This window comes from Anguilla anguilla, chromosome 8 (assembly GCF_013347855.1).
Source record: "Anguilla anguilla isolate fAngAng1 chromosome 8, fAngAng1.pri, whole genome shotgun sequence".
Classification (NCBI taxonomy): domain Eukaryota; kingdom Metazoa; phylum Chordata; class Actinopteri; order Anguilliformes; family Anguillidae; genus Anguilla; species Anguilla anguilla.
The window spans coordinates 30,191,380-30,263,468 of record NC_049208.1 but is presented as its reverse complement, the minus strand read 5'-3'; the positions used below and the strand labels follow the sequence as shown (position 1 = coordinate 30,263,468).

The window sequence follows — 72,089 nt, the reverse complement described above, 5'->3', positions numbered from 1 at the left end:
TCATCAGTTCAGCTGAGTTTGCCTGGCTTAATGTATCACCCACTCTCCATTTCTGCTGTTATGTGCTGAGCATGCCTCTGCAAAATGTTTACTGTGCATCACCCAGGCAGATGCTACTGTGCTCATTTCTGGAGGTTAAAGTGACTGCATAAACACTTTAGGATCCTGCCGTGAGAGAAGAGTCACTATTTAGATGAAATGTATGAAGGTATTTATTAAGGGATTTTCTCAGTGTCTGTCAGCCATTTGTTGTGTTTTATGTGCATTTTCAGAGGAATGTTCCAGCAAACCATGGCAAGTTACAGCAGGGTGAACAGCTTTGGGACACAACTGTCGTGAATGAAAAGAGTATTAAAGTCCTGAAGCATATTTCGTTTCCAGCTGGGAGACGTTGAATTCTGAATGTCACAGAAGATAAACACTCATGACATATGAGATGCCTGCCATCTGAATGTGAAGAGCGTGCTGTCCCTTCGTCAGCTCAATGTATCCAAAGTGTGTCCGTCTCCACGGTGCTGAAACTGGCCACACCACACGGCATACTGACTCATTACATATTTGAAAAACACCATCCATTGCATGGAAACTATTTGGAAACTATTATACCAGCCATTCAAATGTTTGCAACACAAGCAACACATACGTCTGCGAGTAGAAGGCAGTAACCCTGAATGGTGGGAGAATTGGAGCCCCTAGCTAAGCTAAACTTGTAGTCTTTCTCACTTGTGGGAGAAAGAAATTGATCTTAAAATGAGAAAAACACTAAAGGTCATGGCTGGCAGTGAGAGTAAGGGCCGGGGAACTTTCAAACGCGAAAGCGTGGCCACATTCCTGCCAGAATGCTCTGCACAGGGAAGCAGCCAGGCGCATCCCCGGGTCTAATGGGAGGCTGTGCCAAGCCAAAGGCCTACTGATCTGAGACATGGCATCGCATGGCAGCTTGGTACTGTCTAGGACCCAGGCCTTATTTGTTTGGGGGTTGGTTTTTGGACTGTGCAGGTCTTGTGCTTTCAGTTTTCAAATGCAGATAAAAATATGAGCATAATGCTGTTTATTGTTAAAGATGAAAAAGATCCGTAATAATCAGAAGTTTAGTGACCAGAGCACTTTTCACAAGCTTGCACAGAGGTAGAGCAGGTTTCCTGCAATGTTGTGTTACCTGCACTTCTAGACTGCATCATTAAAGCTGCACATTATATAGAGCTATACGATTAAAGCTGCATACTGCACATTATATAGAGCTGCACCATTAAGGCTGTGTATTACATATTATATAGAGCTGTACCATTAAGGCTGTGTACTACACATTATGTAGAGTTGTACCATTAAAGCTGTATACTGCATATTGTATAGAGCTGTTTCAGGCAGATCAGCCCACTGGCCGGCTGGAAGGAGCCCAAGCACTGCTTGTTGTAGAACAGAACCGTGGTTAAACGCGTGAACAGTGTGGTCTTGCTTTAATCATTCATGTTGTCTGTAGTGGTTCTATAGGGGATGGATCATGTGTCACATGTTTAACTCCTGTGCATCCCCCTGGCATTCTGTGATAGAGAGGGTTGATGGAGGAGGTAGGGGAACAGTTTCAGGCACTGTGTTAATAGCAATGATACTGTATTGTCTCTACTTGGCCACACATCTGATGGTAATTATCAGCCTTTTGGTATTGCAAATACATAAATAAAGAATTAAATAAATCACTTGATCTATTCTCAAAAGTATATTTTAGAGTTGCACGCTCAGGTGAATTTAAAACAAAGTAAGTGCATATACTCATAACAACTATTCAGTATATTCAACATTTATAGAATTTGTTATGTAGCAGCATTGAAAGAATCAGTACATTTTCATTTTTAAATGCTCATCTGTTCAAGGTTCTGTTGTTTCCAAAAGCATTAATCCTTGTCTTAGTGATCATTTCGATACAACAATGAATGAATGCTCCTGTTGGATGTCATGGTCTCATTGGAAAAATAGACCACTGCTACCATCCAATGGCCACTTAAAGAACTGCTCCTGAGTGCAGGAGAGGGGGATAACAAGGAATTATTCCCCATTTTGTTTTTCACTGAGGAAAGACGTTTAATTGACAAGTTCTTAATGAACCAGTCTGCATGTCATGTCAGTGGTTTTGAGGTTAAAGGTAGAGTTGTATCTACACACCTCTATTATGGAGCACCTCATTCGTCTTAGTCTAGAACCCCCCGCTTCATTAGCAAGTGATAGTCATGTACATTTATTTCTGTTGGATTGACTGGTTTATTTATTCAATACTAATAACCGCACTATTTGTGCTAAGTGCTACTGTAGATTTACCACCTGAAGTTGAAATTATGTCATATTCCCAATACTTTGGCAAGTTAAAAATGCATCATGAAGGAAGTGGATTTGGCTCAGACGATGTTCTCAGAATAAAACGATGTTTGTATGGGGCCAAAGGTCATCATCACACATCTCTTAAAGGAGTAACATGGTGGTTGAACGTGACACTTCCCAGTTGTCTTTAGGCAACAACAAAACAAATGTGCATATTTTTTTTATTATTCAGTCATTTCAATGTACTTTAAAACGTATTTTTCTAAGCCTAAATTTCCCAATATAAAAGTTCACCCGAACCGTCTGGGCGTGGTAATGAGAACTGTCAGTTAGCTATGATTGACAGACCATGCCCCGTTACCAGAGCTACCCCCATGATACGCGCTCTTTTTGGGAGACTTTTCACAAGCTAGCTAGGTTAGTAGTATATCAAGTATCGATAGTAGCTAAGGTAAGGACCAAGCGGCCAAAACCAGACTTCGTTTTTGAAGCTCATTTCCTGGTGTTGTAGTTCCTGGTTGCTCACTAGCGCCACTACGGATGGCTCCAGTATAGGTGTTTTCATATCCGGTTTCCATGTAAGTCTACGGTACAAATGCGATCAAAATACAAAGTCAATAATTTTTTCTCACAAGAACAAATAGTCATAATAGGTGTATTTTATTCGTCTTATGACTGTCCATGGGTCGATTTCATGATTTATTGCGTCATTTGGGCACAGTGCCAATATTTGTTCTGGACCAATGAGGTACAGCTTGCGTCACTTCCGGATTACTGCGGATCGCTGAGCTACAGTAGGGGCTACAATCTGTGGTCACTGGGGTGGGAGGTGGCGTCTCTTGGCCTTGACATTGCGGCTCCGACCACGGTCCACCTGTGCGAAGTCAGAAAATGCAGGCATCCCATTTTGTAGTGGTTTCATTATAGCGTGTGCTATTTACAGCTGCACTAGACGACCATAAAATAATCCTCCTCTGAAGTTTTGCGGTAGCCGAGTCATTTTTACTATTTCCTTTAGCCCACTTAACCAAATAATTAGTTGGCAGAAAGCTTAATCAGCTAACGCTTATTTGCTATATGTGGTAGTCCAGTAGCCTATGCTAAAACAGTTCGCAACTTCGGCTACCAAGCCATTTGACTAGCTAGCTAACCCTAACCGGCAAATATTCCATCTGTCAAACGTGTTTGACGGCTTGTCAGTCGTGTACATTCCGTAAATGTCTACCTGGGCTATGCTGCACGAATGTGACAAAGCTAGAAGCTAGCAAGAAAATAATAATAATTAGAAATTCAATGTACATTATTTTTGTCCTTATGCAACAGGTGGAAAACTTGCTCTTCAAAGTGCGTTGTCATATTTACACGCCTGTAAATCAGTTATTAAAATACTTGGTAGATTTGTTAATCACCGCTGACAGTGTTAATTTTTATTCGGTAAAAAGTGACTTGCGAACGATCTGTCAGCTAGCGTCACCCAGCAAGTAAACACCACAAACGGCGATGGAGTAGTAGCAGTTAATGGCTCATTAACTGACTGTGGCGAAAACCTACGACGATAACTTGCTTGGTTAACAGCAGGTCTACCAGACAGTTATATGAAAATTAGCCTAGTCAAATCACCAGTAGTCTACACATCTCTGATTGATTGACCATCAGTGCAGTCGATGTTCTTCCCCTGTAGTTCATATTGCTAGTGCGTGAGCTAACCACGGATCGCTTACCTAGCTCACTGGCAAGCTGATATGCTAGCTAAGCATATTCGTTTTGCCGAGAAACATAAATTGAAGATAACTGAACATAATTGTATTATTAATGTTATGCATATAACGTGATTACATGACACAGTACAGTCACGGATGGAAATTAAACTCCGTAAACATTTGATCATATATTTTAAAACATAACGGCAGACAGTCAGCTAGCCTCAAGTTCGTTCTGCAATCGTTCGTTCAGGTTGATGGGCTTTTCCGCATCGGACTGTCAATCACATCGTAAAAATCACAAGACCGCTTAACTCTATGGTTTTGGCTCCAAATCGAGAACATGGCCGCGCCCGCCATTGAGCTTCAAAACGTGTTTTACAGACCCACGGAGAGGCAATGGGTGACGTCACAGTAGCTTTGTCCATATTTTTTACTAAAGGCTAAAGGAAATAGTAAAAATGACTCGCCTACCGAAAAACTTCAGAGGATGGTTATTTTATGGTCGTCTACTGCAGCTGTAAATAGCACACGCCATAATGAAATCACTACAAAATGGGATGCCTGCATTTTCTGACTTCGCACAGGTGGACCATGGTCGGAGCCACAATGTCAAGGCCAAGAGGCGCCACCTCCCACCCCAGTGACCATAGACTGTAGCCCCTACTGTAGCTTAGTCATCCGCAGTAATCAGGAAGTGACGCAAACTGTACCTCATTGGCCCACAACAAATATTATAACAGTGCTCAAATGACACAATAAATCATGAAATCGACCCATGGACAGTCATAAGACGAATAAAATACACATATTGTGACTATTTGTACTCATGAGAAAAAAAATTATTGACTTTGTATTTTGACCGCATTTGTACCGTAGACTTACATGGAAACCGGATATGAAAACACCTATACTGGAGCCAACCGTAGTGGCGCTAGTGAGCAACCAGGAACAACAAGACCAAGAAATGAGCTTCAAAAACGAAGCCTGGTTTTGGCCGCTTGGTCCAGTCCAGTTTTTTTTTAATCCAGTCCAGGTTTTTTTCTCCCCGAGTCCAGTCCAGTTTTTTTCAAAAGTCCAGTCCAGGTTTTTTTTTTTGGAGTCCAGTCCAGTTTTTTTAAGTAATCCAGTCCAGGTTTTTTTTTGGAGTCCAGTCCAGTTTTTTTCAAAAATCCAGTCCAGTTTTTTTAAGTAATCCAGTCCAGGGTTTTTTTTGGAGTCCAGTCCAGTTTTTTTCAAAAATCCAGTCCAGGTTTTTTTTTTCGAGTCCAGTCCAGTTTTTTTCAAAAATCCAGTCCAGGTTTTTTTTTTTGAGTCCAGTCCAGTTTTTTTCAGAAATCCAGTCCAGGTTTTTTTTTTTTAGTCCAGTCCAGTTTTTAAAATAAAATCCAGTCCAGGTTTTTTTTTTTTTTTTTTTTTTTTTGAGTCCAGTCCAGAGAGTGTAAAAAATATGGACAAAGCTACTGTGACGTCACACATTGCCTCTTCGTGGGTCTGTAAAACACGTTTTGAAGCTCAATGGCGGGCGCGGCCATGTTCTCGATTTGGAGCCAAAACCATAGAGTTAAGCGGTCTTGTGATTTTTTTACAATGTGATTGACAGTCCGGTGCGGAAAAGCCCATCAACCTGAACGAACGATTGCAGAACGAACTTGAGGCTAGCTGACTGTCTGCCGATATGTTTTAAAATATATGATCAAATGTTTACGGAGTTTAATTTCCATCCGTGACTGTACTGTGTCATGTAATCACGTTATATGTATGACATTAATAATACAATTATGTTTAGTTATCTTCAATTTATGTTTCTCGGCAAAACGAATATGCTTAGCTAGCATATCAGCTTGCCAGTGAGCTAGGTAAGCTATTAGTGGTTAGCTCACGCATTAGCAATATGAACCACAGGGGAAGAACATCGACTACAATGATGGTCAATCAATCAGAGATGTGTAGGCTACTGGTGATTTGACTAGGCTAATTTTCATATAACTGTCTGGTAGACCTGCTGTTAACCGAGCAAGTTATCGTCGTAGGTTTTCGCCACAGTCAGTTAATGAGCCAGTAACTGCTACTAGCTACTCCGTCGCCGTTTGTGGTGTTCACTTGCTGGGTGACGCTAGCTGACAGATCGTTCGCAAGTCACTTTCTACGGAATAAAAATTAACAAAAAGAGATGTTCCCATTTGTATCTTTTCACACGATGAGTTATGAAGAATGTTTGAATTAAATCTTCAAACTTTTAATGTATTCGGTTGTCTTTAAAGTATATTTGAGTTTAGTACATAGAAAGAGCTGCATTTATGGTAATGAAATGAGAGCAGTGAAACCGAGAGAGGGAGAGGGGGAGGGGGGCGGCGGGGGGGTTGTGGTGGGCCATTGTAGCTAAAGGCCAGTCCTTTGGGTTCAGCTGCAGCACTTGGTGAACTCATAAAGGACTGAGGTAGAATGTGTGGGGACTTGAGTATGTGAGGGGGGGTGTGTGAATGACATGAAAAGGGCTTGAGGAAAAAGTGAAAGGAGTCTGACACACAAAGGGGACTCTGTGAAACACTGAGGGAGGCCAAACTCAGCCTGCAGATATCGCCTCTCCAGTTCCTGTCTGTTTGCACAATGTAAATGAGTCATTTCAGCCTTCTTCTGTGGCCTTTTTCGTAGAGCTTTATAACTCATATACTGTAGGTAGGTGGCTGTTAGCAGTTAAATAGGTGGATGTTGAATAGTCATTCATTTGAATATTAAAATTCTGTACATATTGACCAAATTCAAGAAAAACGGCCTCTTATATTAACATCAAGCTGGTGTACAACAGTCGCATCTTGTGTTTGCTGTGTTTGTGCTTAATGTTGCCAGTGTTGCCTTTATAAGAGTATTGGGTTGTGTGAGTTTGTGTGGTGAAGGAGTCCTCAGTCTTATCCAGAAAGGGCCAGTGTGGGCGCAGGCTTTTATTCCAGCTAAGCAGTAACACACCTGATTCTACAAATCAACCGCTAGATTCCTTGCTAAGGACCTTGATTTGTAGAATCAGGTGTGTTACTGCTTGGTTGAGGCATCCAAGCAATATCACAACATTCCGGGCCTTTCTGGATAAGGTTGTGGACTCTTGATGTGGTGGGTTAATTGCTTGAATGCAGTGAGCCTTTAGAATTATTTAGTTTGCATCCTGTCCCTAACTCATACCTAATATTAATCTAAAATAAAGCCAAAATGCATATCAAAGAGACTACTTCACACAGTTGGCGCTATGTAACCACTAGAGGGCACATCGGACCTGCTCTGTTTTCTCATCCTGAAACTGAGGCATATTGCTTTTATGACCTCAATAGAAGATAAATCGCTCTAACTAGCATTTCTTTTTATTGGTCCTGAAAATATTGAGTCGGGTTTGTTTGCTGAGCACTTGAACTTGTTCCAGCTGAAGTGCATTATCAGTGAGTGTGGTTTCTCTCAGGTTTAGTGTTAGTGATAATCAGTAGTGTAATGTTTCCCCTTCAGTGTCCGCAAGTCATTTGGCTCTGCCTCCACGTTGTATTTTGAGTGTGCAGGCAGAGCAGGTTTCTTTTTCGGGAAAATTGGGGGTTATGAGGGTGTGAGCCCCCCGTGGGTCCCCTGGTGATGCAGAGAGGGCGTCTTTGCCTCGCCCGGCTCCCCTGGGTCTTTGTGTCTAGCGCTGGCTAATGGAGCATGCTAATTTAATCCCAGAGTCACAAAGGGCTGCGTAGCCCAGGAGCCAGAGCGGACCTTTCACTGCGCTGAGGCCTGCTGGCCTGGTACCATCCGTCACTCTCAGAGGGGGGCACGGAGGCAGGGGGCACAGGGCAGAGGGCAAGGGGTGAAGGGTCAGCAGTGATACGTCTGTGGGGCCGAGGGGAGGAGATTTGGAGATTTTTACACAATAAGTGCCACATTTATTTGTTTGGAGAAGGAAGCAGAGCGGATAATCTGATGCATTTGCTGCCACATGGGAATTGGCCTTCTGTGGTCCTGACTCAGGTGCACATGATTTGGTCAGAGCACATTACATTACATTACATGACATCACATGATTCACACTGATTCGTGAGGCTCAGACTGATGCATGGGTCACAGGTGTCTTATCATTTAACACTGTCGTACATGTACCATGTGTAGGAAGGAAACACACATTTATGGATGAATAGTAGATCATCACATTTTGTATAACAAGAATTTGTCTGATTTTTTTTCAAGCCTTTCTCTCTTGGTGTTTGGTGAATTGTTTTCTGCATAGCACATAATTAAAAGGTGAATATTTGCATAGTGCGCAGGGAACCCTGCTTGCTATTTTGTAAAGCCGTAAAACGTGATCTTGCTCTTGAAATTCATTGCAAATGCAGACACATCCTGTGACCTATTTTCTCTCCAGTGCGCTGCCATCACAGCTGATTCTCCCCAGATCCCGCTACGTCACCTTGCTCAGCAGTGCAATCGCCCAGGATGGTGTGATGTGCCAGCCCTCCTCCTCCTCCTCCTCCTCCTCCTCCCTCCCTCCTCCCTTGCACGTGCGCTGAACAGGATTTTCAATGGTCCAGCACTCCCCTCCCCTTCTCTCCTCTCCTCTCCCCCACATCTCTGCGTATTTGGGTCACACGGCCACTGGTGACCTCCATCCTCTCCTCCAATCATCCTGTGTTTCTCGTTTCCATGACCGCCGTGCGCCGGCCGCCATGGCCCCGGGTCTCACTCTGCCTAACTCGCATAGACTCATGGGAAATAAATATCCACCCCAATCTCCTCTATTCCAGATTAGTCCACCATGGAATTCCCATTTATATCCCTTTCCTTAATTTCATAAGGTAGATATGCTGGTTCCGTGCCCTGGTTCCACAGCATGATGCGTTTGTGAATGACAGAAAGCAGATGTTATTCATGGCGTACCTGTTCCTATAAGAGGATTTCCTTGCCCATCATTATGATAACTGCAGATCTCATGTCTTTCCTGCCCCCCACCCTCCTTTTTTCCGCTTTTGCAGCATCCATCAATTTGTCTCTGTCTACCAACCAAAATTTCACCCACTCTCTCACAGCTTTCTGTCAATACCCTCCCCCTCCCTGCCTTCCTTTATTAAATCCCCCATCCCCCCCCCTTCCCTCCCCCTCTCACAAAGAGGCTAAACTGTTTCATTTCCCAGAACTCACCTCACCAGTTCTCTCTTGTTCCATTTCATCTCCCAGGCTAAAGAACAGAGACAGCAGCACACCCAAAGTGCCAATGAATTGTATGTTTTTGGATTTATTTTGAATTAAAAGGGGTTATAAAGATCAGAACACGCCCCGTGCCATAGTCAAAATGGACATTCGTGGTCAAAGCAGCTCTTTGTCAATGTCAGGGCTATTGTGAAGCAGTTGTGTTTTTTTCTGTGTAAATGTTATGTCTGTTATACACTCTCAGACATAAAAGTATACAAGGGTACAAATTCTGTTCAAGTACAAAACTGTACCTCTAAAGGTACTAGTGACAAGCGATTGTACCTTTCTAGGTACTGAATGGTACCTTTTTTTCTGAGAGTGTAGGAGGCTGTTGTGTTTTGTCCATGTGAATGTTGTGTCTGTTATAGGAGGCTGTTGTTTGTGCAGGCTCACTGTGTGTATGTAAGTATGTCACAGCTTGTACCGCAATGTCATGGGATGGTGGAGTGCTACATTTGTCTGTCGATATACATCGCAGAGAACAAATGTTCCTATTGGTTTTCCCGGGCAAAACTCGGTCAGTCAGAGAAAATGTTTTACTCTTACAGCATCAGGCATAGTGTACCATTTACAGTCAGGTGACCGTTCCTACATGTTACATGGCACATCAAAGTGGTTGAGGTAACAGTATAATTATTTGTGTAGCCTAGATTTAGAAGTTCTATATACAGTGGGCATCTTATTGTACCAGAATGCCTGGGTAAATCAATAAAACACAGTGAACCAGTCTCCTGGTACCCTTTGTTGTGATGTCAGATTGGCATCCAGTTTCTCTGCATGCTGGTCAGTGTACAACAGTATTTCAGTCAGTCAGTGTGTTAGCCAGTGTTAAACAGTGTATCCGGCTGTCACTCCCCTGGAAACATGACCCAGTCTGTCCAGTGCTGGATATTGGTGGATATGGTGTGTGACAGTTAGCATTGGATTCCATCTTTAGCATATTGGGCTCTGTTGTAATCAACCATGTTTAATCTATCAGTAAGCAGTGTTGGTCCAGTAATATCGCACTGCTTCATCAATAATATCTCTATCAGTATTGGAACGCAATCAGAACCGTCCAAAAACGATCAAACATGTGACTATCATTGAGGAGGGATTGTTTCATTAAAGTTGCTGAAAAATTAAACAAGAGATATTTGCCAAAACATATACTACACTGAGGACCAACTTTGGTGATTTTCTGGGCCATTACTGTTGGCATGGGTTTGAACATTTTTATCAGCCCTTTGGACAAAGCTTGTTCTGATAAAAATGTACCTAAGGCCAACAATGGGCCAATTGGGGGCCATATTTACCAGGCCATTCAGTGCCAGTCAGTGTGTAAAACAGTATAGCAGATACTTCCTGTATGACAGTCAATCAGAATGTCCATGAACACGTCGGTCGATGTTCCAGTGTGTGCTAGTCGGTGTGTAACTGTGTCTCAGTCAAAGATGATTGTGCCTGTGCCCAGGTTGGGTAGTGCGTGCGCCAGGGTCAGGGGGTACATGCTTTGCCCGCTCGCGCGCCAGGCCCCCTGGTGGGCAGCGGGGGCAGGGAGCGAGTGCTGACGGGGCTGTAGCCCGAGCGCGGGGACGGCGGGGGGTGGGGGCGCTGCTCCCGGTCTCTGGACTGACTCCTCCCCCTGGCTAGCTCTGGAGACTTGGGCAGTTTGTAGAGGAAGACATTGTAGTGAAGGGGTGGGCTGGAGTGAGGCCTCATCTTAGCCTCTTTGGGGAGAAGCAGCTCCAGGTCGATGGTGACCCCGCCCTGTCAGTGACACACACACAAACACACACACTTGCTCTTGGATCCTCAAGGACAATGTAGCCAATCACCTGCCTTCACACTCAGTGACATAATTTTATAACTTAAATGGCATCATGTCAGATCTATGCATGAGTATCACATCACAAATTGCATGATTTCTGAAAACATTCATGGCAAGAACAAAGACTATTTAAATAGACCGTGATCATGCTATCCTCCAAAATCCTTGGTCACCCTGAGAACAATGAAAATAAAAACTGTATTGATGTACTTACTGACTCAAAAAACAAGAAGCGTTTTTTTGTTTTCTTGTTTTTTTGCACCCGTAAGTCATAGGAAAGTGATTGCAGATACCTTGAATCATTGAATCAAATGACCTACAGGCCCAGCATCACCATGCAGTCAGTCAGTTGGTCAGTCTACAAATCCATTTGAGAGGCATTGCTATATGAACTCAATTTTTCTCTGTGGCACATGTCTGATAATCAATAAAAATGTAGGAGATTAAAATGAGGACTGTGTGTTTGCAAACCAATAACACAATTCAAATGTGTGTGCATGTCTGGTACTCGTGCATCACTCCATATATATTACAGAGAGATACTGTACATATGAACAATCTTGTTTTAGCTAGATAAAATCCTGGTCTCACTTTACTTTGCATCAGGCAGGGTTGCTATGACGATGGATGAGCTTGATGAGAGCTTTTGAAGAGAGGGAAAGAGGCTTTGGCAGGGAGAGGGGTGGGGTTTAACAGAGAGAGGAGCGAGGTGAGGTTTGGAGGCCTCGTATGTTCTCACAGGGCTCTGAGGGCTCTTCACTCACGCTCATTTCAAAGCGGGGGACAGCGGGGGGTTCCGAGCCGAGAGTGGGGCTCACAGGGCCTCTTTAAAGAGCCCTCCACCCGCTCAGCCCGGGCACACGAGCAGCTGCTCATTAAAGCCGACCTGAGTCGCGAGGTCGAGCTCTCACACGGGAACCCAGGGCCCTGGAGGACCTGGACAAAGGACAACTCTCTCACTCCCTCTCTCACATGGCATTCACGGAGGGTGAAGTCCATTAAAATTCACATATTTTTACTGGAGCTTTCTAGATTAATAAGCGCTACACCTTGCTTGACTGTGACAGCAGTGCCAGGTAGTACCCAACATTGCATTGAAACGCAGGATGCCACCCCCAGAGCCCGATGCCAAGGGCCCCATTCATTCAAATCTAGGATCAGCTTTGCCTCTTTGCTCATAGGGATAAAGATGAGAGAGTGTGCCTGATTCTAGATCTGCTCTGAAATGCTTTATGAATACAAGCCCAGGTTTATTTGTTCAGTGCCCCTCCTCCACTGCAACCCACGCAGCAACGCGGTGATCCATTCGGCAATGCAATGCCTATGACTGCAGCGATGTAGGCGGCATTAATATCCTTATTAGATGGTGATCATTTACAGCCTGTTATGGGCAGTACAGCTGTACCATGTAGTCAGGACAGATACTCGTACTGCTGGCCATGGACCATGACAGTTTTCGAGTGACTTATTAAGATTCAGTATGCAACCAGTTTTATTCAGATTTTGTGATGCTAATAAGATGCATCAGCCACAGCCATCTCTTTCTCTCCCTCTTTTTGTCTTCTTCTCTCTCTCTCACACACACACACACACACACGCACGCACGAACTGACACAGTGAACATAAGCCCACGTGTACAGTAGGTGTGCTGTAAAATGGGGAAAGGGCTCGCGGTGATGTTAGATGGAAGAAATCAAAATGGATCTTTAACACCATTCTCCTTTCTCTGAGGCTGTCGTGAACAAGCACAGAAACAGAACACCGCCCACGATTGAAAATGTCACTCAATGTCACTGGCAGGGAAGCAAATTTTCCTTCTTCGACTGCCTACGTGTTGATTTGGTCTTTTGGTTCCATGAGGCTGACGGAACAATGATAAATCAGAGAAGCTCAAACTGACTGCTGCAGCATCAACAGGGATTACACAGGTAAGGAAGGTGAATTAATGACAAACAGCCCAGGAGAGCCAGGAGCATTTGGAGGATTTAAACAGCGCTCCCGGTGTTAGCATGAACATATGCTCCTGAGCCAAGCCTTCACACTTCCTGCTGCTCATGAACATTTGTTTGTTCCTTTCAGCGCTGGCATTCTGCACAGGCAGTTACCATGGCACCCAACAGGGTTTGAGAAATTCTATTGTGAAAATGGATTTAAATTAGATCCTCAAAATCCACCCCTGAATGTGTGTGTGTTTGTGTGCATGTGTGTGCATGAGTGTGTGCTTGTGTGTGCTGGGAGATGGGGGTAGTGCATGAGTAACACAAATTATAAAAACACATATTGGTACTTGTATCACCATGGAGATCTGCCTGCCTTATGTTTTAGAATTCAGTACAGTATATTTTAACGCAACTTTTCAATAAATTAAAGCATGTAAAAATGTAGTCATACAACAACTGACAGCCTGTTTTAAACCTCAGCGCTTGTGCGGTTCCAGAGCAGGGAGTTATAAGAGTAGAAGAGAGGTGTCTGGAATATGCCACAGAGAATCAAGTCACACGTTGGTTCAGTAATTATGAAAATTGCCAGCTTGGTTTTGATGTTCACTAATGACACTCTAGAATTCTTCTTTTTTCTTTCTGTGGCGAAGATCAAAAACACACCGTTCCAAGAAGCCATCTTACAAATACAATTATGCACTGGAGATTTTATTTATTTACTTTCTGCCACATCTAGGGCTGTCGGAAACGTGAGAAACCTCTACAGGCAAAGACGACTGTTCTTGGAAAGAACATGGTGAAGAATGCCGGTTATTAGCAGTGCAGAGATGCAGAAAATAATGGCGGCCTGTTTAGTGGCACTGATTACAGTTCAAGCCACGGATGTGGCAAACTGAAGCTAGTACACTCCATGCCGCAAAAATGAAAACATAAATAAGCACATTTTGTCCCTTTCAGTGGGCTACTCTACTTTTCCATTTAATAAACTGTTTCCCAAATCCGCAGACTGTTCTTTCCAGGCTGTTATATGATCCGATCCAGTTATATGCACATCATATAAAGACACAGGAGAATATCAGGCATGGATACTCCACAAAGCAGAATAATGACTGAAATGAAAACACATTTACATGGCTTTAGGTTGTATTCAGTTTGATGCTATAGGTCACACAGAAAGCAAATTTTATAGATTTATAGACACCGAAAAAACTGTCATACAAGCCTGACACAGGGCATTTGTAGGCTATTGGCTCACCCAAGTATAGGAGCATTGGAGTGGATATGGGTGAGAGTGTGAGAGAAATGATGTATGACGCTGTGGTTAAAACACGCATGCGCAGGACTGCTGATCAGTCTCACGTATCTCAACTGTGAAAGCTGGTAAAACTAAATGGTTGTTTTTCTAAGCTTTAGGTTTATGCAGCTCTACACATTACGTGTTCATTCATGTAACTGTTACAGATACTACCATAAATAGTACCACAGTCCTACTCTAAATAACAATGTAAACTTCTGCTACACAGGAACAGGAGCTTTACAACTTCTGTCCAGGTTATAAATCCAATTAATTTCACCTACCTGTAGATCGCAGAAAATATTGTAGCCACTGGGTATTTTGTAGAAATTATGGACTGGAGGAAATATAATTTATGGGTGCGCAGGTTAACATTTTTAATAAGTGGGTGGGATTGCATGAGTTCGTGTATATTAACTATGTAACTATATAACCAGCGGTTAAATTGGGGGTGGACGCGGACTGGACGGCGTCCACCCACCTTTGGTAAATAAATAAATAATTTTGACCGGCAGTTCTACAAATAACTATGACAATCCAGTCCATTTTTCGTAGGCTCCAGTCCATGTGCTCCCTCTAGCCAGTTACTCGCTCAACCAATCAAAAATCCGAAGAAAAAAACTTGGGAGGAATAGTCGTTTATAAAGACAGGCACAGAAAGAAAAATATCATTGATTGTCTTTATTGTTTGGAAGCTGACGGGGTAGGTAATTTCATTAACATTAATTAATGAATTAATTAATTAACTAATTTCATCTATGCAACATTTTAAAGAGAGATTAATAAACAGCCCCCGCGAACGCCGGCTATTATTAGCCGCAACTTTGATTGCTTGAGCAAAATCAGGTGGTTGCTGGTCAACAGCTAAACTAGGATTGAATATTTCGCACATAGGCTACATAACGTTTTATTCAGCGGCGACTGGTGAGCTGAAATCGGTGGGGCACAAAACTTTCCTTTAAACTAATCATTGATCTCAACCTGTTTTCATTCGTGATTTTCCTTTATAATCAAGCGTGCCAACAATCGGATTAATCAAATGGCAATTAGCCTATCACACAGCGTCATACCGTGTTAGGGGGATTAAATCATTTATCCGTTAAAAATCCGTTTTAATCACCAAGTAATCTACACTTAAACAAGATACTATCTACCGTGTTAGCTTTCAGAATAACCAGCAAAAACAAAACCGTCACTTCACTACAATCTACGCATTGCAGATATTTGCCATGAATACGAGTGCGGAGAAAGAAGTGCATGTATCTGCAAATAATGTTGATTAAAAATGTGCACAATTTCGTACTGCAAATGAAAATAAATGTAGGCTATAAGGCTAAAACTGCCTATTTGGGGAGAGCTGGCTATATATGATAGTATTGAATAGCCTATTTTGTGGATTAATTGTATTGATACTCAAGGAAAATCAGGGGAAGATTCCACCACTGCTAAGTGATTAAAACGAATTTTTCTAAATCGCATTTATCATTTAATCTCCCTAACACAATGCGAAGAAGCTGTGTCCCTTTCCAATTGATTAGTCAGATGTTTGCATGCTTGTTAATCACTGAAAATGAATTAAAACAGTTTGAGATCAATGATTAGCCTAGTTTGAAGGAAAGTTTTGCGCCTCACCAGTTTAAGAAAGATGGATAAAGGAAGAACAAATTGAGGACAAGAGGAGGATGACCGATTATTTTCGTGGGTGGAAAAATTCTCAGCATTAATGACACTCAATAAACTTGATATATATTATGTAAAAGCTTCAATAGTATACATGCTTTTTAAAACATTGTTTTCCTTAATTACAATTATGTGCACAATACATTAAAGATACAACTATTTTGAGCTGAGACATTCATTGGTTTGTACCTTTTTTCACCCACCTCACACCGGATCTCAGGGTCCACCCACCTCCCAAATCCCATTTTAACCCCTGTATATATAACTATATATACTGGAGATTGGATATGGCAGTTGCTTGCTACATTTCCATTATAATGTTGCAGTTGTACATTGTATCAGTTGCTTTAGCCGACAAACCATCTACACTTTCTACGAAAGCGAATTTAATGCTACAGCATTCAATCACACTCTAGAAGCTTGTGCCTCACCAACAGTTTGGGGAAAGCCCTTTCCTGTTTCAGCATGACAATGCTCCTAGGCACACAGCGAGGTCCATATAGAAAAGGTTTTGCCAATAACGGTGTGGAAGAATTTGACTGGTCTGCACCGAGCCTTGACCTCAACCCCATCCAACACCTTTGGGATCAATTGGAAAGCCAACTGAGAGCCAGGCCTAATTGCCCGACCACAACCTTCTGGCTGAATGGAAGCAAATCCCTGCAGCAATGCTCCAAAATCCAGTATAAAGCCTTCCCAGAAGAGTGGAGGTTGTTATAGAAGCAAAGGGTGGACCAACTCCACATTTATGCCCAAACTTTTGGATGAGATGCTGGATGTCAGGTATCCACATACTTTTGGCCATGTAGTGTATATGCTGAAGAAAACGTAGATGCTCAACTGATATATGCTGATGTTTTATTCTGACGATGTTTTATTCAATCACGTGATCGGTGATTGATGATTGCTGGGCTGTGAGTGCATCTGGAGGAGCTCAGACGGGAACTGGGATGCCAGGAGAGAGGGGAGCATGCACACATGGAGACCGGCTGCTGCTGGAGTCAGCAGTGTGAACGCAGGACATTTTGTGGAGGAACACAACAGGATTTCTGTTATTACGGAGCTACCAACACATTTTGTGTCCGTGCTTGCAGTTGGAATGTGTTTTAATTAATTTATTACCCTTGCCCACATAACAAGAGGAAAGACACAATCAAAATGCAGGTATCTGGAGTTGTTTGCATGTAAATTACATCTCAATTAAACACAGCAAAAGACATGCCAGGGTCCTTCTGGTCTAACAGGTATTTATGAATCAGCCTTGTAAGGTCCATGGCTTCGATATGTGTTTAGCACATCAAATTATCCATACCCTGAGCTATAATTAATGTGAAATGCATAAAAAATAATCATGATAATGGCAGTTTAAACCAGTTGTATTCAATGAACAGCCTTGTGTGCGCTTTAAGAGGGAGGGAATGATGCTGAAACCGTGTCAAAGGAAATCCACACAGAAGAGACATGTTTGTGAGGGAAGCCATGTTAATTATACAGTAACAAGTGTATTTATAGGACTTAAGTGTGCGCAAGACATGATCTTTATCATTATCCAGGCAGCTGGCTCACTCTACATTCATTTGAGTAACACATGCATGCAGTAACTAGTCCAGCACAACACTGATCCTTGTAAATGCAAGGTGTGTACTTGGGAGATTGTGCAGATTGGGTATGTTAGAGAGGAGGCAATGCTGGAAAGTACACCAGGAGTATTTTGATGCAGGAGATATGTCCAGCTCTGGGCTGTCTGGTCAAGGCAAGTGGAGCTGTCCATGGTGCTGACTACTCAGCGTCCAGTCATAACAAAAACAGTGGCAGTGTTTTATTCACTCAAATTGCAACACAAATATAAATTAAGTCCAAAAATATCTGAACAGTATTTCTGCTAACCTCCATTACTGCTAAGCAAGTGTGTAAGTTTCAAGTCAATTTCACAATATTTATTTGGAATTTTCTTATTGAAAAAACATATATAGTTTAAAAAAAAAACATGGATCAAAAGTCTATGGTGACACTAAAATCCTGAATAAAAAGATATATCTACTTAAACGTTTCAGCGTGCTGTTCAGGGAAGTGTCAAAGCCATGCACAATCGCAAAAAAGCAAGCAAGAGACAGAGAGAGGGATGAGGACTAGCCTAGATCAGGAACACACAGGGACAATGCCTTTAATGTTAAAAAGTTTTATTTCAACAACTGTCTGATATTTTTTTTGTTTTCCTTTGTATTCCCAAAAAAGTACAAAAAAAACCTCAAATACATCAAAGGATTAGAAATCACATCAATTAAATTGAAGACACATTGTGTTTTTGAATATATATATATATCAATCCAAGCATTTTTGTTTCATATATTGATACATACGCACTGAAACAAACACCAAAACCTCTCGGGAGTTTATGTTTCACTTCTTGTTTCTTTTTTGTAAAATTTTCTTTTTTTGTTCATAAATCTTTAGCTTTTTTTTTCCATTTGTACAAAATACACCAACGCATGCCAGTATTGAGCAGGACAAGGCGAGGTTTCAGGGATAGAGCAGTGAGAGTCAGGGGTCAGCGGCAAAGGGGGGAGGGGGGGGGCATTGGGGCGGCCAGCGGTTGTCGAGTTTCTGGAGTGACGTGACGTGACGTGACGTGGCGAGGAGGCGGCGGCTGCAGCAGCAGGGAGGGAGACAGTGGCGCCCGCGTGTGGCGGGTTGCGGTGTTACATCATGTTATTCTGCAGCGAGTTTACCTCCGAGGAGTTCTCCTCGCTGGCCAGGTGGTTGTTCTCGTGTTTGGGGGTGAGCGAGTTTTGGATGTTGAGGGGCTCGTCCTCCTTGGGCGGGGGAGCCTTCACGGGGTCCTCCAGCTTGTTCTGGGAGTTAGGGTCATCCTGTGGAACGACATGCCCCGCCCCCCATTAGCCCCACGCCAACACCCGTGCTCTGCCATTTTCACACCTCCACACTGCACAGCCTGCAAACACCCTTTTTCTGCTTACGCGCCGAATTTTAAGATTACGTAGTTTGTATGTCTCTAAAAGATTTTACAACTTTATTCTAGGGCACAGGGCACTCCAGTATTTGTGGTTACATTCTGAAGCATTATAAAATAAAGCTTCAAAAGAATTTAACTTTTTTATTTTTGATTTGCAAATCTCTAATCTCAAATCTCATTGGATTAGATGTGTACATGTGAACATTAAGAATTTGCTAGCATTAAAATGACTACTGCATAATATGACCTTAAAACATGGAATTCACCCATCACCTGGCTCTACTTTTCAGTCCTGTAATGGTGTGTTTTACACTGTCCATTGGTATTACTGGGCCACATTTGAAGTTGTGCATTTCAGCCTGGAAAAAACAAACAGGGACTTGCCCCCTGAGCTGTTCCACACATCTGCAAAGAGTATTTCTATTAGCAAGCTCAGCAGTAGGTGTTAGAAGGGAGGAGTGCAGATGACATCATCAGATGGATGCACGTTATTGGCCGGGCCGTGGGGCACGGACCTATTACTGCTCCCCTTAGCATTTGACCTGAAGCCAAAGGAGGGCCGCTGTGGGGCTGCGCTCACAGTGACATCACCCCGTTGGCTCAGAGAGATCCTCAGAGGTGCTGTGCATGCTGCCAACCAAGCCGAGCGCCACTCCGTCTGCGATGCCAGGGGCGGAAAAAAGGAAAACAGCCAAGAGAGGCCGCTTCCAGCAAGCAGCGCAACACAAGACATGCAGCCAAGCCAGTCTGCATGGGCACAGAGCCTCTGACAATGCCTGGAGGGTCTTACTGAAGAGGCATTAACATGAGCAGAGACCAGACTGCCTCACAGGAATTAAAGACACAAAGTGGAGCCGGCCCTTACTAGAGTTTAGCAGTGCTCTTGTATACCTAGAGTGCCCTGTTAAGTTGCAAAGCATGCCAGTCCCCAGAGAGTTGTGCAGAACGGTGCATTTGTTACTTGGGTGGTCTGTGACCGAGTTGGGTGTGATCTGAGCACACCCAGGGAGGCTGAATATTTGGGGGTAGGACAGAAGAGGAGCAAGGGCTGCACAAGGGACTGCCCTGTACCCCGTCACCCCAGAAACAGACACATGCGCACATGCATAGCCCCACCCCAAACACAGATACCATACCCCTATACAGCCCCTCCTCCTCAAACCAGTCCCAGCCCCGCCCCTCCTCGCCTGGGCCAAGTAACCCAATAGTGTCACAGCAGGTGAGATTGGCTTGCAGCCCTACACCCATAAAGAACATCCGTTTATTACGATTCCAGCAGAGAACGGATGAGTTTCGCTGTAATTACTAACCGTACATATCCTGGTTAGAGCAGTAATGGGGGGGGGGGGAGAAAGCATTTCATTTCAGTACACCGCTCCTGTTGTAAAGAAAGCAATTACATCATTGAGACTGATTCACTTCCTTATCAACACCATTTCTTTTCATGTCATTTTTTAACAGCCACAAAGCCTGCTAAGTCTTTGCATTCAGCTAAGCGAAGTCTCCTCGCATCCTGCGTTGTGCTCAAGACGATAATTGCGAGATCGGGAATGCATTCATTCCGCGCTCGTCCCTGCCTCGGCGCGACGCGAGCCGTTCGCGGGCTCGCATATCCGAAAAAAACTGATCTCGGGAGGATCCGCGCGCAGCGGGGCGGGAATGTGCGAGCTCGCCCGCTATTGAATTCAACGCGCTGTTCCTTCAGGGTGAAGGAGACGGATGGGAGCAGATTTACCCATTGAGCTGCAGTCAGATTGTGACTTCGGGCAGGATGTGGGCGCACCCGACCTCCGGGCTTATGGGATACGGAGCTTCGTTTCTTCCGTCGGCGTGAAACTGGAAAATTTTGTGTTTGAGCGCGTTCTGGATACAGTGCTGTTCTTTATTTCAAAGGGACAACGGTACTGAGGGGTATCACAGGAACACCACAAATGCGTGAATCCTTTTCTTTGACATTTAACACAAATGTATTATCCAAGAATATATCACACCCAGTGCATGTATAAAGCTTGCATTTATGCACTAACCAAAAGGCAATGCATAAATGTCCAAAAATTGCCAGGGACACTTTAAGCTCCTTTTCCAGACTTAAAGACTACCTGTCTGTCAGACAAAAGCTGATGTGTAAAAACATGAGGAAACAGCTTTCTGTTCCCCTGAAAGACACTGCCCACCGCCTGCTGATGGGAGTTTTCTGAAGAGAATTGTTATTCTTTGGGTGTTTCATTTTGTGAAACATGTTCTCTGTGTTCTGTACACGGTGCCCTTGAGACTTGCAGTCCCTCTTAAGTGGACTGGACACCCATTGTTCATGTATCACTACACTGCAGTGAGCTGTAGTGTTAAGGGGGCATTGGCTCTGGATTGTAGCATACCCTTGAGCAATGCACATATGCTCAAGTAATTTCAGGACAGGTTTTGGGTACAGTGCACCTCCAGAGTCTTACATTAGGGGACAGATAGGATACTACAGTGCATTGCTCATTGGGGACCTAAAATTGAAAAGTAGAAAGTTGTCACACGTACATTGAACACCCTGGCATGTTTTAAACAGGGAGGGAGTTGGGTCAGTTGGATAAACAGTGTGAAGCTGAGCTTGGCAATTACGTTTTTAGACTGTGGGGAAGGGGAACGGATGGAGAGGCAGGGTCTCAGGAAGTGAGGAAGGACAGTGCTGTGTTGGACCCGGTCCTTAAATTTCTTTCACTTATTCTGGGTTCTGGTGGTTGGACTCACACCACGGCTGGAGAAATGGGGGCAGGTGTGTGAATGTTAGTTTCTCGCAGAGAGTAAAATTTTACTTTAAAAGCCTTGAAGCTAAAGGTGGCTTCTGGCGAAGAAAGCAAACATGAGCACTGCTGTTAACTAAAAGGTACAATAGTAATTGTACAAAACTGCAGTGAATCCGTTGTTGGAAGATACAGTCAAGTATCAAGTGGTCATAGATGTTTGGTCCATTTAAGGTCTGAGCTAAAAAATACAACCAAACTCAGTTGTTTATGGTCTCACAGAACAGTCTTAGGTGCCTTCAAAACTCATAAAATCTACACGCACGAGAAACAGAACGCAATCTCCATTAGCCATGCAGCAAAGATCAGATATACATGTACTGTGAAACAGGCTGCTCTTCTGCAGTTTGGTATTGACCCATCCCATGTGCGCCTGTGAGCACGGAACTAATCAAACCGGGGCGCAGAACCGCGCGGCGAGCCGCGTCTGATATCGACTGCTTCCCGTCCGAGGGCTCGCGCCAAGGTCACGAGGACCGGGGGAAGCGGCGAGCGCGTTTTTTTTTTTTCCATCACGCCGCCGGCGCTGTATCGATCTCTGCCAATCAGCACGGGCCATTTCTGTAGGGGCGCGGTGACTCAGAAACACAGAAATCATCACGGCTGGAAAAGCGCCCCATGCCCACTGCTGTAAAGAGCCCTCTGGCTCTGAACCTGCTCTTAATTTACACTTACAGCGCCCCTCCCGCTGTTCAGCTAGGAGCTCCACTTTCAGGGGACATGGGCAGTCAAACACTTCAACACCAGACAAAGGTCCCTCAGCCTCAAGACAAAAAAGTCAAAAAGTTTGTTCATGGTGGAAGGACCATGGTGGAAGGGGTAAATCTGTTGAGCTGACGAATGAACCCAAAGGTGTACTGCTGAGCAACTCTTATCCACTGATCTGTCTGCGCATTTTAAGGAAGGTAATCTTCGCACTCACTTAACTACAGTACAACCATAATTATCTAAGCTCCAGTTGAAGTTAACCGAGATGGTAACTTATTGTATTTTACAAAGGTACATAAAAAAGGTTCTGCGAGACTTCACAGCCCAGAAACCTGAAATGGACCAGGGCAACACACCGTGCCAGGCATTACGCTCTCTTCAGCTGCAGTTGGAAGAAAGTGTGTGACTGACTGGGCCACAGCACAATGAGGGGGCGGGGTTACTCAAATGGCACGAGTCACGCTGTCAAGGTCGACTGACAAGGTCGTGGCGCAATGGGAAAAAACGGACACCCGGGTTCAAGAGGGCTGGCGGCGTGTCCCCAGGGTAACAGCACAATGAGAGGAGGGGTGCCGCCCGGGTTCGAGGGGGTCGTTTTTGGGTCTGCTTACCTCGCTGTCAGGCTCCTCTTTGGTCTTACACTCCCACGTGTATCTGTTCATGGTTTTCTGGGGGGGAGGGGGGGGGGGGTCAGGAGAGGGTTACACTTCACAGAAAGTAACACATCTTCTTAGAGAGAGACCCAGGGGGAGGTGATTTGCAGAATCTGTGTGTGTGTGTGTGTGTGATGAAAGTCAGAGCACATTGCTTTGGTTATCCAGTCAGTGAGCTGCTCTGGTAAAGTAGTGCACTGTGGGTGGAAGCAAATTGTGTTGTGATTTTGACAATGTTTTAGCACCATGGCAACCATTTTATTTTGTTAAAAAGATGTCTCAATGGAGCGATTGTCACTCCGTGTGTCTCTTCTTCTGTGGTTAAAATAATTCTGTCTGCACACCCCTGCGTGGCACATTACACATTTCTTTCATACACTCACTCAGGTCTGGTACTGTAAAGTGATCTTAATTTATTATTAGATATTAAGTTATTTTAAGTTAGGTTGATGAGGGCACCTAATCCGTGAAATCACTTTAGACATAAACACAATAACATCTTTTGTTAGCTTTGTGCAAAATAAAAGTTGCGCCACAATTCATCTTCAGTTTTCAAATAAGTTCACCAAGGTTTCACAGTACTGTGGTAGGTACAACCCTGAGAAGAAACTGGGTCAACATTTTTTTCCAATTTCAGAACCATTATCATAAACAAATCATTGACTGGCTTAATGAATTTCCATTTTAAATGGAGACATTCAGCACAAATGTCCTTCAGGCACCACAACTGCACAGAAAAGGGTCTGAGGTGAGTTCAATGAAAATGTTTTGATCATTAATCTATACTATTATTAACATTTGGTCACAAATTATATTTTGACATAGTGCTGAGCAGCTGTGTCCATCAGAGTATGTTTTCAATCCAAGTTTAATGTCGCTATTAATAGAATACGCAATATGCAATACGTTGTGTGGTCAAAACATACAACCATGTTCTGAAATTATAAATATTCTTAAATGTATCTGAAGGAGAACTGAATGGATATGGGCAGTAGTAAGGGCTGGGTGAGTGCCTACTAAGGCAAACCTGAGTTCTGGAGACCCAGTACCAGACCTGATAAGAGTTCCCATCAACTACAGTAAATCTACAACTGAGTTAGCTCTACAAAGGCTGCTGTCGGGTACTACCTGCTGTCTGTTAGTCTACTCACTGGTTTGTCTGGCGCCTCCTGTGGAGGGGGTATGATATTGTATCTCAGATGTTTATCCCTACTGCCTGGAAGATTCTATGTTTGAACCCACCAGGAACCCACAGGAGTGCATTGATCTGATGTCCATCATTCCACCCAGTCTACCCCCACTAACCGTCCAATCATATCACCCCATCAGCTTCTAACCCTGAACCAGGATAAACGTGTGAAGTTGACAGACGACAGACATACAGACAGACAGACAAACGAATATAGCAGCAGTGCAAACTGACAAGCCGCAGTTCCACGCATGGCCACCCACAATTGGAGGGGCGCATGCGAGTCCATGAAGCATGCAGCAATGGACCAGATGCAAGAGGTGGTTAAAAAGGAGCAAAGTTGGGGCTTTCTCTGGGACAGGCCTGCCATTGACAAATTTACCCACCCCCCACTCCCCGAACAAATCAGAGAGCTATTTATCTCTCATTAATATATATTAAGTCAAATCACATTTAAAATGCTAAAGTCTAACAAAACAGATAGCAAATTTTTGGTGTATGCAAATGTATAAGTAATAGACATGTCACTACAATTAAATCATTTTTGGGATATTTCTAAATGCACCTGCACAGATACATTTAACACTTATGTATTCCTCCACTGTCCCTGGCCTTGTGTGGAGACACACCCTGGAATGTCATTGCCATGGTGACGGGGCGTCAGTCGGGGTACAGGCCCGCCCCCCTGAGAGAGCCCCCCAGGAGAGACACTCAGGCCCATGCAGAGCGAGGAAAGAGAGACGAGAGGCACGTTACCTGACAGATAATGTTATCATAGTAAGCCAAAGCACGCGCATGAGGGAGGCTGGGCGGGGTGTCACAAAGTTTCCTTACGTTTGGGTGGGAGCCCTCAGCGATGGTGGACAGGGAGAAATTATCATTGTGCTGCTCTGACGGAGGCCGGTACTTACTGCTGTGAGGAGGAAGGGAGGGAGGGAGGAGAGAGAGGTAGGAAGAAAGAGGAGGGGAGGCAATCGGAGAGGCAGAGGAAGAGATCAACAGAGGATGAATGAGGAGTGAAGATTGAGTAGGTGGCGAGGGAGAGGGGGAGGAGAGGAGAGTGGGGAGGAAGAGAGCGAAGAAGAGTGAGTGTAAGAGGAAAAAGAGGAGAGAAGGAGAGATCAAGATGAAATGAGAAAGGGAAGAGAGGGTGAAGTCCGAGAGAAGTAAGGGAAGGAGAGATATTAGAGGAGAACAGGAAAAATATAAAATCAAAAATTGAATAGAAAATGGGGAGATGGGAGTAAAAATGTAAAGTAAAAACAAAAAGATAAAGAAGGGAGGTAAGGAGGAGGTGCAAAAATATTTGGGGACAGGAAGAGCAAGAGACACCACAACAGAAAAAGACAAAAGCAGATGAAAACATTAATGCAAGTCTTACAGTTTTCACAGGGCATAGCTGAAACATCAACCTTTCTGTGATGCAACCAGGCACACTTATCAGTGCATAGATCTTTAGTTTGGCTGTTGCCCAATACAAAACGTTTAAAGAGGTCAATAACATATTCCATGTCTTTCAGGCAGTCTCCAGACTGGCATTTTGGGGTGTATCAGGGATGCCCAACCCTGTTCCAGGAGATCTACCACTCCATAAGGTTTCACTCTAACCGTGACAAAGCACACCTCATTCAACAGCAAGAGATCTAACTGAGCTGGTAATTAGTAGAATCAGGTGTGTCAAATTAGGGCTGAAATAAGAACCTGCAGGATGATAGATCTCCAGGAACAGGGTTGGGCAGCCCTGCTGTAAGTGCACAGTTGCCATCTGCAGTTTAGTTCTATGCTAAAGGGTAAATCTCAGGATGCCAAACCCAAAATAAGCAATGGAGGCTCCATTTTCCATCACTGGCTCTCATTCAAAAATAAAAATAAATACAAATTTCGCCCGCAATTAACATGGTTCTAGCAGGCGGGCAGCGACGTTGGCGGTTTGGCTCCCACACGGTTACCATGGCTCCAAAAACTTCTACGCAGAGCAGACTGATAAAATCAATTTGAATATTATCATTCCATGTTCGACTGTCAGTGTAAGTGGCAAAAGTCCCTCTTCATGAGAGGGGAGTGCACTTGCCAATGAATGCATCACCTGGCTTAGTCATGGGGGAATGGGGCTGGGGAGGAGGGCTCCTCCCCATCAGAGCAACCACATCAGGGCTGTGGGAGAGTGGCTGATGTGGGATACATATGGCTTTAATTAAGTTTCAATGCACTGAAATGCACACTGCACATTAAAGAAATATTAACCATTCTAAGATGCTGTGTGGGTGTCGGCTTGGGTGTGTGTGTGTCTGCCTCTGTGTGTCTGTGTGTTTCTGTATTTAAGTGTGTCTGTGTGTGTGTGTATGCAAATGCTTACTGGCTGTGTCTAGTTTGTATCTGTAACATAAGGACCCATAAACCAAAGGAAGGAAAAGTCTCTTTCTGTGCCACTGATCAGAGCACTGGGAGAAGTCAATCAATCAGTTTCTTTAAGGAATCTAAAAAGACCTCAGATTGAGGACTGAGGCTGTGTGTGTGTTTGTGTGTGTGTGCACATGTGAGTGTGTGTGTGTGTGTGTGTGTGTACATGTGTGTGTGTGTGTGTGTGTGTGTGTGTACATGTGTGTGTGTGTGTGTGTGTGTGTGTGTGTACATGTGAGTGAGTGTGAGTGTGTGCGTGTGTGTGTACATGTGAGTGAGTGTGAGTGTGAGTGTGTGTGTGTGTGTGTGTGTGTGTGTGTACATGTGAGTGAGTGTGTGTGTGTGTGTGTGTGTGTGTGTGTACATGTGAGTGAGTGTGAGTGTGTGCGTGTGTGTGTACATGTGAGTGAGTGTGAGTGTGAGTGTGTGTGTGTGTGTGTGTGTGTGTGTGTACATGTGAGTGAGTGTGAGTGTGAGTGTGTGTGTGTGTGTGTGTGTGTGTGTGTACATGTGAGTGAGTGTGTGTGTGTGTGTGTGCGTGTACCTGTGTGAATAGAAAAGACACAGGATGGAGCCGTGCTGACAAAGGGCTGCTGCAGATCCAGCACAGATTCTGAGAGCTGTGATGTCATCCAGTCCAGCTGAAAGTAGGCCAGCCTGACAGCGCAAGCCAGGGTGTGTGTGTGTGTGTGTGTGTGTGCGTCTGCGTGCTAGTCTTTAGGGAGGAGTGACCTACATACAGCTGTGCAGCCTGGGGATGTGTGTGCATGTGTGTGCGCGTTGGTGTGTGTGTAGTTAACAGACAGGATACAGTAGTCAGGAAAGAGAGCAGGAAGAGGGAGAGGTGAGAGAAAAAAAAGAACAGACCACTCAGAGAGCGAAAAGGAGACAGGAAGAAAGAGAGGGAGAGAGGGCATCTGAAGGAGAATAAAGACAAGATGCAGGCCAGCTGCATAAAGTCCTCTGCATCGCCAGCACACACTGGTGCTTTTGTGTGTCTGTGTGTGTGTCTGTGTGCATGCGTGTGTGTGTGGGTGTGTGCATGTGTGTACGGGTGTGTGTGTGTGCGTGTGCGTGTGCGTGTGTGTGTGTGTGTGTGTGTGTGGGTGTGTGGGTGTGTGCATGTGAGTGGAGTGTGTGTGTGTGTGTGTGTGTGCTGAATTGGCTGTATGATGTTCAACATGAATACATCAGCCGCCCACTCCTCCATCTGCTGCAGGTAACTGTAGCCCTGACTCTGCAGTGTGTGTGCACTGAGAGAGAGAGAGAGAGAGAGAGAGAGAGAGGGGGGGGGGGGGGGGGGAGAGAGAGAGAGAGAGAGAGAGAGAGAGGGGGAGAGAGAGAGAGAGAGAGAGAGAGAGAATGGGGGGGGGGGGGGAAGTAGACGGACGGAAGAGAGGAGGGATGAGATGAGATGATTTTGAATTCAACACCAGGACACTAAGAGATTACCCAAAGCTCCATCAAAGCCAAAAGGGAAAAAAGGATCTTGCAGATCCTCAGGGAATGGCCAAATCTTTCAGTCCTTTGAGTTCAAGGCAGGGGGAAACACATCAATGATTCTCCTGAACCAACACACAGTGTTGCCTTATATATCTCTGTACATCATTCTGTCCACCCATGTGGACGGCAGCTTAGAAGGGCATAGCCCCAATATAAGCACACACGCAAGAACCCACACACACACACACACACACACACGCACATACACACTCAGGGACACACACGTGTGCACACACACACCATTCTTCCACTTCATCCTTCTGATTTTTCTTCATCAGTCCCATCCTTCATCATCAGCCTTTTCCTGTTTCCCCCACCCCGTCACAGCTATTCTGCATTCCCTTTTCTGCCGCTGCTTTCACTCTTCCACCATGTTCCATATGCAAATTCTCTTTCTACCTCCCACTCTCTATTTCTCTCTCTCTCACATACACATACACACACACTCTCATTATCTGTCTCTCTCTCACTCCCTTTTCTCTCCCCATTGTTATCCTATCTATATATCCCTCTTCACTGTTCTACTCTCTCCTTTCTCTCCCTTTCTCACCTCTCTCCCCCTCCCTCTCTCCCTCTCTCTCCTCCCCTCTCTCCCTCTCTCTCTTCCTCCCCCTCTCCCTCCCCCCCTCTCTCCCTCTCTCTCTCTCGCTCTCCCTTTCCCTCTCTCTCTCTCTCTCTCTCTCTCTCTCTCTCCCCCTCTCTCTCCCTCTCTCTCTCTCACTCTCCCCTTCCCTCTCCCCCTCTCTCCTCCCTGCCTCACCTGCGCTTGTGCAGCCTGCTGTTCTCGGTCTTGAGCAGGTGCAGCTTCTTGGCGAAGAAGACGGTGATCATGAAGAGCAGCAGCACCATGAGGGCGGCGGCTCCGATGGCGATGCACATCACCTGGAACTCCGTGATCACCGCCTCGCACCGGGAGCCCTTGTGCCACATGTAGTCCTGCGCGTTACACCTGGGGGAGGAGCCGGAGGACCAAGAGGGGAGGAAACAGGAAAGAGAAAAGGAGAAAAAATTGGGGGGGGGGGGGGAGGAATGGATACAAGGAGAAAGAGAGGAGGGAGTGAGCGGGATGGAGAGATGGGAGAAATCGGAAGAAGAAGAGAGGAAAAGCAACAGGAAGGGGATGGGGTGAGCAGCCAAAATATATTGAAGGAGAAAAAAGGAATATAAAAAGAGAATGATGGAGCAAGAGACCACAGACAGAAGGAAGGGCACGGTGAAAAAGAAATGGGGAGGCAGAGAACGGTGGGGGGAGACAAGGTTAATTGACCAATCTGTCACAGTGATAGCATACTTCCTGCTGAGTCTCCCTGGTGACTACACTTGCTCCTCCATGTGTGACACAGTAACTCAGCCAAGTCACAGCCTGCCAGGAGAGCTCCATCCATCCAGCTGTCTAACCCATATACGAGGAGAAACTCTAACTGCCATTCTGTCTAAACACACACACACGCACAGACACATCACACACTGCATTACACACTCACATCAGTACACACACGCAAAACGTGTATTTACTATAAAGCTGAATGATGTTTGCCAATATTTGTCCTGTAAACCATTCTGAATGCTCGTCGTTGTTCTTGCTAGTCCCAGTCAATCAGGTTTGATTGGGATTTTTATTTAGCATTGACTGGAGTTTTACTGCCCCTAATAAGACGTATGTAAAGGTATCTCTCATTTTTCATGCATGTTGTTCAAGCAAATTTCAGATAAATCTTTTGGTTTATTTGCTGATCGATTGTTTGAGGCCTTGTAAAGTAACAATAAATTAACAATGAATAAACTATTTTGCTGTAATTAATTATTCTGGCTGTAATCTGAATTTGAATGCACAATTCCTGTAAACATAGTGAATGAAGGCAAGAACTTGGAAACATTCATTTCAAGCAAGGTCCAGTGACCTTTTCAGCTGTCTGCATCGCTTAGAGATGAAAATTTGTTCAGGCAAGTGTGAGGTAATTGAACGAGGTGATAAAGGATTGAGGTGGAAAGGCAACAAATGAAAAAGAATCGCCTGAATAGAGCAAATTAGATTTACATTTTAGGAAAATCTTGCTGTTCAGCAAATCTTAATAAGGAAGCTCTCTAGAATATTCTGCTATGTCTCTGGGCTGGACCCGCCCTGGACCAAACCCCAGGTTGGGTTCTGTGAAGGCCCATGCCTGTGCTGTCCGACTCCATCTTCATCGTTTAGCCTGACTGCCCAGCCCGCTTCCCGCCATCTGGTCCTGCAGGCCCCCGGGGACATGGCGCCGAATCAGCGATCACGGGCATGTGCGGCTCACAGATTGGAGAGGAGAGAACGCAGGCTGTGCTCCACAGGACTGCGCGCCACAGGACTGTGCATTCTGTGTGCTCATGTTTGGTCAGGCCAGACCTGGGTCAAATACGTATTTGTTTTGGATTCAAATAATTTTCCACGCTTTACTGATCTTGTCTGGTGTCTTGGAACCAATGAAATCTCAAAAAATTGCAAACCCCGCCTTCTGGTCCTATTGGCAGGCTCAGTTACACCAGGCAAGATCAATAGAGCACAGAAAAGTATTTGGATCCAAAACAAACACGCAGGTCCAGGTCAGACCACCTCTCTGTCCAGCTACCCACAGAGCACAGGGGGCTGTAACCTCAGCTGCACCCAACCGACCTCTTCCTGGACCTGGAGCACCTCTCAGCTTTAGGGACACTCAGCACGATGGCCTAAGGGACAACTCTGGAGTCAAGCCTCGGTTCTTTAACCTCTGCAGTGCTTCTGCCCAAAAGCGGGAGCAGAGGACAGAGGTGGAGCAAGGAGGGGAAAGGGCAGGGCTGTATGAAGACTGTACTGCAACTGACAGAGCTGGAAAGTTTGAGGGTCAGAAAGTAAAAGTCCTGTCATGTGTTTCTTCCACCCGTGAACTTAGTCGGCTGATTGTGCTAATTAATTCTACCTCTTGGCTTCTGATTGTGCTAATTAGTAAATTCAGGTGATTGGAACAAAATACTGGGGAGGACTTTTACTTTCTGAACCTGGATTTACCACCTCTGGCAGCTGAGGGCAGTGCACTGACAGGAATCTTAATGGGAGTAGAAAGGTTACACTCATTCTGCATGTTTAACATTCTGTCAGACGCTGCGTGGGTTCACTCTGTATCTGAAAGTCCGGGGGAAGCACCTCAGGCATTTTCACACATTTGAAGTAACATGATTTCTGTCAAAAATGGCTAAAATATGCATGCCTGGGCCAAGGTTTGAGTGTCAAACCATTGCAATCTGATTGACACAGACTCTCCTATAGTCTTATCAGCTATAGCTGTTCTCTCTCTCAGTGGGTCCTGTCCTGTCACCTCTCTCTCTCTCTCTCTCTCTCTGTCTCTCTCTCTGCACTGTGAAAGACAAACCTCAGGCTATATTCGACACATCTTGACAGACATCACCTCTCATTACTATGTTTTGAAAACAACTCTATTTGGAACACTTCTTCCTCACATACACCCATAAAACGTTGCTCTGTGGTTCTGATCAGCTGAACACGATAAATGACTTCCCAGTGCTCAGAAATCTCCATCACAGCACTGCTGTAACATTGAGCCAATTTGCAATGATTTTACAGTAATAGCGTCAGGACTCCACGTGCCAGCTGGAATCCATTTTGAAAACCGAACGGCTTTCCCATACCCTAATTGGTATCAGCTGAAACATTGGGCAGTAGAATCTGCATAGATTTGCTTGCCTCTGAAAATGCAGTTGTGAACTGCTGTCAGTTTAATACTTGGCAACACAGATCGATTGGATCCACAGATGAACTGTGTAAAGAGCGTGCTCCAAACTGCTGATGGAGGGTTGGACAGAGGCACAGAGATGAGGCCTGGCATGCGTGCCCTGTGCCAGGGACTGGCGAGGCCCAGGCAGTTGGAAGATATGGGTGAAGGGGGGCTGGGGAGCAGGGGAAAGGGCTTTAGATAGAAGAAGCTGAGATAAGAGGCTGCTCATTTTTTTAGGAATCAGTCATGCGCCTCTCATTTTCTGAGCCGTGTGCAGAACAGGCCGGCGGGCATGCTGCGCTCTGGCCTCTGCAGCGTGACCAATAGCCAGTGGGCAAGGATGGGGCCAGCCGACTAGTTCAGTGCCCAGAGAGCTGCATGTCATATTAGGAAGGACTGCAACAGTCAGGACTGAAAACCACTTTTATGTATAGGAAATTCCTTAAAGAAAATCAATGTTTTGTGTGCAGCAAATGAAAAATAATGCCAACTAAACCAATTAAGCTTGGTTTACATTCATTATCATAGCATATATATAATATTATTATATATTATAATTAACGCAAATATCTAATCAGCCAATCACGTGGCAGCAGCTCAATGCATTTAGGCATGTAGACATGGTCAAGACAATCTGCTGAAGTTCAAACCAAGTATCAGATTGGGGAAGAAAGTTGATAAGTGACTTGAACGTGGCATGGTTGTTGGTGCCAGACAGGCTGGTTTGAGTATTTCAGAAATTGCTGATCTACTGGGATTTTCACGCACAACCATCTCTAGAGTTTACAGAGAATAGTCCGAAAAAGAGAAATTGTCGGCAGTTCTCTGGGCGAAAATGCCTTGTTTATGGCAGAGGTCAAAGGAGAATGGCCAGACTGGTTTGAGCTGATAGAAAGGCACCAGTAACTGAAATAACCATTTGTTACAACCGAGGTATGCAGAAGAGCATCTCTGAACGCACAACACGTCGAACCTTGAAGCAGATCTCCTGTCACCTAATGAAGTGGCCGGTGAGTGTATATAATAGCTACGGTACTAAGCTCGAAAAATCCCACAGAGCCCTGTGTCCCAGGTTGGCATTTTGGGGTCCCCAGAAGGTCCTCTGCAAGTTGGGCAGCAAGCCCACCAAGGGCGTGAGTGTGGCGAATCAGTGGATTAAGAGGCTCTGGTGGCGACTGGAGCACAAGAGTGATCTGGTGGTATTTACTGGGATTTTGCTGTCAGTGTTCAGCAGCTAAATGGGTGCTGCCATGGAGTGATTTCTATGAGGATGGAGAGATAACCTACATTGGGTGCAAGTTCAAGGCAATGCTTCTGAAGCCCCACCCATTATAAAGATCTATTTCACATTGATGCAATTATTCTAATGCTCTCCATCAAAGTCACAAGCATTTGCCTTCCAGTATCTTAGTCACTGTGGAAACTGACAGAAGCTACCTCACCCCTCATAGTTTTTCAGAGAAATGAGAGAGATAGAGGGAGAAAGAAAGACAGAGCGATACAGAGACCAATGGAGAGAGAGAAAAAGAGTGACAGAGAGAGGTCATATATTTTCACAAGGGTTCCCGTATATCTGTCTGATGCAATCTGGAGCTGTCGTATTGTCATACTGCTGCTTTGTCGGCTGAGAGGAAAACAGCAATAAATAGCTGGAATGGAGGTTAAAAGAACAGATTTGTCAGTGATCATCTGTATTACTCTGTACTTCTGTCTTTGACCATTTTTCAACTACACCCTCAAATTAAGGCCCATTAACCCATTCATCCAATTCAGTTGTCCTGGGCCACTTTTATTTAAAGCACACTCAGTGAACCCTTGCTACAGTGAACAATGCCAGTACTGACCACTGAGTCAGAATGTTACCATCAATGTGGCTTCGTGTCACATGGACGGGCTGGCAGCATGTTCTAAGGAACAGTTGGCCTTGGTGGTGAAAGACATCCCATTATAAATCCAACGTGCCCTATGCCCATTGTCCCTCAGTGAAAAACTGCAAGTATCCAAAAACCATTTTACTTTTATCATTTATACAAAGCCTTTGTGGTGTTTATGAGACTATATCCTGTATGATGAGTATGGGGTAGTCTGTCCCTGTACAATGGTCAAGGCAGCCAAATACCCCTTTCTGAGCCTAATTTCTCCATAGAATTTGTGGGATTTGCAGGATTATATTCTGTAGGACTAGTATGGGTTAGTCCCATAACATCATATACAACGGCTGTCACTAAACACTCAAAAAGAAGTGTTGCAGCATTACACATTTTGGATGGCAGTGCAGCATAATGGTTGGGAACTGTGTTTGAATCTCCAATGTTCTAGCTTGAATACCCAGGTAGGCAGTACCCTTAAGCAAGGTAGTAAAGCTGAATTGCTTTAGTAAAATATCCAGCTGTCTCAATGTACAAAAAACCGTGTAAGTTTCTCGCCTGTGATGTGCAATGTGTAAATTGTGTGATCTGCTCATCACTAGTTCCTTGTAAACATCACTTGATCGCCACAGAATCGATAATCATACTAGAAGCTGCCTACCTACCCTCAATCTCCCAGTTCATATAGGGGGTTTGGCGTCCATGTTACATTGCTCCATTACACATGCGGAAGGAGAGGGGCGGGGCAGCAGTGAGTTGAGTGAGAAGCTGTGCCTCAGTACTCTGCTCATGCTGTAGATCTCATTCTGCCTGGGTACACATCAGTGACTGTACATTGCCAGGCCTTCGGCTAAAAACATTCAGCCACATAAATAAGAGTGAAAATCAAGACCGTAAGGAAAACAAGCCTTTACTTATCCCGTATCTGTTGCCTTGTCCTGTATATCAGTAAAGAGTATTAAAATGTGGGCAAATGCATAGTTTTGGAATGAGTAATTCCATATAAGAAAATAATGGATATCTGCCCTGTGATGGACTGGCGACCTGTCCCGGATGCATTCCTGCCTCTCGCCCAATGCATGCTGGGATAGGATCCAGCACCCCCCGTGACCCTGACCAGGAATAAGCGGGTTAGATAATGGATAGATGGATGGAAAATAACGGATATCAATGTTCTGAGCAGATAACCGAGGAAGGGTGAATTTGAGTAGAGATATAAGGTGCTGTGAGGATGGGGTACTTAGCCCATATGGACACTGTGTCGCATTTTCCCCCATACCCCACCAAAACAGCCTCTCTAATCCTCTCTGTTAATTGATATTTCAGAGGCTTCATATTAAGCTTTATTTCTGGGCTTGACCTCCTTACTGTGTTACAGTTCGCCTTCTGGCCACTGTAGCCCAGCCCACACTCATGAAATCATTCCCCTTCCCGAATCCCCATATTACCACAAGATCCTATGTAATTTGAGGGTTTCTGAAGGAGGAATACAGTCATGGAACAATTTGGCCTCAATGGGAAATTTGCAACAAACACAATGAGGTCATCTGGACCTCAAAACACAAAAACTAAATGAATCTTTAAAAACCCACATGTGCTGAAAACAGATAGAATCAAGAGCAACAGATAGCATCAGGAGCTATATCACTTCCATGGCTATTTACACCAGGGATTTTTGCTGTACTTGCATTGGGATGACCCTAATTAGCAAGGCAGAGTACACATGTCCTCACGTGGTGGACAGACATCTGCAGTGAAACAGGAAGCCATGTATTATCTGCAGGGTGAAGAGGGGATGGGGGGTGGGATGGTGGGAGAGCCCGCCGACCCCTGCCCTTACCTGCAGAAGACTCCGATCCCCTCCGCCAGGTAACACTGGCCCCCGTTAAAGCAGTAGTTGGGGAACAGGTCACAGGGCGAGCGGCAGGTGCCGTTGCTCCGGACGTAGTCCGGGCGGCAGTCAGATCCATTGATGCCGTCCATGAGCCCCGGAGCGGAAGGGGGGCCCTCGTCCTCCCCGCTGGGGAGCACGTCATCGGGGCCGAAGGAGCCCGGGAGACGAGGGTCAAAGGGCACGGAGGCGCGGGTGGTGGTGAGCAGCATGACGTTCTCGTCCGCCATGTCGACCGTGGTGTACTGGTCGGAGTCGGGGTAGACCTCAGTGGTGGAGAAGACGTCGTCCTTGCTGTCGTAGTAGTAAAAATCGGACATGGTCCAGGAGTCGCCCCCCTGGAGCTCGCGGCTGGCCGGGTCGGGGGAGGGGGGGGCCAGGTCACGGCGGCGGGAGGCGGGGTCGATGTAATCCACGGTGAGGACGTCAGGGTGGGAGGGGGACCGCGCGGGCGGGAGGCTGGGGCGTGGCAGGTGGTCCAGGTCGAGCATGGCAACATCCAGGCCTCCTTTGGTGCCCTGCCAGGGGGCGTCGGTGTGCTCCTCATCTTTGAGCTCCAGCTGGGCGTCAGTGGGGTTGGGGGGTACGGGCAGGCCGGTGGGCAGGCCAGCGCCTACGCCCTCCGATGGAATCTTCAGCAGGAGGTCCTTCTCCGCGGATTCAGAGCTGATCTCAGATTCTCCCAGCATGCCGCTGCCCGCCTCCTCTCCGCCCCTGGGTTTGCGGACCGCCCCGAGGTTCAGGAGAAAGGGAACGGCAGAGCTCGCGGCCGCGGCTACCTGCTCAGACTCCCCGCTGGGCAGCGAAGAAGAGTTCACCTTGTCATCCATCACTGTGATGTTGGTTCCCAAGGTTTCCCCTGAAAGCAACAAGAATGTCACGGTCAGTAAAGTCCAACACCTTCCCATCATGCACCGCTCTTTCTGCAGGCACTGGAAAGTGTCTTGTCATTTGAAGCCTTGAAAACTACTGCAGGAGATGTTAGCATCATTAGTCATCAAAGCTTTCTTTCTTTCTCTACAGACAGCATCATAAATAGCACCAACAGCATAGAATAAGAATTTTTATGAGTCACTTCCTCTAAGGTAAAACATCCTAGCCTTAGTCAGGATTCATACTTATCACCAAGTTTATTGTAGCTTAAAATTAATAATAAAGCCCGTACAGAGCTTCAGACCAGAACTTAGACAAAAATGTAATGCAACGATACAACGCAAAATGGATTTCGAAAAAATTTGCTCCAATCACAAAACCAGTTATTCAGTCTTTCTGTGTCATTTCATACATAAAGGAACGTTGAAGTCCATTGAGTTCATAGGGAGTCTCAGAATCACTGAAGCGGCAACAAAAAAGCAAACCAAAATAGCAAGACAAAGCAAACCAGAGAAACAAAGAGAAACAAAAGATTCCCAATCTCCTTAGCCCCCGGTTAATTATGCCCGCTTCTGCATGGGGCTCCCGACTGCTTTCCAAAGCTGCTTGCCGGTGAGGGATTAAATGTGCTGATTTCCTAATGTACTCGGTCGGCAGAGAGCCAGGACTGAGATTAAGATTAAGAGCCAAGGGTCGAGACTCATTCTGGGATAGCGGGAATCTGTAACCCTCCTGAACCAGGCACAACTAACCTGCGTATACGGGGATGTAGGATATACTGACATGCTCTGTCCTACCTGTAAAATGACTTTATTTCAAAACCTCAGTCAGCACTCCCGTCATATTATTTTTTTATCACAGCAAGTGGATGATGCACTGCAACAAAGGGGACAAATTGTTCGCTTGGGTCAGCGAGGTACAAGTGAATAAGATGGTGTTTCAAGCCATGTTCTGTATTTACCAGGGCCAACTCTATTCCAGTTCAATTAAATTCAGGAAGTGAATTTAAATTAATTAACTGAAAAACCTCCACAGAACATTACGGGCATTTTTCCATTCGTGATTTGAATTTCAATTCTTTTCCCGAATTGAACCTGACCCCCATCCCCGCTATTTGTGCCAGCTGTCTGAATGGGCGCAGAACGGGCGTCATCGCTGCACGTATCAAAGACAAAGTGATCTGACGAGCCTTGCGAAGGAAAAATAAATAAATCATCTCCACGTAATCAAGGGGGAGAAGCAAAATCCGCTGGGCTGGAATCTGTCATGAGCCATAACAGACAGGCAGGTGGAAGAGGAAATAATTACTGTAAGTGGGGGAGCGAGGCATCACGCAGCATGAATTTTAATGCCTTTGCAGAGAGCCCAGGCGAGAGCGGGATCTTCGGGCACCAGCGGCATCCATTAAAGGAGTAGCCAGGGCCCTCCTGACACAAGGTTCCCACTCCACGCGGGTAAAGCCAGCTACAGCTTCATGTGTCTTTGTGTTTTATTTTAACAAAGAGGAAGAACGTGACCTTTCAGAAAGCGTATCGGCCGTAAGCAAAGCCGTTTGCCTGCAGAGCTCGCTCAACCGTGCAAAAGACATCGCGCCGCTCTGTGGCTCGCTCCTGCTGTCTTTCGTCATGCTGAAACCGCAGAAGGACCAGAGCAAGACGTGCCTCGATTAGTTTCATTACCAATCCAAACTCATGTTGACACTCTAATCTCAGTCAGTAAAAGTTTACAACGTGACCACACCCCCTGACAGCCGCCACAGAATACAAACAGCTGTTAAAATCATTCTAGTCTAATTCTGCTCTCTGGCCCAACTTGAGTGGCTTTGTTCTCTTCGGAGCTCGTGGGACCTCTCTGGCTCCCTCTGTGAGGTCTCCTCTCTCCTCTGTCTCGCCTTCTGCATGACCAGCTGAGGTTATCACAGGGACACCAGCCACTGTTGCCACAATAAAATGTAAAGGATGAAGTGTCCTGCATCCCAGAGAAGCCATCTGAAGCCAAACACTAGTCTGGCTTCAAATTAGAAGCCTAGAGGCTTCATTCCACCTCCCCTCAAAATGTAACTTTCTGGCAATCATTTTAATCCACGTTCTTCGGTTCCTGCAATAAATAGAATCTAATTTAAAAGGAAAACGGGTTCAGAAGGGGACAACAGACCTCACATTTTGTGAATGTAACATGCTTTGATTGGTGTAAAGAAGGCAGAGGTAACACGTTTTGATTGGTGTAAAATACGACGGATGCTATGACAAATAAAATAACTGAGGTGGAGGTTACAGACTTTGACTAGTGTAAATAAAGAATGTGGAAGGGGGGGGGGGGGGGGGGGGGCAATGGGGTACATTGTTCCAGGCCCTGGAGGTGGGGTGGGGGGGTGGGCAAAGGTCTGTGAACTTGCGGTAAATATTATTGTCCCGGGTTGGGGGATAACAGGAAAATACAATTTAGTCCTGACCCTGGGACTTTCACCCGGCCCTGGTTATAGGCCCTGATTGGTGTACATAAATAATAAACACTCAGAACATCATGAGATAAACATCAGGAAAATATTTCCCTGGTGCAATTATTCAAGGCTCTTGGAAATTAGATTAAAATGTGTTTCTAAAAAAATTATTTTCAGTTTCAGTACAGTCCCAAATAAATACTAGAATTGATTCAAAATCCAAGTCTTTGCCATGCTGTGTAAGGACACACATTTCTGATTGTTTGCAGCAGTCCTCAGGGCGAGTCCAGAATCTGCTCCTCCAAACCTGTAGCTGTTTAAATCTTGAGCTGGTTTACAGCAACATGCTTCCACCAAGCCTGATATCTACACAGTACTAGCGGGCTCCTGGGCCATGGTTGTTGCCCCCAAAATTGCACTCCCAACTGCCACAAGTGAAGCAAATGTCAAGCCTAAGTCTGATAAGCATCAGCATCAGCATCAGGCTCCAGTTTTTACATTGACCCACACAGATCAGGGGTTCACCAGCATGAGGGGACTTCTGTTCACTCTAAAGCAGGCACACAACAACCCTACTGCCTGGGAAGATTCACAGCTGGAATAGAGGATCAAAATATCACAGATCTTCATGGGTCCATTGCCTTACACCATCTGACTGGGGTTGAAACCACCTCTTCATATGGAAGAAAAAAGTTGAATGTTGTTCAGGATGTCATTGACTTTATTGTTATTGCAGTTTCTGTATTGCTTCACCCTAACTCTCTGGTGTCACTTAATATGAGAGCCGTGTAAACTGTAAACTCTGGTGAGAGACGGCTTGCATTATGAAAAGAGAAAAAGAATATACTAGCTTTAAAAAACAAAAGGAAGCTGGTATGCACGCTGAACCATTGTCTTCATCCCTACAGATAGAGCAGTGATGTGAGTCATGAATGCACTGTTCACTTGGAACACTACATTAAACCAGAGCACTCACAACAAAGGAAATCCTACAGCTCATTTCAGTAACTGCACAATTCATACTTGTAGACCTGTACAAAATAAAATGAAAACCACTCAAATCACCAGTTTCCTCACTATCACTGCATCATGATGTTTACAAGCTACGTTTTATACACTCCTTGGTGTAAAATCTAGTGGGCAATATTCTGTTTTACGGGACCCATACCTGTGGTAGGTTATTATATTACAGCCATCTACTCCATAACGTAACAAATAATGTCCAAGGTGATTTTCACAATTTCATCTATTTATAATTCCTGCTAAATTTTAGCCTATTTGCTGTTGTAACTAGGATTGAAGTTTTGTGCACCACATAATCATTCTGGTCATAAGCCTGTATCCACAGCGTTTGGCCACACGGTGCATAGTGCTCGTGGGATAAAAGTCCCATGGGGGCGGGGAGTCATACTGCAGCTCTATAACAGCACAGCCGTTTCATCAGTGAAACTAGGTTACACCTCTGGCCATAACTTAATTACATGTGTGAGGCACCAAGGCTGTGAGTCTCTTATATGAGGGCCATCCACACATGAGGTAACGGTTCAGCTTACGATGCGTTGGCCAAAAGAAAGGGCTTTACACTGTTACCCTTGAGACTTCTCAATGTGTTTCTTTCGAGCTCATATTTACCCATAATGCCCCTGAACTGGATCCTTCGTATCTGAATTTTAACAGACAGAACCAGGGCCTCGTCAATGCCCACACCCCCTACTCCTCCAGCCCAACCCCTCCCTCCCCGGCTCAGAGGATGAGATGAAGAAAGCGCTCTTATGTACCCATCAGGTAATAACGCGCGGTGATGTAATCTGCACCCAGCAAACAGCACAGCCCTGCCCCATCCCTACGCCTGGGCAGCAGTGGGGGTGGGGGGTGGGCAAAGCCCCATGCCCCTGATGGGTGAGGAGGGAGGGGGCAGGTTGGCTAAAATCGCGGGGCCTGGTGTAGGTAATGAGCACGGGCAGAGGGGGAGGGCAGGCAGTCTGTTACCTGCAGGAGATGGCCGTGGTGGACTCGGCCTTATGTTAGTGAGTCTACTGCTCGCCGCGCCCCCAAACCGGGCGGCGGACACTAATGCGCCGTGACAGCCTGTCCTCGGTTAAGCTGCACCGGCAAACAGCCCCAGAGGGGTGGAGTCACCACGAGGGACCAGGCGTGTGGTGCAGGGGTGCAAGGGTGAGGCCTGTGGCACGACAAACCCACCAGCCTTCAGAGTGTCACAAATCAATCAAAATGTATCTCATGTAGTGCCACAATGTCACAAAGCATTCTGAAAGTGCACTTTCCAAAAAAACAAATGATTTAACATGCAAAAAAGGACACACGCATGCACACACACACATACCCACTCACTCAGTGCTCACATACCATTCAGCCCATTTTCCATATTTTGCTTAAATTGCAGAATTATTTAAGTCACATCTTAAATAATTTCTCATACTTAATGTCTAGCTAAAGGCTTACACTTACACGTCGTTAAGTGGATTTCCACCCACCAAATGTCCTTATTCGCCGCCCATGCTTTTGTAAAACCTTCCATTTATGTGCTCAACAAGTGGGCCGTGGGCCGTGGGACGTTGCTATGGGAATGTCTGAGCCGCTGCTTGGGAGACATCAGTGCGCGGCGGCTCTCACAGGTTTACACTGCTCAGGCTCATGCAGCCCAGGCTTTGTAGTGCAGCACCAGACCATAGCATTTAGATAAAAAATTAAAAAAAAACCTCCAGTGGACCAGGCCACAGCATTCGATGTTGGGGACCCATGGCCACATATGGAGTAATGAGAGATAGAGGGTGGAGGAGGGAGGAGGAAGAGAGAGAGAGAGACGGGGGGAGGGGAGAGAGAGGGAGAGAGACAGGGAAGGGGAGAGAGAGGGAGAGAAAGAGGGAGGGAGGGAGAGGGGAGAGAGAGAGGGAGGGAGGGAGAGAGAGAGAGGGGAGGAAAGAGAGGGAGAGAGAGACAGAGAGAGAGGGGGGGAGAGAGGGTAGGAGAGAGAGGGAGGTGGGGAGAGAAGTGAGAAAGGGAGAGAGGATAACAATGGGGAGAGAAAAGGGAGTGAGAGAGACAGATAGTGAGAGTGTGTGTAGAGAGAGAGAGAGAGAGAGAGAATGCTGTTATCTCCCCAATGTCAGACTGATTGTAAAAAGAAAGACGGAAGTGTGCAGCTACCTTCCTGTCTCAGACGCTGCGGGATCAATCGGAAACAGTATAAATCTGGTCAATTCAGAAGAACTGCTTTTATATCATGGTCTTCTTCTAGCAAAAGGAGCCAGGGGGTTAATAAAAAACTGGGAGCATTATGCCAACGGGACATAAACTGGTTAATTCAACGTAAATTGCCTTGGTTTTTCAACTGAACCCAGAAAAAAACACCTACCATCTCCAGCAACCAACCAACCAAGGACTCTACATGGTACAGAAACTACATAATTTGATTCATAACGGCTGAGAGTAAATTTAGTTCAGTGGTTGACATAACAACCACAGAGAGTGCTTCATTAATTCATGCTGCTCTGGATATGCGTGACTGGTTTGTGGGGCGTAGAGAGTGCATTACCGAGGAATCCTCAGCTATAAGATTGGCTACTCTTTGGCATGCAAAAGTGTTACTGCAAATGTTCAGTGCTGATTGGCCTCCTCTTGTGTGCAGCAGTTTTTGTGTGGTGACAAAGCTTTGGATCAGAGGTCCTCAATCTTATCTAGAAATGGCCGGTGTGGGTGCAGGCTTTTGTTCCAGCCAAGCAGTGACACACCTGATTCTATTAATCAGGGTCCTTAGCAAAGACTACTCTAGTGGTTGATTAGTAGAATCAGGTGTGTAACTGCTCAGTTGGAACAAAAGCCTGCACCCACACTGGTTCTTTCTGGATAAGACTGAGGACCCCTGCTTTGGACTATCTCTGTGAATGTATATGCCAGTCCAATTCTTCCCATGCTAAGTAATAGCAAAAGCATCACTGTGTTCCTTCATTTCAATGGAATTTCCGTCCATTTAGTCTTTAGTGAGTTTGTCCTGATTCTTTGCGAGTGGATGCATTCTGAAATCATATCCTACCCAGACAACCTCAAGAGCTCTTGTACACTGAATGGGCATAAAGCTTCCTTGAAACTGATGCCTGCAGTTTCTGGTTTCAGAAGCAGTGAGGGACAGCTAACGGCCAATGAAAAACATCTGTTAAAGATGCACCGTGAGTATTAAAAAAACTTATTTTCCTTAAGGTTGTTAATCTTTCTCCTAGAGTAAAACATCAGACAGCAAGCCACACAATAAGGATACATTGTAAAAGAAAAGAGCACCAAACCAGAAACACGCACTGTACCGAAGTGGGAAACAAGGAATTTATTGAACTGTGGCAAATGCATTAGGGCATATTTAATCTGTCTGCAGATACCGGCCTTTACAAATAACTCATGAACCAGACAATGTCAGTGGCTTCAGGCAAAATCCTGAGATAGTGACACATACTACAATTCCCCAATTTCAGTTGTGGTGTATCACCTCTGGTGTATCTGCCCCAGTTCTGCAGGTGGCAATCTGTGATGTGTCAGTAAAATGCGTATTAAGTATGACGCATAGCCTAATGCAGTAAAGAAGGTAGCAATATGAGAATTTATTTCAATTTATACCCAAATTTGGAGTGTGAAATCATGACAGTAGCCCTGCCACATCACTTCTACCTCCTCCATTCAGAGGACTGTGCGCAAAAAGACAGCATTTTGCAGCACTTCTTTCTCACTCTGTGAGCTGCCAGATACGTTACCACAGCGACAGAACTGGAGGATTGTACAGCGAGAGTGACATCATCGGCTCATACCATGTAAGGCTGGGCAGTCACAAGTCAGCTGGCTATGGAGTTTGAAGGTAAAACTGGAGTATGTCCCCTTTTGATTTCTCGCTTATTCTCTCAAACCAAAGGGCACGAGGGGGTTGACAGACAGGTGTTGTGCAATGAGGCAAAGGTTAGCCTGCTGACTTAAACCTGCCCAATTTGGGCTACGTTATCTTTGTTTGTGGATCATCTCACTTGAATTCATAAATACAAAGTGAGCACGAGCCTGGCCCTCAGTCAGGCCACAGGACAGACCACTTTACTACACATGAACACCTTAACTGGATGTGCAACTAAAGAGCAAGAGGAAATGAGAGAGAGAGCCCCAGGAATGACAGGTGTCCAATGGTTGGATGTAAAATCTAAACAAAAGAAAAACCATGTGAAATGTGGTGTTACTTTGATAACAGAAACACATGTCCATAGGAATATAAGCCTGCATTTGAGCAATTCACCTGAGTGTAGCTGTGCAACCTTCACTTTGCTTAAATCTGGTACATGACTTGTGTCATATACCTCCAGAATCTGTCACTAAACGGCATATGAATAAGACTACTGCAAGAGATCATACATTAAAAATATAAGTTTGTGAAAAACATCTGTGACAACTTCATTCAGTTGAAATTGAGATTAACATACACAATCGGTCACTTGATTCCTATAATGTCACAGGAATGTTATGAAAATGGCGAATGAATTCTTCATGCATGAATATAGTTAAGGCACAAATTAATTTTCTGGGAGCAGATTTAAATGCAGAGCAGCCTTATTTGAATGATGAGAGATGTGCTACACTTGAGAATCAAATCCTGCTTACTGTGCATGAAGCCTAGTCTGCATACTTTCCTTGTCCAAATATGGAAAGTTGGTTGAATAAATGCTACCTGCTCAGCAGGGGTGTCACCATGTGCTCCAATTGTTGCTATGCCACCCTGTTTGTAGGCAAAACCAGGATGCAGCTAGAATTAGTCTGTTGGTAGGTCAGTAAGAAGGCAGTCTTCCCTCTGGGTCAAGCACAAAAGACAAGGCAATGCCCTGGCTCAGTGTTGTGTGCTACAAACAGTAGAAGGTTGTATCTTGGATGAGACACTAAACCCATGCATTTTACTGTAGTCTTTAAAGTTTCTTAATAAAATTAGCAGAGGCATTACAGTGGTTGCATTAACGCAGTATTATGTGTTTTTTATGCAGAAAAAAAGCCAAAATGCAAGAAAAAATATACTGCGTACTATAAATGCAGATATTCTGAGGTCTTTTCTAAGATTACAATGGGCAATTACCTAGACTTGAACCACAACAAAATAATTACTCCTGTTTCTTTGAGCCAATCGTCTTCTGTGTCTGACATTTGTGTTGTTTATAGATCATATTTACACAACCGTTGGTAGCGTTGCTAGATTCAAAGAGAAAGTGCTTAATTCGAATGAAAATTCCAAAACGAGATCTCATGCTCTAGCTTTTTTTTTTTTAAATTTTATATAACGCATTTGATTTGTTTTCTGTGCGTGTCATCTTTGTATTGTAGTGCATTCCAAATTAGTTTGTGATACATTATCTCCTCCACAAGCCATACCGGGGTATTTTCGTAGCAAAGGTCACAAATACGTAGAATGGATTCACAAATCTGTAAACGGTTTCACAAATCTGTAGAATGGACTCACAAATCTGAAAATGGTTTCATAAATATATTGAACGGATTCAAAAAATCTGTAAATGGGATTCACAGATCTGTAGAAAATTTGTTTTGATTGGAAAGCAAAACATTAACATTTCATCCTGCGTCTGTTCCAAGTGTCATAATGAAATTATGAACGACATACATTTATTGTGGCAATATTGTGAGTTGGCATATTATGGCAAAAATAGCCATTTTATCAGTACGCCAGTGAATTAGTGTAAAACGCAGATTTTGAATTGCCCTGCTTTCCAAAGATGCAGCATTTCATGGGCTGGCGCCACCACTGAGTTAACTGGTGTCTTGGCCAAACCCCAAATAGGTTCACTTAATTCTAGGCACTTAATCATCATCATCCCCCAGTATAACTGGTCTAATCAATCCCTCCTTCGCATCAGCTTATTTGTGGTGGCCATTGTGGTGCAAAATGGCCGCTGTGCATCACCTATGTGGCTGCCACATATTGATGGATTGTCACCCTTCACTGCAAATCACTTTGAGATGAACTTGTGCTATATACTGTGTGTACAATTAACATATAATTAATACATATAATTCATATATCAATAAGAAAATGTTATTAGTACTAGTAGTAGTAGTAGCAGCATCAGCAACAGCAGCAGTAGCCTACTTGAATATACACATTCGTGTTAATACAAACCAATCTTGGCGAACAGTTATACCACATGCATTTGTTCAATTACTCATTCAGCCAGAAACTTGTTTTTTTATAGATTAGATGGGACTGTCGAAATATAAACACGTATAAAACTATAAATCGTTATGAGGAATGCAGCTGTCAGCACGCATGTTTTAGTGAAATACTCCTTGAAATAAGGCAGTAAAATCTACACCAAATTGGTAATCCATAAAATGTCGTAGGCCTAATGGCGAAAATGGCGAATAATATTACGTGGTCGGTTGACGTAAGGACGGTAGGGCAACTATTGGTTAGATATTTGGATTTGATCAGAGATTAAATAAAAATCACAGTCAACCTCATTGAATCTCTTTGGAACTGTGGCCGTGGTGCTTCTAGTTTGTAGTGCATTACACAATTACCGCACCCGAACTCGAATGCTGGAGTGAGGGTAGTAACTGGATTTTACCAAAAGGAACATTTCATTACAAAAATGTGTCCTCCGTCTTTACGCAGGTTCAATTCTACAGATGGACACTGTATGTTACAGAACCGTAACGAGTTAGCCACTTACTGTTGTTGGGAGGCAATATGAAAGAATGGGATCAAGAGTTGGTTGGATCTGAAAGGAACTCGGTGAGATGCAATGAGCACATCGTCAGTGTGCTCGGGTAGATGGTAACTATTCGTTGTGTTAAAGTCTAAATATTACATATTGCAGCAGGAATATTACTCAGAGACACAAGAACAATTGTCGAAATGCAAGATAGGAGATGTCATTCAGATTCTGCCATTCCTCATTATGCGATGGCTGGCTGGCTGGCTGGCTGGCTGAACGCATCGGTGAAACGCCACTGACAGACAGAAATTAAACAGCTACCACTTGGAGTAGACAGAGGTCGCATATGCGTCTTTGAACCAGCAATAGGCATCGATTCGGTAATTCTTTCAACAAAATACGATGAAATAAGTTTTAAAATAGTAATTAAATTCATATTTGCAAATGCACACATTGCAATTTAGAGCCAACAATGGATGCAAAAACTGTTCTGGTGAACTGTAACACCATGGAGCGAACCAATGTGTCCGGCTGGAGACAATGGTGGACAGCGAGTTTTTTTTTTTTTTTTTTTTTTTTTTGTTATACGACACTCCTAGCAAAGGCGCTTCATGGAAGCCCGTGTAAGAGTGTGTGGGAATGTCAGTGTGGATAAAGGCATGAATAATTCAACGAAGCGCCGCGGCCCTAATCCTGCTATTGTTTCGCCCCGGCATTGCTATAGAGAGGGTGCAGCTGCTTCGGGGGAGCAATCAGTGCACATCAACTAGCCACAATTACCTCTTTTCCCCGCTCCCGCCTACAAAGCTGCGCGCCAGGTTGTGGGTGGAAAAGTGATGGGATCGTAATACCGTTTAGAAAACGCACCTCTGCCAGTCAACTGGGGAATGTGAATCTGAGTAATAGTGGCGTGTAAAATAAGTTATTCCAGCAGCGCTTGAATTCCAGGATATATATCGATACGCTATTTCAAGGAACGACGAACGTGCATGTATTTACAGTCTCCGTTTCATTTTAATTGCATGTTTAAAACAAATATCACATCCTGAAATGGTCTTCAAATCTCTATACGGCGTTTAACCTACTTCAAGCCCGCGTCCTCGCTGTAGGTTACTCTTGTCATTACGGAGCTCCATGTCACTAAAGCAGCAACAACAAAGGGCTGCTGGATTTGCTGGGTTTCAGCTCTCATTCTGTTTATGCTTATAGATATTTTTTCACAGAGTAGACGAATAAAGCGTATTTCCTTACCATGTGCACACAAAGGAAGCCAGTGCAGAAGGAGAAAGCTGGACAGCATCACCAGTCTCCAGCATCCTGTATTAAATCTTGTCTCCCTGACGTCCATACTTGCATGTAGCAATATGCCAAAACGTAAAAAAGAAAAAAAATCCTTTAAATGGGAAATAACTATTTCTAACTTCTATGTTACAATGACGTATAAATAATCCAAATGATAAATCCTTCCAGAGTTTTTTTTTTTTCAAGTTATAAATTTCCTCTTCGCTTCCCCATGGTTACTCCGTGTTTCTCGACTTGTTTTTTGTGCTTAGTTACTTCGGCTTTTAATTCGCATTAAGTCTGTCTGCTACGGTCCCATTGCTACCAGAGTAACTACAGCCGGCAGAAAGTCCTACGCGTACAGACGTTGTCTAGCACAAAACGCACGGAGAGCCTCCAGCGGCAGTTGTCGAATCAGCCTGATTGCCTCAATGCTTAAAAAAACAGCAAATCGCCTCTCCCGCTTTTCGATATGCTCACTGTGTATGTGAGGGGGAAATGATTTCTCTCTCCCCCACCCTGCTTATTTTTTCTTCTTACAATATATTGCAATTGAGCCTATTGGATCCCTCTTGTGCGCACGCTCGGCTTTGCGCTCGATCGTGTTGTAAAGCTCATCTGCGGTAGCATCGCAATGATCAGTTTTCAATCTGTCCGTGTGTGTGTGCAATATGTGCAGGTCTGTGTTCGGGCGCGCGCATGTGTGTTTCCTTGGGTTTGCGGTTCTATGGTATTGTGCTTGCGGTGCGTTCATGGAGGGGTTAGGGGTACTTTTCATTGAATTGGAATGTTACCTCATCCTTCAACTTACCTATGAATGAAGGGTGTTCATATTTGTCCACTCCAGATTGCAATTGCTATACCAAAATTGAACATAGTAAACCTCTTGAGATCAACAAGTCTCTCAGATCTCTCAAAGTTTCTCATAGGCAATAATTCCGTGTGCTAGACTACACCTGAGTATTGTGCTTGCTTCGTAGCCGGACTTTCAAAAGTATCCAATGAATATAAACATTACTTTGAGTGAAAATGTAAAAAGTCAATGTTATTGATAGGCCATCTTATCTCGGTTTTCAAAACCTCAAAATGCCAATGCACATTGCGTTTTGTAATCTATTCCAAGTAGTCTTTGTAGCTTTCCGAAAACAAAATTTGCTTGCCTAACACAGAAACCCAATACAATTCCCACTTCACTGCAGGGGATGCTGTGTGCGCTATACAGCAGGTTTCCAGTGCTGTAGAGAGTCTGGGAGGTGAATGATGGGGTGTATGTGACACGGATGCAGGCCAATAGGGTGTGTACAGTTGGTACAGACCTCCAGCAGGATGGCGGGCACTAATCCTCTTTAGGGGGATCAAATTGGACAGTAGACCCCCTGATCCAGACAAGAGGCAGGTGGCTGTATTATCTGTTTATGGGGATGTTTTGACCAATAGTAGAGCCTATGGGTAGAAACCCATCCTGACCCATGCTGTAATCTCACAGGCTTTCTGTGTTAAGGAGGGGAGCCACAGGAGATGCATTGTTGTAGTTCAGATGTATATGGCTACTTCTTACCCTGCCACAGTGAGTGTGAGGCTTCATGAATCCACAACACGAGTAAAGCTAGCCTGGGCAATCCGTGATTGGATACAATTATTCAGTTTTTCTGTGAATGGCAGAAAATTTTTATTGGTCTGAGCAAGCCAGATAGTTCATTGTAGTCCCACCTGTTGTTGCGTTTATGAATCCTAACGCCAAACTCTTTGAGCAATACCCTGCCTCCTGTCCCCACCCCCTGTCCCCCAGCTTGCTCCTCCTTCTCCCATCCCCTCTCTCTCCCTCTACAGATCCTGAGCCCGCAGTGAAGTGCTGTTCCCACACTCCCAGCTCACCCAGCTCTTTGGGGGACGGTGGCTGTAAAGCGTATGAAATAGGGGCCCCCACACCCCTGTGCTCCCCATACTGGGGGGAGGGGCAGCTCTGGAACCGTGACCACATTGTCATTCACACAAAGGGGCACGCACATGCACACAAGCACCTATACACTCAAAATACACAGAGCCGCCAAGGAGATCCCTCACAACAGGAATGTCATTTTACAAACCTTTCCCAAGACCTCAGTTGTGTATTTATTCAGAGAAGGGTGGTTTTAGAACCCACTGAATCTACACTGTCTCTGCTAAAAGTAGTGACATTTTCTGAAGTAGAAAAATGACACAATCTGAGTTTTCCGTTTCTTCCCAGGTGATAGCAGAGTGTTCTTGGTGGTTGGTTGTGACATCCTGGTCACTGTACACCTCATTGCTTGCTGACTGTAACTGGTTCAGGCAGACATTATTGTTATGTATGGCACCTTTCTCTTTGAGAACATAGTGGATGTTTTCTTTGAATCTGGAGCTCCTGATATCACAGCTTATTCAAATTTCCCTGCTTTCATCACAGTATGATGCTTCTAAGTCATGCAATGCTTTTAAGATCTAATGGCAATGCTCTTTGTCATCAACTTTGTAACAAACTAAAAAAATTAATCAAGTGCTTACTTTTTAAAGAAATGTCCTAAAATGTTTGGTTTACATTTCCTTTCACCAGCTGCATTATTCATGCCTAGCGGATGGGTTGAGTAGACAGAGACTTTGGACATTCATACTGTAACCCCGCTAATTGCAGTCTGGCAAATACAAGAGCATTGTATTCATTGTTTTACCGCAGACTGCCCCCATTTTCACCCTCAGTGGTGAGCACGAGGCGGACGTCTCATCCCATTGACCCTTCGGTGGTCCAGTGGTCAAGTGCTCAGTCAAGGCCTGGAGTGGTGTGGTGTCCCCAGGCCTATGGCAACCGCAGCGTGGAACTGGCCAGTATGCTGAGGCAGCAGATACAGTCTGCTGGGCTATGTAATTACCTTAACAGCTTCTGACTGACAGCAACCACGGCATGGCAGGTTCATTTGTACTGGTTCTTGCATAGAGGATCAAGGGGTACGGCGCACACTCAAGCTCTTTACCCATGAGCGACACACCCAGGTGAGGGGAAAATGGGATTGAGGTCTGCAGAGGACACCTGTGTTGTGGCTTCACAGATTCATTCAGTACAATCAATGTGCTTCACAGTCTTTCATGAATCAAAAATGAAAATGGTTTGTTATGGGGTTTACTTGTGTTTATTATTACATTCATTTTAATATTTCATTCATAATAACCTCTGCTTTTAATTGAAGCTAAATAAGCTGTTTTGGCTCTTTATGATAGAGATGCAGTATATATTTTCTTCCAGAGGGTATATGTCTGTAATAAATGCTAAAGAGTAGAACCAGATGTGACCAGATTTTGAATGAACCAAGTGACCAGAAGCCTGCTTCATTCAAAACCTTAGACTTTAATAAAAACAGGCGAGAAGCAGGCGCTCACAGGCAGTACTGCAGGGCTGGATGTCCAAGCCTCCTGAGTGTGTGTGAGTGGGGGGGGGGGCATTGTGAAGGGTCTCCCCTTCTGGAACACTGAGCAGTGCAGCCAGCAGCTCAACTGGAAACACTGCCCTGTTCTTTCATTAGACTTTCCTTGGTTGTAAGGCACACTACCTGTAACCTGTGAAAACAGGGAAACGGCGGAATCCAGAAGAAAAGAAACTCTGTTCACACGTCGCAGAGCATTTAGTGTTTCCACATGTTTTACAGCCATCACCAGGAAGAGCGCGCTACAAATCTTGGCTCCCCCTTTGTACTTTATGCACTGTTAATCACAGCTGCCTTTCACCCATTTTCACTCCTTAATTTTATAGTCGTGTTTTACTTTTCTGTACTGTTAGACAACATCAGGTTACTCTTCACTACAGTGCCATTGTGTTTATGTAATATGTTTGAATACTGAAGGTATTAACAGCATTTATGTCAGTACTTTTTCAAGATTTTCAATAAAGTAATTTGTTGTATAAGATGTGCTTACATAATATGTACTTAAAAAGCAGTTACAAATGTAACAATACAGGTGCACAGCCTATGTAATGTGGAGTTGTGTAGATAACTGAACTCCAAAATGAAACAGAATCACAAAGCTGAATACATTCAGCCTTTATCCATTTGTTAACAGTGGGCCTTGCTCGAAACATTTGTAGAGCCACATGTTTCAGTTTATCGGCTGTGGTCTACGCCAAGTTGAGCAATCATCGGGCAGGAAAATAAGGAAACGACCCCAAGGCAGCATATTACATTCCCGCAACATTAGTGTATGGTTACTATGAATAGTTTGTAATATTGCATGGACAGTGTGTCATTGTGGGATGTGACAGAAGATGCATGGATGGTATTTTAAGACCTTTCCAGCAATGTGGTGCCATGATCACAAAGGGAAGGTTAACACTGCTGATGTGTTTCTCTTAAAAGCTGCTTCATAGGTTGAGTCAGTCGGAGCTTTGGATTCCTCTTGTCTGAGAAACACGGAACGAGATGTGGAATAGAGCCCCCTAGTGGCCATATCCAGAACTGTGCTCCTCAGGACATGCAGTCCCAAGAAATACACCCACACAATGGACTCAGGGCAGCCCCTGGGCAGCCAGCTGCTTTGGACACAGCACTGACCAAACACACACACACACACACATACACACAGCACTGACCAAACACACACACACACATGCACTAACACACACACACAGCACTGACCAAACACACACACACACACATACAGCACTGACCAAACACACACACACACACACACACACTCACACGCATCCATCATGGCCGTATTCAGGTCTCCTTTTGATTTCCCTTCTCTCGCTCTCTCCCTTTTCTCTTCACGAAAGATGAAAAGAATCCATTGACCTGGAAATGGATACTTACTACACTTGTGTTCTATACAACGGGGGCTTTGATGGAGCATTTCAGGAAATCTGGAACTTTTGCAGAGACACATCCTGCATATTAATGAATAATGGATCATTTCATTCATATGTAAGAGATTTAAGTCATTTACTTTGCACACGCTTAATTATACATTTTCAGCTCTCCCTCGTTCACCGCCTCTCACTTCCTCTCACTCATATTTCCTCAGCTGACAGTGGCATCACCTCAATAAAACATCCAGTTTTATACAATTTTGAATGAGAAGAACAGTCAACAACAAGGATTAGTTCAAAATCTCATCTTTAAGCTTCCACAACAACAGTACAGTTCATCATCAACAAAGCTCATTAAAACAGATAAACAATTATAAATCCAAATCTTCCAAAATATGTCATTACATAAAGAAGAGAAAACATTAACAGTGCCATAATTATTTTACGGATGTCTCTCATCTGTTGGTGGGAAAGGGAAGGGGAAAAAAGAGGACCAAAGAAAAAAACAGGATAAAGCTAAGCATGTCCTTCCTGGCCAAACTTACAAAATGGTTTCAGACACCGTAAATGATCTTTTGCAGAGAAATAACTTTACAGAGACAGCTAAATTATATGTGGTATTATTCAGTTCTATTTCTGTACATATGAAAGAAGATGTGTTTGGCTGTAATGATTCTCTCTTACAGGCCTGGAATTCATCAAACGAAACAGAGTCATTTTAAACAGGCAGGCAAATACTGTCAACACCACAAAGGCTCCTCACGTACTTGCCTCCATTCGGGCTCTGTCTCTTTCCTCTGGTGCCACTAAATTGTTTTGAAGTTAGTGCATCTGGTCAGCCTGTTTTCATTCCTACCCTCTACAGTGGCCTGCATGGCACTTTTTCGCACACAATTAGACAACCTGCAGGCACTGACTAGCCAGAGTCGCAGTGGCTTTGCTGTGCCTGGTGAGGGAGCCCCGGCTGTGGAAAAGCAATTGTTTCCCATTCAACCTCACCCCCTTCACCACTGGAAGTTCACACAACAACAGGGTCAGTCCGTATCTGATGGATGGTGGGTGACAGAGCCTGGGATCAAGCCTTTCTGTCCCTCTTTAGATGCTGCACACAATCAGTGTCTCAAGCCGACTGAAACGACTCAGGAAACAACTTCTTTCGGCTCAGCGGAAACTGTCTATTCAGTACTATAAGCAGAATATGTTTTCTGATCAGGGTCTGGGTGTTTATGTTAGGAATATGTATATAACTGTCAGTGAAAGTTTTCATGTACAATATATTATCAATCATTAATTAATCAAATAAATCACATAACTGAATGTACGACTGCAGTTTGGGTTATGTTTAGCTCATGGAACTTCCCTACTCATAAATAACACTAACTAACACCCAAAAAGATACCTGATTGGCTATCGGTAAGAGATAGTTTTGCTCTCAGGTGACCGAAACATCGAAGATAACATTTCAATAGGCCCTGCCAGCCAAACAGGTCACACCGTAAGCATGGAACATGAAACTGTCCTTAAAAAAGCCCTTTGCATTCCAGAAGAGCACAGAAGAGCAAAGCAGACAACCCACTGAAAAAAACAGCAGATAATTTCCATCCAAATGGCCGCTGTCCTGTCACTCTACCCCCAAGGTTTACTCTCTTCTATCCTCTCGCCTCTTTGAAAAATTGAGTTGGAATACTGAGAATTGTACAGAAATATGCAGTGAGTTGTTTCAGTCCTAAAATAGATTGACCTGACCCACAGAATGTGTGAGTATGAGGGCTTTCTTTCAGCTCCTCCGCTCTTTATTTAAGCACTGTCTGTGCAGTGTTGCTATTCCCAGCTCTGCGCTGTGTCAGTGGAACACATGCTCGTGCACTGCCAAACAGAGCAGAAATAAAATGTTTGTGCATCCACCCCCACCCCCACTCCCATCCCCCTCACACTGTGTCCCTACCACACACAAATACCATTTCCATTTTATTCTTTCTCTCACTCCCGGTCATTACACTCAGTAACAATCCTCTGTCTTTCTGTGTGTGTGCGTGTGTGTGTGTGTGTGTGTGTGTGTGTGTATACAGTTCCTGATCCATTAGAATGCTATGTAACTTCCAGAGGCATCTACGATGCTCACCGATTGTTCAGTCTTTCACACCTCTCCCATCTTTTAAAATTCTGCCCAGCATGAGGCATTAATGTAGCTGTCACTTGTGCTGCAGTGTTTCTCCAAAATCTGGAGAAACACTGGCCATGGCCATTTCTAGTGATGGGTGGGCAAAGAAGAAAGTCATTGCATGTTTCCTGAAAGTACTGATTTGATAGAATTGCTTTGGTCTTCTCGCAACTTTGTTCAGTCGGCAGTTTTTTTTTTGTTTTTTTTTATCGTTGTGGCAGCAGGATTAGATTTCATTGCATACAATTATGTGTGATCCAAACTATACTACCAAAAAAATATAATTATTCTATATTCCCTGGGCGATGGTTTTTTAATGAGCAGCAGTGGCATGGCAGCAAGGTAATCTACCAATCAATTACATACATGGTATTACAGAAAAATGCCATTTAGGTACGGATCACTGACAAATAAATATTCCCAAAGGCAACCAATCGATCAGTTAAGCAGAACCATTTCACAGTCGTGAGCTTTGAGGTTCCAGAGCATTTCTCATTCTTGGGTTTTATTTCTTGTCTGTGGGAGATTATAGCCATTGAAATTATTCACTTCCACTGAAACTTTAAAAAACCATGAAGAACACAGTGTTCCACAGAGAAAACCAACCTATCGTGGCTACCTGTTAGATGGGAATAATATAGCGGTACTGAAATAAAAACAAATGAGGAGTCTCAGGAGAACTGCACTCTTGGTCATTTTGTATGAAATGTGAGTGAGTGACTGGAGACAGACATTCAGAGAGAGTTCAAGTTTAGCTAGCGACAGAGCACTACTACGAATTTTTCATGACTTGCACAAAATTAGTTCATGAATTATCTCTGTGTATCCTTGCATCCTACTTGCATTAACCGATGTGCACATCATGGGATGCCTATCCCATGAAAAGTGGGGACAATCTACCCCAAATGCCCCGAGACATGTATAAGATCACTGATTCAGAACGTTTACAAAAAAAGCACCTGGATGATCCCCAAGCCTCCACATCTGAATGATTGAAAAGAAACAAAAACCCTTCTAATTTGCCTGAATTAAAGCAGTTCTGCAAAGTTGAGCAGCTAAACTTTCTCTACAGTGATGTGAAAGATATAAAATTATAGGAAGTGTTTGATTGGAGTTTGGTTGCAGGGGCAGCAGTGTATAATGTGTAAGGAGCTAGTCTTGTAACCTAAAGGCCAGTGGTTCGATTCCCGGGTAGGACACTGCCGTTGTACCCTTGAGGAAGGTAATTAACCTGCATTGCTTCAGTATATATCCAGCTGTATAAATAGAGGCAATGTAAATGCTATGCAAAAAGTTGTGTAAGTAAGTTGTAAGAGTGTCTGCTAAATGCCTGTAATATAATATAATGTAGTTATTCTGCTAATGGTGTTGCAAGCAGTTATTAAGTTTAAGGGGGCAATTGCTTTTCCTTGGGTGTTTGAAATAATAATTTTAAATATGTTTTGTGCTTACTCAGGTTCCCTTTGTCTAATAAAGGAAATCAGGAAGAGGGTAAATACTTTTTCATGCCACTGTATGCTCCTCATGCAACTCACCCAAACACAATGGCTGCCCCTGGCACAAGGACTCTGCAGAAATTCATACTTTTGGCACACGTCTGATGGGGCCCACTGTAAATGATGGCCTGGTGATTTGTAGATTCTCGTTTTAATTACATTACATTACATTACATTACAGGCATTTGGCAGACGCTCTTATCCAGAGCGACGTACAACAAAGTGTATAACCATAACCAGGAACAAGTATGACGAAACCCCTAGAGAGAAGTACCGGTCCAAGTACAGGGAACAACCGCATAGTTCAACCTGGACCCTGGTGGTTAAACTGATTAACACTAACAACGAGAACGGCAACAACGCAATCTATGGAAAAATAAAAATAAATAAAAATACAAGTAGTCGTTAAGACTGGCGCATCAACTAAGTCACCTATTAAACAGCTGCCTAGTTACAACCCTAAGTTTAGTCATTTACAGGGGGGGAAGGGATGGGGAGAGGTGCAGCCTGAAGAGGTGGGTCTTCAGTCGTCGTTTGAAATGGGTCACAGTCTCAGCTGTTCTGACCTCCACAGGGAGGTCATTCCACCATCGTGGGGCCAGAACAGAGAGGAGACGTGTTCTGGAAGTGCAGGTGCGAAGAGGGGGAGGTGCTAGGCGTCCTGAGGTAGCAGAACGGAGGGATCTGGCTGGCATGTAGGGTTTGAATATCTTTTGAAGGTATGCTGGGGCTGATCCCTTGACTGCCTGGTATGCTAGAACCAATGTTTTGAATTTGATGCGAGCTATAACAGGCAGCCAGTGGAGGGTAGTGAGCAGGGGAGTTACGTGGGAGTGTCTGGGGAGGTTGAAGACCAGACGAGCCGCAGCATTCTGAATGAGCTGCAGGGGTCTGGTGGCAGATGCCGGTAGTCCAGCCAGAAGAGAGTTGCAGTAGTCCAGGCGGGATAGAACCATTGCTTGGACCAGGAGCTGGGTTGAGTAGGTGGTGAGAAAGGGGCAGATTCTGCGGATGTTGTATAGGAAAAATCTGCATGCCCGGGTTACTGCTGCAATGTTGTTGGAGAGGGACAGCCTGTTGTCCATCATCACTCCGAGATTCTTGGCGCAGGGTGATGATGTCACTACGGTGTCCCCTAAGGAAATGGAAAAGTCGAGGAGGGGAGAGGATAGAGCAGGAATAAAGATTAGCTCCGTCTTTCCCGGGTTGAGCTTCAGGTGGTGATTGTCCATCCAGCTCTGTATGTCCCTCAGGCAAGCGGAGATGCGGGCGGGGACCTGTGTGTCCGATGGGGAGAAGGAGAGAAAGAGTTGCGTGTCGTCGGCATAGGAATGATAGGACAAGCCATGGGCAGATATTACAGGGCCAAGGGATCTGGTGTACATGGAGAAGAGAAGGGGACCAAGGACTGAGCCCTGGGGAACTCCGGTGGTGAGGGGACGGGGTGGTGATACCTTACCCGCCCAGGCAACCTGGAAGGAGCGGTCAGAGAGGTAGGACTCAATCCAGTCAAGGACTGTGCCGCGGATCCCTGTTGCTGCCAGGGAGGACAGGAGGGTAGAGTGGTCCACAGTGTCAAATGCAGCGGAGAGGTCTAGGAGAATCAGGACAGAGGAGAGGGAGGCTGCTCGTGCGGCATGGAGTGACTCACTGACCGAGAGGAGTGCAGTCTCAGTCGAGTGGCCAGGCCTGAAGCCAGACTGGTGGGGATCAAGCAGGTTGTTCTCAGAGAAATAAGCAGAGAGCTGGTTAGATGCAGCACGTTCGAGTGTTTTGGATAGGAAAGGGAGGAGAGATACCGGGCGGTAGTTCTGAATGACTGAAGGATCTAGTGTGGGTTTCTTCAGCAGCGGGGTGATGTGGGCCTTCTTGAAGGATGAGGGGAAACATCCAGAAGATAGGGATGAGTTCACGAGGGAGGCGACAAAAGGGAGGATGTCTGGTGTGATTGCTTGAAGGAGAGATGAGGGGATAGGGTCGAGGGCGCAGGTGGTAGGGCGGTGGGTGAGCAGAAGCTGGGAGACTTCAGTGTCTGAGAGGAGAGAAAATGTGGAGAAACAGGCGGCGGAGGACGCAGAGGGGGCGGAGGACGCAGAGGGGGCGGAGGACGCAGAGGGGGCGGAGGACGCAGAGGGGGCGGAGGACGCAGAGGGGGCGGAGGACGCAGAGGGGGCGGAGGACGCAGAGGGGGCAAAGGAGGTGCGGATGTCTGCAATCTTTTCGTCAAAGAATGCTGCAAAGTCATCTGCAGTGAAGGAAGACTGGGGTGGAGGAGGTGGCACGCTGAGGAGAGAAGAGAAAATAGAGAAAAGTTGACGAGGGTTAGAAATGGAGTTATGAATTTTGGTTTGGTAGAATTTTGCCTTAGCGGCAGTGACAGAAGAAGAGAACTCTTTCAGGAGAGACTGATAGGCTGAGAGGTCAGATGGGTCCCTGGATTTGGCCCACTTCCTCTCAGCAGCGCGGAGGGTGGCCCTGGAGGTGCGCAGGATGTCAGACATCCATGGACTGGGAGGGGATGAACGTGCTGGCCTAGGGACGAAGGGGCATAGGGAGTCGAGTGCTGAGGAGAGAGATGACGTCAGGGTGGAGGATGCAGAGTTAGTGGGGAGCTTGGAAAATGATTGAAGAGTGGGGAGGGAGGCAGTCACTCTGTGAGCAAGAGAAGAGGGTGATAGGGAGCGGAGGTTACGGCGGACAGTGACAGTGGGGATGGGAGGGGGAGAGGGAGGGTGTGGAGAGAGGGGGAGGGAGAAGGAGATGAAATGATGGTCAGACGTATGCAGGGGGGTAACCGTAAGATTGGAGCTGGAGCAGGTCCTCAGGAAGATCAGGTCTAGGAGGTTGCCTGCCTTGTGGGTTGGAGGAGAGTGTTGTAGGGAGAGGTCAAAGGAGTGAAGTAGTGGTAGGAAGGCAGCAGACTGGGAGGCTTCTAGGTGGATGTTAAAATCTCCGAGGAGGATCAGCGGGGTGCCGTCCTCAGGGAAGGAGCTGAGCAGGGTGTCTAGCTCATCCAGGAAGCTTCCCAGGGGCCCCGGGGGGCGATAATGAAGCTGTAATTAATTAGGAATCCATTCGAAGAACAGAAGCTCTTCTCCCATGGGCAAAATTGTTTGCATAACAGCTCTATAGTTAGGGTTTTTCACATGCTGGAACATACCACTGGGGGAGACACAGTGGCTGGACCGGCTGGACACAGGGAAATGTCTATCTGGATTTCACTAGCAAATTTATTTGCATTGAGAGAAAGACAACATGCAATTTCATTCTTCGCCCTCACAGGATCCCAGTTGAAAATAATAAACTAAAACAACACAGTAAAAATGAACCAATACAGCACTAAATGCAAGGCTGCAAGGAATCTTCCTCTCTGGCTCTGCCTTGATCCAAAATTAGATGACATCACATCCATCCGCATGATTTACCGACAGTGTCCTTAAACACATTTCCACTGCCATGGATGTACCTGTAGGCAAGTTTCCACAATAGGCTGTCAGTCATGTTCAACATGCTGCACAGTGTGACCATGTAATGGGAGAACATGGCGGGTCACAAAATGGCGTGCAGTCACGTGAAAGTATTGCAGACAGTCGGAATGTCATTTAAAGCAGGTAAGTGCCCTTCCTGCAAGACCTTCTCGGAGTTGGATTAAGCACAGAGAGGCAGATATGGAAGACAAGGGCAGCCTCGATCAGACTTCAGGGAATTATTCATTTCTGGCACAGCCTTGGTGCAGCCACCTGACCAATCTGTATGAATCAATCACAGTGCATGGCTCTGAGAACAGAGGAGAATTCATGGCTTTTTTTTCTCCAAGATTTTAAACAAAATAAAAGACACTAGGAAGCTGACCTCACAATGAAGGACATTAGTAAGGTGAGGAGAGAAGGGAGCACTGACATCTATGGGGACAGGAAGGAAAGAGAGGGAGTAAAATAGGAAGGTGGTAGGGAGGGAGAGAGGAAGATGAGGAGGAATGGAGCCAAACTCCAGGCCAGCCTGGAGGCAACGCACATCAGCGCCCATCATCTCTATCTTGTTAATTAGCCCCTCATGCCTCCTTCGGGGCTCTCAAGATTGCATACTGCCGTATTAATAAAGACAAGAGGGAAAACATGCACACAACATATGCACTCATACGCACACACAGAAAATATGTGCACTGGTACCTACAACCATGTATGCTAGTATTTTACACACACACTGATACACACAATCATGCACGCTAGTATTTTACACACACACACACACACACACACACACACACTGATATGAACAATCATGCACGCTAGTATTTTACACACACACACACACACACACACACACACACTCACTGATATGAACAGTCATGCATGCTAGCATTTCACACGCACACAAGCATGCATGCTAGTATTTTACACACACACACACACACATACACACACACAAGCATGCATGCTAGTATTTTACACACACACACACACACACACGCATACTGATGGGCACAAACATGCACGCTCATATTTTCACATATGCACGCATTTTCTCTTCACTGAGCACCTCCACTCACTGCTAGTATTTTGGTATTCTGCACATACACTGCACATACTCATTTTGCACGTTCACAATAGTTGCCTTCCTTGTACGAGGGTTCTCCCAGAACTGGGTGAGCCAAATTTCAGTGAGGATAGTGGCTGTTCGGCCTTCCGACATTCCCTTAGTAATGAGGAAATTAAAGTGCTGGCTTAAAAGGACCAAAAGCGTGTCCCACACAAATAATGCTTTTTATGCTCCCCATCGCTTCGATGCCAGGCCTTGTTTAGGAGTGACCCTTATTAAGCGTAACTCAAAACAGAGGGGGAATGTTTTGGAGGTGAATTGGGACCGGGGCTTTGAGTATTGGGACACACCCTACATAGCAACCAGTAACCGCATATGCTGCATAGATGATGATTGGTTGGTTATCGCCAAACGTCACTCCACAGGGTCATGTGCGGTGAGCTGTATAGTTCAGGAATTTTAAACAAACAACCGGTATCTGTACAACATGCCGTATAAGTACAAAGGCTCTGCCTGTTTGCAAATGTCACACAACGCAAATCATGCAAACTATGCAGTGTAAACCAGCCTTCAGCATCACGCATATGAGCCACAGACACGTTTGCAGAAAGCCATGAATGACTGACGTTTGCACACACTTTTATGGAACTGCTAGGGTGTTTCTGTATGCAAAACAAAATTAACAGGCACGCACATTAAATTTACAAACAATTGGAACTCATCCTCTGATGCACCTGGGATATGTACAAAATTGAAGGTCTGCGTATGTTTCATGGAACCCACGTTTGTTTTTTTGTGGGAACTTTTATTAAGAACAGAAGTATGAAGAATTTAACTATAGTTTTGAGAATAATGCCTATTTTCTTTCTTGTTTTACAGAGTGGAAATTACAGTTGTGGTTGGCGGATTGACATTGTCGCTTAAGATGACACCTTTAGCTGCTTTAGTTGTTGTGGGAGTCTTGTTGATTATAATCAATCGGGGTAGGTTTCTCTCTCTGGATATGAAACTTGCAAGTACGATGCCACTGCTCACTTTAGAAAGTAGACTTACGCAAACCATGCAATAGTGTATTCACATTTCTAATATTCCTGTGCTGCAACAAGTCTTTACAGAAACACTAAACATTTTTCTTTTAGGAGGAAATAGTCCCAAAAATCATAAGAGGCAGTCATTAATACATTCCCCAAGTATTACGTCCCTGACTCTCGTCTGTTTACCTGTAGGTGATTAGATCAGCGGCACCACTAGAAGAGATTAAGACGACTGAGACCTGAACTCGCTCGCGCTCTCTGCCTCTGGTTGGAGCTTCCACAGCTAACGGATGTCTGCTTTTGTTAATTCTATGCTGTGCGTTCCTGCTCAAGTTATAAATGTAGTGTACTGCATTTTACTTGGTGATTTATTCAACTTCCTGTAATGATTACACAGAAAAACAATGAAACACAAGCAAACTAACAAATTATTTTGAGATATAAATTACAATATAAATTGATCTATTTTAATTCTGTTTCTATGGGTTTTATTTAATATCTGAATGAAATAGCACTGAGCTGGATTTTCGGGTTAAGTGAGCAGTTCCATTCTATCTAGTGGTGGGCATTTCACTTGCTTTCAGGGACACGAATCCTTTACTCCATTCCCTAAAATAATCCATTGATAATCCATCTGACTCAAAAACGATTTTAACAACCTTTTAGATTCCTTTGACTTTACCCAACATGTCTCTGGACCTACTCATAAACAAGCCCACACTCTGGACCTGGTCATTACCAAGGACCTGGGTGTTAGTATTACCTCTGTCCTTGATGTAGCTATGTCTGACCATTACTGCATATTCTTTGATGTCATATTGGCTATAAACCATGTAAACATAAAGCATGTAATCAAAAGGCGCTACCTAAATTCTGGGGCTTCTGAAACTTTCATGAATTATGTAGCAAATTCATCTCTCCCTGTTTTGTCTTCCTCCTGTGATGATTTAATGAACAATTTTAATTCTAAACTAAGGGAAATTATTGTCATTACTGCACCATTGAAAACAAAGACAGTGTCCGGCAAAGCTCCAGGGAGGAACGGTGAAAAAATAAGACAGCTAAAAAGAGAATGTCGCGAGGCAGAGCGTCAACGGAGAAAAACAAAACTGCAGTTACACTTGGATATCTATAAAGATAAACTCAGTACAACAGCGAAATTGGGATGGCAGGTATGCCATCCCGCCAAGTTACGCCTTGGCGGGGGTATGCCTCATACCTATACAGCACCGAGAGTTTGGCACTTTTCAGGGTTCCCCACAGAAATAACCACAACAGCCACAGACACTCAGCCCTTAAAAACATTAAATTCTGTACATTCTCACCCCATTTCAACAGACAGAATTCATAAACAACTTCACATGTCCACACAATAAAGCCCCAAACTAAGGGGATTTAGCATTTTCTCCTTCTTCTTCTTCTCATTCTTCTTCTTCTTCTTCTTATTTTTCCTGCCGCCAATCCCACTAACAACATGTCTCCCCATTGGACATTTTACCGACACCAGCCAAATCTTCACCTACACGACCCAATCAAAAACTCGCATACACACGCAAAATACCCATACCTTTTTATTCAGAAACATTTCCTGTTTAAACAGCTAGTCTGCTGTGGCCTACTGGGCAAGGTTACATTCTTGGGAACGGGGTCCTAGGTTCAAGCCCAGCTAGGAATATGTTTCTTTAACCTGCTTCGACCCTCACTAATAATTGTCTACTACTTATCAATTATTGCTTTTGCACCATATCTACCCGCTGTTCACCTAACATATACACTGCATTATGACGTACCTTCTGCACATTCAGTTATTAACCGGCTACAATATTGCAAACCCATATGGATTCAATGGGAGCTCTTCTGTGCTTACTGGCCTGTGCTCTTCTTTAAAACCACGGGCAGGTTTGCTAATGATATTTCACGCATTGCATAGCCATGTCATGGTGCTGCGCTAACAAAGTCACAGACTGGTAAACTTCCGGTTGAAATTATCGCCCTCAGGCAAATAATTTCCTCTTTAACACTAACGTTTTCTTACGCTTATATTTGCTTTACCAAAACTCACTCACGGCCACCCATATGCATTTCATGATGGCAAATGTATTCCTTTTATTAAAAAGTTACACCAGTTCACCACTCTGCCATTTCTACTAACTATATTTCTTCACTTGGCTACCGTACAAAACCTTCTTATCAGCAAACGCCACGTTTCTACATTCATGTCACCTCGCCCTGTTCTCTCTCTAGCCACATACAAACTATTACTACATATGTACGTTCTGCAACTCCCCATTAAACCATTACATTTGAAATCATGACTCACTCATAATTATAACTACTACTGCTGAACATGAGAAAAGCACATCAGTGCAATTTCACGTTACTTAACCCTCCACTTTAATGGCTAATATTTCTTATCGACTGTTATATAGGCTACACCATTCGATAAGGATACTAAGATCGCTCAAGGTCACTTCATTTACTTTGCACTATAGTCTGTGATCATGTCAACCTTCACCTACATGCCCATTCTGCTAAAAACATATTGTTTCAACTACGCAATTTCATAATTTCATCCTAATTTATCTCACACTGTTGTTATTTTCCCATAGCCTATGCAAAGCCTGCTGGGACATATGCGTCTGCTCCTATTCTCTACTATCAAGTTTTCCGGTTCTAGCTTTGAAAAACAGCAAAGAGGATTCCCACCTGCAGATAAGCCTATCAAAATACCTTATAAATCTTACAAACACTAAAAGTGCATCTCCACGAAATCAGACAACGGAGCAGGATAGAAGGGCACACAAGTTGCGACCTTGAAAGAATTGAGGAAATATTGGGTAGCATTGCTTTGGAATACATCTTATGTAATTTCGGTGAGGCAAGATAGCCTATATTGTTTGTAGTACCGTAACTTGGCGTTTTTGTACGTTGAAAACGTGTTTTTCTTATGATATATTTTTATACGGTCTATGGTCCATACCAAGTACAGGTTCAGGAAGTAACAAAGTCACTTCTGCACGCAGCAGGTGTGACTGCTCTGCATTTCTGCCGAGTTCTGGGTTGATCTAGTAATTATTGTCAAACATTCCTCAGGTGTTCCACGATTCCACGATGCCTCAGGAAAGCACAGAAAATCATAAAAGACTTCAGCCACCCAGGCTGTGGTCTGTTCTCACTGCTGCTGTCTGGCAGACGCTTCCGGAGCATCCGGGCACGGACGACCAGACTCACAAACAGTTTTTTCCCTCAGGCCATCAGGCTTCTCAACCAGCAACATTAATCTCTGGGATCACATTGATCACATGTCCTCCTGTGTATGCTATGTACGTTCAATGTACAATCTTATGCACACATTCATCAGCACTCCTGCACTTTATATATGGTTAATATTTAAATATTTAATACTCCTATTCCCACTGTCCATATCCCCCATCTGTACAGGCTGGTACTTATTTGCTGTTAATATTTAACACTATGTTTAATATTATGTGTATTTTTATTATGTGTGATATTTCTTTGATATATTTTAGATATTTTCGATATTTTGCTCTTGCTTCTACGTAGTTGCTGCCTGCCATGTCACAAGAATTTCTTTGCTCAGAATGACCTGTGTTATACTGTGCACTTGACAAATAAAAACACTTTGACACTTTGAGGTGTCACTGTCAGGCGTTGTCAGCGTTGTTGTTATTGTCAGTAGAGGTTATAATGAAACTAAAAGCAAATGTGAACCTCACACAAGCAGAACTAAACAGATGATACAAAACAGTGTACTGTCTGTACATAAATAAGAACCTCCCTTTATTTAAGTAGGTGTGTCGTATATTATCATACTCTTTGTCATGCAGGTAGAAGTGAAACCAGAATCAAAAGCTCACATTATAATAAACAGGGTTTTCAACCAGCACATAAAAGGACGCTGTGAATAATAATACAACAAACTGATCCAACACAATACAAGATGACTCTGGAACTGTGAGTATTTAACTTACCAAGTAACAGAGCAATACTACATTATGAAGAAAATGTAATTGTTTTTAAAAATGTTCCTGCAGTATTATATTGCAATGTAGGTAAACATTTCAGTAATGTCATTCGGTTCTCAGCAGATAGTTAAGCAAACAGGACAAATAACCAATGTTATGTATTATAATATGCATGATGTTTTGCATTTTGGCTTACTTTCCGAAACAATCTTGATTTCAATATTTTGGATTTTCAAGAAGGCCATTTTTCTTGCAAGTTATTTGTGTCCTATAATATTCAACAGCAGTAAATGTTCTACATTTCAAAGGAAAATCTTGCTTGCTTTACAAAATAAAAATGTAAATTTTGTAAAGAAACCAAAGCGGAATTTTAGTTATTTCAACATGACAAGGGTCCAATTCAACCATGATCCACTTAAAGAAACAAAAGATTAAGGTTTTGGAATGCTCTTCACATTCCCCAGACTTGAATTCAATTAAAAATCTACACAGAGATTTCAAACAAGCAGTGCATGCAAGAAAACCTAAATACTTCTAAACTAGAATGGTCCTGCAAGGAAGAGTGTGGAAAATTCCGAAAGCATTCCGAAAGAATAGCAAGATACTTAGCTGGCTACAGGAAGTGTTTTAAAGCTGCGAATTCTTCCACAGGGGGTGTTATTATATACTGGCTGAAAGGGTGTCCAAACTATTGGACATTCTACATTTACCTCATTTTTTGCAATCTGTTAAATTCAGAAAATAAATTGTGAATTGAAAATGATAGAGATATGCCATTTATAAGTTCATCCCCTACTGAGGTTGTACTGACTTTTCATTTTGAAAATCAAGAAAATATTTGTAATTTCATCATATGTGCCCTAAATTTTGCATACCACTTGCTAGAAAATGGAAATCCAATAAACTGTTTATAAACAGTTTTAGCTATGATTTATATATTTATATTTATATTTATTTATTGCGTTAAAATATTTTGCCTTTTTGTGTTACAGTACAGCTTCTAAATCTACAGTTGTGAAAACGGTGGTAGCTGCGTCAGCTTGTATTTCACCTACAGCCATCATCACCTTAGGTGTAACAGGTATAGCAGTCATCTTGGGAATGTATCTGTACAAGAAGGGTACGTTTCTCTCTTTCTGAGTATGAAACATGAATACACACCATCGCTGTTCACTTTAGAAAAATTACAATAGGCAAAACATGTGAGTGTTTTCGCTTTTCAGATAAGCCTGTACTATAACCAGTCTCTACAGAAATACTGTAATATTTTCATTTTCAAATGAAATTGTCCCAAAAAGCACAGGAATCAGTCATGAATACATTCCCTAAATTTTACGTCCCTGTTACCCTGACTGTTGTCTGTTTACCTGTACTTGTAGGTGGCCGCCGTGAGGCATCGTCAGGCAACGATCAATAAATACAAGGCGGCACCTCTGGAAGAGATCATGAAGGCGGCTGTGACCTGACCTTGTTCTCTCTCTGCCTCTGGCTGGAGCCTCCACGACTGACAGTTGACTGCAATACTTGTCGTTTATAATGAATACTAGATTGGTTTGGGTTCATTTATGGCAAATAAATATCATTATACTTTACTATTTCATATCTGTGTCTTTACATTACATTACAGGCATTTGGCAGATGCTCTTATCCAGAGCGATGTACAACTAAGTGTATAACCATAACCAGGAACAAGTGAGTCGAAAACCCTAGAGAGAAGTACCGGTCCAAGTGCAGGGAACAACCGCATAGTTTAACTTGGACCCTGTAGGTTGCGTCTGGCTGTGGCTAGTGAAACGGTACGGGTGCTAGGACCCAGGCGCAGAGCGGAAAAAAAAAAAAACACGAAACTCAAAAAGGGGAAAATTAACAAAGACTTTACTTACAGGGCAAACAAACAGGGAACAGAAAAGGACACGAAGGGCAAAAACACCAACTCAAAAAATATCTAAATAAAACAGAAAACAAGAGGAACTCACAAACATGGGCAGGGCAGAACACAGGCAGGTAGAGGACAAGGGCAGGTCAAACAGAGCACAAGGACAGGTCAAACAAAACACAGGCAGGTATATTCGGTCAGAAACAAAACATAAGTCAGAACAAACACAAGCAGGTAAAAATAACGCAGGCAGGTATAAATGGTCTGACCATACATCGAAAACAAACACAAGGAACCAGCACCCGAGTCAAGGGAAGAGAGAACTTAAATAGACAGGGGTAACAAGACACAGGTGAACTCAAAAAACAATCAAACCAGAAGGAGAGGATAAGACACAGGTGGGAACAATGATGGGATAACGAGACAATTGAAACAATCATACAATTAACAGGGGGGGAGCAGGACACAAAACAGAAGTGCCGCCATCTGGCGGCCCAACAAGGGAAACACAGACAGGAACACAGGACCATGACAGGCTAGGTTGTAACACCAAGACAGCTCTACTTGTGAAAACATCTGGGGAAGCCTTTTCCTATTGTTGTTAAAAGTAGCATGTTTTGTCCAAGTCTATATGTGTTTAACAAAATGTGGAAGTACGTAGGTGTCACACACCAGCGTGACACCCCTGGGAGGGAGATACGGGAGATGCGGCAGACGCCAGGGAACAACGTTGGTTGATGCATGGAGAGAGAGAGCGCACGCACACAAACATGAAATCAAATAAATGGACACCTTTACGCTTCCTCCTCACAGGTTCCAGTCAAAAACAAAAACTAAAACAACAAACTAAAATAACAAAGACAAAAGGCAGTAAAACAGAGTCGCAACCTTTCAGTTTCCCACTTGTAGCTGGCCAGATTTTCACCTGACCAGCTCCTTCCACTTTTCAGTGGTGGGTCACTTTTCCCCATCTTGTTAAAAGAAACAAAACTGAAATTAAACTAAACAAAAATAATAAACACGCTCTCAGTGTGAGCTCCCGGTCTTGGCCCCAAACTGTGGAGAGCAGCACATCTTTAAGCAACTGGGCTGATTAGCCAATGCAGCCCAGGTGCGTGTGCCCTCTCCACCAGCTGGTGCAGCCGAGACCAATCCGCCTCTCTGGCAGACCAAATGCCACAGTAGGCTTATACTTTATTTGCATTGAACAATACAAATTCATCTTTTGTTAATACACTGCTGTGTGTTGAGAAACATGGAGTAACCATGCGAAGAGGAAATGTGGAAAAATATATAGTATGAAGTATTTGGACAGTGACACAATTTTTGTTGGTTTGGCTCCATACTTCAGCACATTGGATTTGATATGAAACCATATGAGCATAAAATGAAGTCTGTCGGCTTTAATATGCAGATACAGTATTTACATTTATCCAGGGAGATCAGGGCACCATCCAGCAAGTACGCCAAGCATGTCCGAATGATGTGCATCTTCCGCCCACACTGGCCCCTTCTGATTTTTACCATAGCCATCGCAGACAGGATTCAGGCAAATACATAAAACACGACCATTCATTGCACCGTTTTTCAAGGAGCTCATTATTATACCAATTAATCTTCATTTAATTACCGTCCTAATCACTTACAGTACTCTACAGATTCTGTACAATTCATGCATAAGTTATATATATTTTAAAATTCTATGATATATAAACTCCTCAAAAAAAGTTTGGAAATTTGTGTTTGGTCGAACATATCTGTTGTTACTGTATTATTAGCATTGTATCTTATATCATTGGAAAGCCTGTTCATTTCCCTTTACAATGATGTCCCATTTGTAAGGATCATGCATTTGTGGGATGAGCAGCACAGCTGATTATGTGGGTGGTGTCCCAAGTGAAATGTGCCAAATTTCCCTGCCAATGTCAAACAGTGTATTCTCCTGTTGGTATTGACTCTGTTGTTTTGAGTTGTTTGGGGGATTGGATGATTGAACTCTCTATCAGTAACAAGGAACAAACAAGACGTATTGGTAATTTTACGCTTTATTCATTGAACAAAGTCAGGAGCCTCAGTAGCGGGTGGAAGAACTATACGCAGCCACAACAGCCTGGCACCTCCTCCTCAGGCTGGTCACCAGACCTCAACCCAGTGGAACACTTGTGGGATCAGCTCGGGCGTGCTGTACGTGCTAGAGTGACCAACGCAACCACATTGGCTGACCTGCGACAGGGCCATTCACTTCAACCACCTGGGCACCCAAGTCTTTTCCTATATTTGTTATGCTGTTTTGTCCATGTCTACTTATGTGTTTCAGGAAATCCTTAAGTATGTTTAATTTTTGAATGAATAAGTAAGCAAGTTATGAGTAAACTGCCATTTTCCTTCAAGTGATTTTTTTAAATTTCATGCAGTTTTTCAAGTTGAAGGGAGGAGTTTTTTCTAGCATAACTTGAAGTCTGTACATCACTAAATTCCTAGGCCTTGCAGCAGGGACCCTCCGTCTCTAGGCACCGAACCTCCCGAGGACATGAAGTAGTTAAAAATATAGCATACACGTGTGTCTCTATGAGTGTGCGTGTTTTCTTTCTCTGTCTCTTATGCATTTCTATAAGTCCAAATTGGTAAGCATGGACTTCCTCCTTATTCTCCCCCTGCCATCCTGCCTGGGAGGAATTGGCTATGATGCCATGCTCCCCAGGACTCTGAAAGCAACTGATAGATAAAAGACAATACAATTAAGTCTGATTCAAAGACTGTTTAGACTAAGCAGTCACAAGGTGATTATTTAGTATTCATGCTATATGACTAAACAGCCAATCGTTTACTTTGTTATATGACTAGACACAGCCAATCATTTACTTTGTTATATCTTACTGTATGCTTATGTATTAACTATGTACCAAACAGATACAGAATAATGCATGTTATTGTTAAAACACTTTTTGCTTATAAAAGCAGGGACCGCCCCTGCTTTCTTCAGTTCAGCCTTATCCACCTTCTTGTGTGTAGGTACCAGACTATTTTCTGCAGAAATAAATCCTATTTCTTATATGATATACCTTGTTGTGCCTGGTTATTCAAAGGAGAGAATTTTCTCTGCCAAACAAGGTCATAAAGCATACTCCACATACGTTTTTGAATAGTTACAGCTGCATTTCATGTTGGAAAACAGAAGTGCCCAGCAGCAGTGCCACCAAACAAGACAGCCCAAAGGAGCTTGTCCCCTTTAAACTATTCAATCACATGCATGCTTCTAGGCAGGCGTGTAGAGTGTTGAATGAACAAACAGAATCCTATCACAATGTTTAGTTCACAGTTCATGCTTAGCACTGCAGGAAATAAATGAAATGAAATTATGGTAAATGGACTGCATTTACATATCGCTTTTATCCAAAGCGCTTTACAACTGATGCCTCTCATTCACCAGTGCAGTTAGGGATGAGGTGTCTTGCTCAGGGACACTTCGACACACCCAGGGCAGGGATCGAACCGGCAACCCTCCGACTGCCAGACAACCGCTCTTACCTCCCGAGCTATGCCACCCCAATTATGATCCTTTTTCCCAACAAAGATATACATTTTCTTGCACTGAGGGAGCGCTGTTCCATTTCAAAATGACACTAGATTGATAGTTCACTTAAAGCAGCCAATGTCATCTTTCTAGGCACTTCTGTAGATAAAAGTGACACTTATTGTACATAATGACACAGCCCTCTATCGCTTTAGAACAGTCCCAGATGGCAGCTAAGTGAAATACACAGACAGGTATGTACCATAAAAAATCTTTTATTCAACGGTGATGGTATGAATTCAACAATACAAAAAGATACAAACTTTCAAGAACAGAGGGAGTCTAGGCAGAGATCAATATTACAAAAAACAAGAGGACAGTAAAAGACACAAGAGCACAAAAATAACAGCACACAAAGGAAAATGCTCTTCTGGTTTCTGCCATTATATAATGACCCATTCTGGAAGTCAGAGAGGGGAGAGGAGAGGAGAGGATAGGGTTGAAAGTGAAGCTGACCCCAGGAACAAGCAACAGACACTGCAAGGAATGCAGGTCCACTCGGGTGAATCCAGGTGGATGGTGGCAGCCTGCTGACACCTAAGGCCATGCTCTAACACAGCCTTTGCAGACGGCCAGATTATTCTAGAAAGACTCCGCACTGGCAGGCCATACTCTAAAACAGCCTGTGCAGACGGCCAGATTATTCTAGAAAGACT

At 44.2% G+C, this 72,089-nt stretch overlaps 1 protein-coding gene and 1 long non-coding RNA gene across 9 annotated transcripts; one reads left to right on the top strand and one right to left on the bottom strand.

Moving 5' to 3' along the window:
• Positions 1–18,105: 18,105 nt before the first annotated feature.
• LOC118234587 (chondroitin sulfate proteoglycan 5-like) lies at positions 18,106–48,646 on the bottom strand. 8 transcript variants are annotated; one of them, XM_035431221.1, is made up of 6 exons: positions 47,925–48,646; positions 35,607–36,516; positions 28,919–29,107; positions 25,012–25,165; positions 23,025–23,081; positions 18,106–18,812 (listed from the first exon to the last, which is right to left on the bottom strand). In XM_035431221.1, the coding sequence occupies exons 1-6, from the start codon at positions 48,019–48,021 to the stop codon at positions 18,642–18,644; spliced, it is 1,578 nt and encodes a 525-aa protein (XP_035287112.1). In that variant the 5' UTR covers positions 48,022–48,646; the 3' UTR covers positions 18,106–18,641. The 8 variants fall into 8 exon arrangements, with proteins under 8 accessions (XP_035287112.1, XP_035287117.1, XP_035287111.1 ...); XM_035431226.1 differs by having other exon boundaries at positions 25,090–25,165; XM_035431220.1 differs by having other exon boundaries at positions 25,012–25,168; positions 47,925–48,645.
• A 17,211-nt stretch (positions 48,647–65,857) lies between these two features.
• LOC118234759 lies at positions 65,858–67,551 on the top strand. Its single transcript, XR_004766712.1, has 3 exons — positions 65,858–65,972; positions 66,976–67,103; positions 67,363–67,551. It is a non-coding gene; the product is annotated as an uncharacterized LOC118234759 (long non-coding RNA).
• Positions 67,552–72,089: the final 4,538 nt, after the last annotated feature.

Excerpts from the sequence above, each read along its gene's own strand:
- LOC118234587 (XM_035431220.1), bottom strand. The coding sequence starts at position 48,021 with ATGGACGTCAGGGAGACAAGATTTAATACAGGATGCTGGAGACTGGTG. Across the intron at positions 36,517-47,924 it reads GCTTCCTTTGTGTGCACATG|GGGAAACCTTGGGAACCAAC; the intron begins GTAAGGAAATAC and ends TGTTGCTTTCAG. Across the intron at positions 23,082-25,011 it reads ATGATAACATTATCTGTCAG|AAAACCATGAACAGATACAC; the intron begins GTAACGTGCCTC and ends CCTCCCCCCCAG.